Raw genomic sequence first — 70,745 nt, forward strand, 5'->3', positions numbered from 1 at the left:
GCGAGGAATGTATGGGGTGAGGTTTCGTGGCATTAGGCGTGAAAACAGGTCAGATTTTTCCTACTCGCCCGATCGCCTGATGGGTTTTAGATGCTAATTGAATATCGGATATCCAAAAGAAATATCGAATATCATATTTGGATGTAGGAAGCTAGGTATCTGTTGGGTATCGGATATCCTAAGATAAAATCAAATATATCCGAAGACTATCCGATAAGTATCAAGACTATCTTTTAGAGCATGTAACTTTTTCATACGGAGTCGAATAGAAACAATCTTTATATAAAAATTATATCTCTCAACAAGATCTATAAGTTTGTAGTTTATACTTTTTTCATTTAAAGTTATTAATATATTCAAATAATTAATAAAATCTTCAGCCAGCATATTGAGCACTTGTAACTTCTCCGATTTTGTCCTAACACAACTCCTTCCATAAGAGTATATTGTTGATTTGCTTGTTAGATCTTTAATATAGTTGAGTTTTAGATACATAGAATGGTCGAACAATCATAACATATACGATGTATATGTTTATTGCGTTTACTCAATATCCAAATAAATATTCGTGACCGATATTGTCTGCATGTAACTTGTCACATATTCGATCTATATCGATCCATATTCATGACTGAGACTATCTGCATCCTTACTTGTATCCGACACCATCTATATCCGGCTCTGATTCCAATGAAAAAAAAGATACGATGTAGGGTCGGCGATATCCGTTTGTATCCGATCCGATTATACCCATACGTGGCATGCAAGGTTGATTGAAGTCGGTGAGATCGATAAACTGACTTAAATGATTTGGGTCTGATTAGTTGCCCGCATGAGAGCAACCTGGACTGACGGATGTGTATAATCTTAGGGAGAAACGTGTTTAGTTGCCCACATGCATTGTTTCAGCCTGGCCCGACGGATGCAAATATACGCCCATAGCCTGTCTCGGTGGATGCAGTCTCTTGCATCTGCTCACGTAGATGGGTCCATATATCAGTGTTACAAAATCATCTTCGTGTAAGCAACTAATCACAATCTCAACTCTTACGTTAGCTTATGCGACCTCAGATACGGTTAACCAAGCAAAAATTCACCTCAGCCTGTCCAGAGAAATACAACCAACCAAATATTTTTCTTTTCAACAAATATAATTATGCTCAAATTGTTTCCTCTCAGTATGCATATATGATTCATACCAGTAAGATTTATAGGGGCAACCAATCATGTATCGTGTCGTGCCCCTCATACCGCCTGTCACGTTGTGTGGTTCAGCTCTCTCCTGGTGTTCTTCTATGTCTCCTTTCTTTTTTTAAGGAAACCTAGAAACGAGACTTGCACGGTGGATTGAGATTGTATGTATGCTTAGACCATCTTAAAAATAAATAATTATTTATATTCTAAATGTCTTGTTGGTATAGGTCCAAAAGTGTACTTCTATTATTGAAAAACGCATCTGGGCAGATCTCCTGAAGGGGCTTGATAAGGATGATCTTATGCAGGGTGCTCAAGGTCTACTTCTTACAGTCTTGAATGCGCTTGCTGGACATCAGCTTCCTGCACCTAGAGCCCTTCCCAGCAACCAACTGATTATCTCGGAAGAGCAGTCTGATGAAGATGAACAAGCTACTGGAGAAGATGCTGAGGAGGCCCAGTGATTTCTGCAAGTTTTTTCTCATGTGTGTGGGTCTGATTTGGTCGACTGGCCTGTAACCCCTTTTGCTTTTGGATATGTCTTTAGTCCTATCAGTACTGCTTTGTGAAAACTGATAGCTTCTTTGTTCGTTCTGATATTCTCTGTTAGCATTCTGGCTTGCTAGTTTTATCCGTCTGATTGGCTGTAAGATACTCTATTGTTGGTTCCGTTACATAAGTAATGGAGAGGGATTTTTTTCCCGTTCTCAAAAAAAAAAAAAAACGCCGTGTGGTTCGACCTTTGATACACATACAATTCTTATGCGAAGTAACTTATCTAGTATGCTAGTAGCTATTGCACCGCCTTTCTTTTTTTCGAGACTGTACCAGCATGTCGGCATTTCTAGCTTGTTTGTCACAGTGTGATAAGCAACAATGTAACATAGGTGGCGTTTGGTTAAAAAAATATTAAGAGGTGAACACAATTTGAATGGAATTGTTTGGCGATTTGCTAAAACAAGCAAGGGATTATTGAACACCAACCTCTACGTGAGGGGTCGGTTATGAGATTCTAGACACATACTCATTTGCATTTTGTTGATTATTACTAGTATCATTCTTTGTTAATTTGACCAAAAACTTTCCCCGTATACTCTCGTTACGTGACTACCACATCTTTACTCTTCATTTTCTTATCGCTGCTTCTTTCTGACTCCTGGCCAACGACAACGAGCAATTCGCCTCATTGTACCTCGTGTATCATCAGCCATCTGGTTCACTCAACTATACTTCAGTGGTAATCACAACTACTAATGAGGCTTTCCTCATCCATCAGCCAAATCAAAACAACAGCAGACTTGAACCTAACAATATGGCCAGACGAACAGCAAGGAGACAGTAACTGAGAATATTCAGTGTGCTTGATCCAAGAAAATTCAGTCCGCATCAGTAGATGAGTCTATTTACACAGTGAAGCTGGTCGTATTTACAAACATAACTTGAACAAGGAACTGAGATAGTCTATAGCAATAAATTTCATTTCAGTAAATATACACTTGAGAGTTTCTCCCTTCATTTCGGCAGCCATTGGCAGGCAGGATCAGGAAGGTGTTTTGTTTCAACGGCCGGCGTCGGGCAGCATCGCGACTGTCACCACAAAGTACTCGCAGCCCGGGGGCAGGTTGTAGGGGTTCAGCATGGACGCGGGCGACCGCTGGCCGCCGCTGCTATCAGGGCGTGGAGCTCCTCCCCCCATCTGGTTGGGGTGCGTTATGCGCCGCTCGATGTGCACAATCTGCCCGATTATGTAGGGTGGGTGCCGCGGGTGGTGCTCGGTGAAGAGGGCAACCGATTCCTCAGACAGGTAGTAGTTTGAGCAGTTCCGGTTGATCGCCTCATAGTGCCCAGCAGGGTTTCGGACAAAGACCACGAGCTCATGAACTTCGAACCGGCCAAATGATATCTTCTCCTTGCTGGCCTGTTAAACAGTTTTCCAGGAGACACCAAATCATATTTGCTTGTTAGCACAATTAGCAAAAACATAAGAGGTTCAATCTATCGGGGGCAAAGATTGTTCGGCCATGGGAGTTCATTGCTGGATCCAGAAATTGAAGTCGAAAAAAAAACTCATGAGTATATTGATGTCAGGTTGGATCATGAATTTGACAAATTCATTCTTTTACCATGTTCAAGATGTACTTTGCTTTGCGTATGAGTATTCATCTGGTGTAAAACAGTAAGGGATATGCAATTTGTGATTGCAGAAGTTACAAGACAAACCTGTTTTTCTAGTTGAAGTTTAGTGTAGAGATTCTTATTCAGCTCTTTCTTCTCCTCCAAATCTTTCATGAGAGCTCCATGTGCTGCTTGCACACTCGAATAGCGTTCTAGCAGCTCAGCACTCTGCCGTGACAGAATAGTAACTCTCTCTGCCAGGATCTTGATGCACTGTTGAAACTGAATGGTGGAATCAGCTTCACCCTTCTTTACAGCGCTGGAACAAAATAGAGAATAAGATGATTTTAACACCCGAATCGCAATATTTCTAACATCGCTATTCCCTAAAAGAAAATCTCATAAAATATGATTTACTATGAACAATAACCATGAGAATCTCTAGCTAAATAACATACTATCTCTCTAGCCTCTGGACAAAGCACCAAGAGAAGATATAGCCATTGGCACATGCTTCCTAAAGTTCCCACTGCTACATTCTGACTCGCTAATCTTGATATGCCTTGCTACAATGAACTTCAAATGAAACACACGATTACTAAAACGAAATGCATGGCTGACTGGTGCATATATAACTTAATGTGAATGACAGCAATGCAATACCTTGCTAAGGATAGGGCCAAAGAACGCAGTGACTCTGCAAAGCCAGACATGCTTGGTGCAGTGACACAGTTATTCAGTCTTTCAAACAGACCATGTATCCTCAGAGCAGATGACCGCAGAGCATCATACTCAACAGCCCTTCTATCAGCTGAACATTTGTTGGTACGAGCCTCTTCTCTTGCCTCATGTAAGCAGTTTTCAAGGTGCGCACAATTCATCTACATCAAATTTTGTAAAAGGAGAATAAGAGAAAAGGAACATGAAAGGATATTATTGCAATTTGCTTGTAGTAGTAAAATTATTCTAGATCCTGTATGATTTACCTGAGACTCATCAAGAAGACCCCGGGTGTGTTCAAGTTCTTTCTTCAGGGAGTTAACCTCATCCATCACAGCAGTAAGCTTACTTTCAGTTTCACTTAACTGTTTTGATTTTTCATCAAGGGTATTTTGCAGCTCTGACACAAGGAGCGCCTTATTCCTCAACTCTAAGGTATGATGCTCATTAGTTCTGGAGTTTAAGATGCTAAGAGGATCTTCTATAGGAACATCAGAAGTATCAGCCATAGTGAGTTGTGTCAACATTCGCCCTTCTTTATCGATGTTTACAATCTTATGTTCATTGTCACGTGGAAAGTCTGTCATGAAAGCATCCAGATTAGTACATACTGCAGAATCGAGTAACTGCAAGTTCAGTGCACCTGAAATGTCGGTCATATTCTCATCACCACCTTCTGTTTGTTTAGATGGCTGCTCAGATGTTGAAGAGGCCTCATCCATGGCCACACTCGATTCATCCTGTATTTGGGTTTGCCTGCCTCCAGATACATCCAGATTGCAGTCATTACCTTTAAATGCAGAGAGAAGCGAATCAGATGTGCCTTTGCTTCCTGAAACCATGTGCCCTTGTATGTACTGGTTCGATAATTGTTCTTCAAGATCCTGGATACGCTTCTCATATGACAAGCATTGTTCCTTCTTTGCAGTGAGCATCGATTGAAGTTGATTAGCATACTCATCCTTTGCAGAAAGTGCCTCAGCGGTTTTTTCCCTCGTTTTTTTCAATACAGTATCAATTTGCCCTTCATCAATAGACTCATATCCATATTCAGCGCCAAAACTGCAAAGAACTGCAATTGCAGAAGCAAGCTCTGCTTTTAATCTGGCATTCTCCACTTCTAACTTACTAGTACCTGCAATATCTATAGTGTCGTAGCACCCCAGCAAATCTTGGAAATCCATTTTATCATCAGTATTCAGAGGATTTTGCTCAGATTGATTCAAATTTCCACTGGTACTAGAATTGCTCAATGAGGAGTTGGGTATCTGTGATCTCTCAGATTTCAGAAAAGGCCCCACTAGAGACTGGGGAGCAAGCTTTTCCATATCATCAACATCAATGGGAAGTAGATCACGATCAAAAGAGGCAACTTTAATATCACACTGGCTCGGAGAATCAAAGAGTCCCATGGAACCCATGATATCATCTGGAATGTACTTGCTCCATGTCCTATAGAAATCCTCTCGTCTTGTTTTCTCATTATCACACTCTGTTGCCAGCTTTTCTGCATAGGTTCCAGCCAATCCAGTATACAGCTTAAAATAAGATTTCCTCCGTGCTACCTCAGCAAGACAAGCTCTATATGCATGGCCCAAGCCACTGACTAGTTTCAGGTTATCAAAATCTTTGTCTTGATGACCCATCACCTCTTGGAACGCATGAAGCTCATTCATCATGCCTCTGATAGTAGTCTGAGCAGATTTCACTCTTTGCATGCAAACATGTACCAAAGTATTCATTTCGTTCTTTTTGTCCTTGCATTTCTCAAGTAATTTTGTAAGCCTGTGATCAAAATTGCGTACACTGGGCAAGTTATCCTTTTCATGTACTTCGTAGATACGACCAACCGCTGAGACTGCATCATGAGGACGGAGAGAAGCAGATAGCTGGCAGCTTGAGCAGTCATCAACAAGCTTCTTCGAAGTATCCACATCTTTACTGCAAGACAAGAGATTTTTCAGCATATAGTGTGATGTAACCATAATCATGGGGGATGGGTGAACCAATGGTCAGTAGCAACATGCACAATTCAGTTACACACAGATAAGTTAGCAAGAAGCAAGTCCCTTGATAAGCTATTCTTATGCAGCAGCATCAAGCCACAAAGTGTCCCTAGCATATCCTTATAACCATCCAGTAACATGGAACATAAAGCTCGCATGCATTTGTTGAATTGCTATCACTAAACCAAAACATAACCCAAAAAAACTCAGCATAGCCCTTGTAATTTCAAATCAAACTATTTTCTCCATGACACAATGATTAGCCATTCAACCAAGCTATACCATTTTCCATTCTTTCTTTTTTTCCTAATTGGTATAACAAAGTCATATAGATGGTTCAGGCCAAATCTCTCTTAGTAGAAATGAATAGTTCCTAGTGAAATTCTCAGATAACAGCAACATAACTAGGTAAAACAGATGCTAAGCCTAACCTTAGAGATTGCATGATGCTCTTCTGCTCACCGATGACTCCCTGATGCTCCCTTATCAGCTTCTCAAGATCCTTGCACCCATTTGAACTCATAACATTAAACAGGCTCTCCACCCTCTTCTTCAGCTCCGAGAAGTTCGCCTTCAACTGCGAAACCTTCACCTCAAACTGCTTATGCGAGCTGAAGCATCCATCCGCCAACTTCCTCAGGTCATTCTCCTTGATAAGATCCAGCAAGCACTGCCGCCCCTCGCAGTGCAGCGCTGGGTGCAGCCTAACAGCACGCAGCCTCTGCACATCTCTCTCGAAATTGGTCAGCATCTCGACGTGCCCACGGTGCTGCTGCGAGAAGCATCGCACAAAGTCTGAATACCGCTGCGACAGCTTCCGGAACGTGTGCTCCAGGTTGCTCCTGGCCGTGTCCAGCGCCCGTTCCTGCACCTGCTGCTCCCGCAGCAGCCGCCTGCACAGCTCGAACTTTGCCACGCTAGATCGGTACACCGCATTGGCCACCTGGAAGTGGTACCTGAACCTGATCTCGTAAGACACCAGCGCCTTCAACGCCGGGTCGGCAGACACCTCCACCGGTGGTGAGTCCTGTGGCTGGGGCGGTGGTGGAATATCTGGCTCGGGGATGTAAACGGACTCCGGCGCCGGGGGCCGGGAGTCGGCCAGGAGGCGGGCCTTGTTGTAGAGGAAGACCTCGCGGTCGTCGCGCGGGAGCTTGTAGTAGGCGAGAGGATGGGCGCCGTCGAGGGAGGTGTTGCCGCAGAGGAGGAGCTGGTCGCCCGGCGGGATGCCGCAGTGGAGCTGGATGGAGTGCTGGATGGCCTCGACGTGCGTGTCGCCGCCGCACCCGAACTCCAAGGTGTGGCCGTTCTCCGCCGCGTGCACCACCAGCTTCTGCCCCAGCGGCACCGCCGCCGCAGCCTCCTCCTCCACGCCGCCGCCCGTCACCGCCGACCCGGAACTCATCTTCCTCGCTACTCGCCCACAATTCCACTCCAAAATTGAATCCTTTTTCCCCCTTTTTCTGCTTCACGCAGTTCAGATTAAATCTACAGCTCCACCATACCACCAAACAAGGCAACCACCGGACGCGCACAGTTCAACATGAAACACCAAACTCTTTAACCTCACGGGCAGGATAGCCTCCGTCCAAGAACGCGAGCCAACGCCAGCCGAATCGAAAAAATCCTCGGCCTTCGCGCCCACTCCTCCGATCAGACGCACCCACCCTTATCCTCCGGCGAGAGCGGCAGAAAGACGGCGGCTTTCTTGGTATTCCGGCAAGAGACGGGACTCGGAGGCCGGAACCGACGTTTCCTGGCCCAATTCAACCCGGTTCACCAATCCCGCACGGACTCGAGGGTGGAGAAGTTTGGGATTTCTTGATTAACAGATGGAAGCGACCTCCGAGAAGCAATCCAACTCCTCCGATTACGTCTGGGTTCGATTCGGTCGCGAAGGGGAAAGAGAGTAAAACAAGAAACCGAGATGGGATTTTTCTAGTACTCCGTGTGGAGATTGAGCAGTAGCGTTGGCGTCAGGGAGACGAGGAGATGAGGAAGAGAAGGACGGCGAGGAGAGAAAGAACAAAAAGTAAATTAAAGGGGGTGAATAGAAATTTGGACTAAGCTACCGTCCAGACTCCCGGAGGTGGAGTATAATATTGCGGGAGTTTTGCAGAGGGATCCTTTGGGATTCCGGAATTGACGTGTGCGTGAATTATTGGAGAAGGGTTGGGTTTGCTTCCTCAGGAAGAGTGGAAGGTGTAAAAAACTATGGCCTTGTTCATCCAGAGGCTATTTTCTGTGCATGCCACCAGTAGGTGCGTGAAACATGAACGGTTTTGTAGTATAATCTGGAGTATATTAATATGAATGGTTGTGCCCTATTATCCAATCTGATTAGGTAATTAAGTAATTGTGTAAAAAACAAATAACTACATAAAAACCCAGAACGATTGCAATATGAATTTGTTTACTTCATTCCTCTATGCATGTATTTATATATATGTTAAAGCCGTGGAGGTTATATAGATATGTAGAATTCATGTTATAATGATAAGACATTCCTTCCAATTTAAAAGACAAGACATATCTAATTTGACAATTTGTATAATTTTTGGTAATTGTCATTCTTACTGTTATTAGTGTCCATTGATTTTGCATTATAATAACCTTGAGAATCAAAGGAATGACTCTAGTGTAAAATTCACCAATCTTAGCTTGCTTTCTACTAGGAAAATTAACTTGGGTTTTAACCACCAGGGAAAACCTCTGAGCAGCTGAATTTGGATATAAGTTTTTTGCCAACAACTTCTTCCAATTTTCCAGTCAAATGTCAAATTCAAAGGTACTTCACCATCATGAGTTAATGACAATAAAGTAAGAAGGGGTGCACGCGTCACTTTTGGTTTATAATTAAGCAAGTAATCAAAATTAGGAATTCAATTAATCAAACTACTAACCATCAATTCTAGGTCCTAAGAAAAGCACAGCTAAATCAATATTCACTACATGTAGATTCTTCTTGGCCCATTCCAATGCACCCACATGGCCAGAAAGTCAGCATAACTTAAAGTTGTGCACCCTATGTTGGGCTCTAGCTTGTCACTGCGGACACCTGTCTCCCTATACACTCTAGAAACAACATGTAAAGCATGTGTTACATACTTACATAGGTTTATTTTTATCTCAAAGACCTAACTTAGAATTTATATACAAACTACACCATAAACAAGTCCGGCCCTCGGCATTTTCAGATTAACACAAAGAAAACTTTGGTGGAATTGGATTATATCCAGCACTACTTATTAGTGGATAAACTGTAGCAAAGTTGCTATCAAACAACTTAAAATAGCCACAATAATCGACAATTGTTTGCCAATCAAGCTGCTAGCTTGGATAAACAATGGGTAGAGCAAGGCAGAGGAGAATGAGATGAAGAATCATTCCATTTCTAGACAAGTCCACGTTAAACCAGCAGACCACTTCCATTTCACCAATCCAGCAAGCAAGGATCTTCTACGGAACATGGACTATGGCCCTTTTGCCGATCGAAGACCAGCGTACCTTGCGAAGATGCAGCAAGGGACCAGAGGCCGGGTCTCTGCCACAAGCAAGCCAAGGGCTGGGCTAGCTGACAGTGAAGGGCAGGTGCTTTGTTGGTGTTGCCATCATCGCCGAGCACGAACAAAACGGCAGTCCTCACATGGTTCCATCGGCTCCGGTCCGTTTCCAGCTCTCTGAAGCCAAGCCATCCACCCAAATCAAGCTGCGATGGACCACTGCTCGTGATATACCATCCATCCAGGTACTGAGAGCATCCTCGTAGCAGTAGCCACATGTCATGATAGTGTATGAAAAGACGCAGTGCATCGCAGGTGAAAATGGCAGCTAAATGGAGTAGATGCCAATACGCAAATTTGGAATGTGCACATCTTGTTGCCATCATTCTGATGCACCTGGAAAAGATTCTTTGATCCCATGAGTTTGCTATATGATTGTCCAAAAATAGAGCTGAAACCTGCCTGGCTCAAATCAACTTTATACTGCTTTGTTACTTAAAATTTTTTTCTCACTTTGAGAAACCAAGTTAAAATATGTCTTGTTTTTTTTGAGTGATTGATATTGTCATTTATTTGGTTTGATGATCTTCGGTTTTGTATAAGTTTTAATGTGATTTGAATTGATTTGATATTTCATTTGAGCATATTGATTATGGACTAATTGGAATTAGAGTTGGAGATATGTGTTTGCTTGTCTAATGGTGTGTAGGTGATAGATGCAACTTGACGGTCGACGGCAGGATGATCGGGACCAAGCGGAGTGCTAGGTACCAGATGTTCAAGGAGGCCGGGCGGAGTCAAGGATGATCCTAACTGAACACGTGGAGGTCAAGCAAAGCATTGAAGGCGGATGGAGACGGCGTGTTGACAAAGTCAAGCGAAAGGGATGCCGGTACAAGTAATAAGACGGCCCGAGAGATCGGGAGCAGGAGAGATTTGCCGGCGGTCAGGATCGCATGACGGAGTACACGCGTCGACATCGAAGCGCTTGCTTAAGGTGTAAGCAAGGCGGTGAGTCACGCTTTGAGAAGCGTGCAGGCGGTTTCGCGGTTTGGCCTCAAAACCATGGGAGGACTGAAGGAGTATATGGCACTATCACGAAGCTTGTGTTGAGGCGAAGCTAAGTCATGAAGGCGCCGCGGCCGTCCGATGAATGGAGAAAAAATGAACCAAAATGCACTCGGTGATAGGTAGGAGTGCGCTACAAGATAGGGGTATTTTAGGGAAAAACTAGAAAACTTAATAGTCAAGTTTTCTAGGCCTATAAATAGAGGGGTAGGGCTAGAGAGAGCTTTGAACCAGCCACTTGAGCTCCTTGTACCACCCATTTGAGAGTTAGGGTTTTAGAGAAGAGAAGGATGAGTGCTTAGTCTATGTAATATGTGAGAGTTTTGAGAGATAAATTTTTGTAATCTGCCTAAAATAGGGCTAACCTCTTTGAGTAATTAAGTTTATGTTTTTGCATATACTTGAATTCTCCTCCTTCTAGTTTTCTTCTATTGGTTCCCTTATAAGTTTGCAAGTTTTTCGGTTTTCGGTTTTGATTTCATTTTGGTTTTTGAGCTAAAATTTCAACAACTTATGAGATCCTTCTTCTTGTTGCTAGAGGGATAAAAATTCACATACGAGTGTGTCGGAGAGTGAACTCCTGTCGCAGGGATCCCGAGAGACCCCTTTTTAGAGATTCGGCCGGGGGGATGATCCTGGAAAAGCTTGTGTGGGAAATAATCGGGAACGGAAATAAATGCGATGGCTGGTGGGAGACGATCACCCTAATGCAAGGAAAAGTGGGTACGCCGGGTTTTAGACAGGTTCGGGCCGCACGGAGGCGTAACACCCTACTCCTGTATGAGCGCTATATTTATCCTTGAAGGGGATTCTTCAAGGAGATATCTGGTTCTAAGGGGAGAACTGTTTACAAAGAGCTTGAGGCTCTTCTGTTCTAGCTTAACTTGAGCTGGTTCGAGTGTCTGTCGATCTATCTTTGGCCTGGTTCGCCGGAGATTGTTGGTTGTCTGGTCTCTTGGTCGTCTTGTGGTCGGGGGCTCTTGCTCTCTCCTCTTTTCTTTAGTGTTTTCCATCCTTTCCTTTTATAGGCGCGCCGACCTCAACATATCTTGAATGGGAAAGAGGGGACGTGAATGCCAAGGTGCCACGGAGAAAGGCGTAATCATTTCATCTTGGCGAAGTGACAGGGGCGGTGGAGAGATGCGGCGCGCATTCGACCACCAGCCGCTGCGGGAGCCTCGGGGCGCCATGAAAGGGGCCCACCGGGCAGCCTCAGAGGTGCCCGGTGCGCCCACCCTGTCTTGTTCTTCTGCCAGGGCAGGGTGGCAGGCCGAGCGCTTCGATTTTGGCAACGTTATCCCGAGGCACCTGGATGAAACGGAACGGGACCCGTGCATTTAATGGACCCACGCCCCCCTGCCAGTGTATGGCAGGGTCTGACACTGGGGCGTGGGCAGTTGAGAATATCAGGATGTCAGGATGTCAGACCGCGCGTGCCTATTAAATGCGGCATTGGGCCTTTGACTGGATGACACCCTGACGACGGGACCCTTCGGGTCGTTGAATGATCTTGCGCGAACCTTCGGGGAACCGAGTCCTCGGGGGCTGCCACGTGCAGCCCCGAGCACTCTCTCCCGAGCACTTCGGTGGGACCTTCGGGGCACCGAGTCCTCGGGGGCTGCCACGTGCAGCCCCGAGCACTCTCTATCGAGCACTTCGGTGGGACCTTCGGGGCACCGAGTCCTCGGGGGCTGCCACGTGCAGCCCCGAGCACTCTCTCCCGAGCACTTCGGTGGGACCTTTGGGGCACCGAGTCCTCGGGGGCTGCCACGTGCAGCCCCGAGCACTCTCTCCCGAGCACTTTGGTGGGACCTTCGGGGCACCGAGTCCTCGGGAGCTGCCACGTGCAGCCCCGAGCACTCTCTCCCGAGCACTTTGATGGGACCTTCGGGGCACCGAGTCCTCGGGAGCTGCCACGTGCAGCCCCGAGCACTCTCTCCCGAGCACTTCCTTCTTGGTATTTGGGCTCTGCGGATCATCGGGGAACTAGGGTGCTCGGGAACCAGAAGCGGCGGCCCCGAGCACCTTCTCCCGGGACTTAGCTTCTACCTACCTTGCAGGGTGGTGATATGTGGTGGATGGCCGGCCTGGCCTCGGGACTTAGGGACCCCTGGTTCTAAATACACCGACAGAGTGTTTGCTTATGGGTTTTGAGTACCCTTGCCTCTAGATCATCAACCCGGAGATATTTTCTTTGAGTTACAGTTTTTCATCTTTGCAGGGTTATTTTTCTTGATGCTAGTGGCTTAAACACTCACATACTCATGTATTTGAGCGGATCTTGAGTCCCCTTGCCACTAGACTATCATCTTGGAGGATAACCTTGTCCGGTGTTCATCTTCTTTAGTTTTTTTGAAAGTTGCAAGTTTTTGTGCACAAAGACACATGGAATGGTCTTGAATTGAACATATGGTTCATATTCCATCTGTGGAGTCATGTTATCATGGAACTAGTCTTATTGATTTGTCCCTCTAATTCTTTTGCTTCCGCTTGAGCGTTTTGAGGTGTGTTGGGTGAGAAATAGGAAAAGACCATCTATCGAAAGAAATTTGTTGAGGCGTCTATTCACCTCCCTCTAGTCACCGTTCTCGATCCTACACAATTGTATGGCTTCGAGAGATGTTTAAGCACCTTGTCACATGGTTCTAAGAACGGATGGAACCAGCAATTGAGCTGGAGATACTGAAAGCTGTTATAACATGATGGCCTTGTTGCCAACGTTCAAGTTCTGGATGAGAAGGATGCAAAAGTAGGACATGAGCTAGCTAAATGCTATCCCAAAGAGGCGGCGGGAGGAGTCAGGACCGACAGCGCCGGACCCGGACATCAGGCTCCCAGCGGCCAAATGGCGGTATCGGTGAGTCTTCTTGCTTGCTTTTCCATGGGCATTTCCGGCCCGAACTGAGTTTTGACAACTTTCACTCGTCTCCCGTAGGCCGGCTGCAGGCGCTGCTGTGACGGAGAGAGAGCAGGCGCCGGGGCCAGAGCCGAGCCTGCCCGCTGCAACAGCGGAGGCCGGCATAGGAACGGCGGAGATGCCAATTGACGTGGCGGCCCCTGGGAGAGAGGCGGAGGCGGCGGCTGAGAGAAGGGCGCCGGCGGAACCTACCCCGGGCGCGGAGAGCCCGGGGCGGATAATGGTGGAGGTGGATGTTCTGCCAGGGCCGGCGGACAGGGCGACCGATGCGGGAATGCGGCCGCTGTCCGAAACCTTGGCTCCGGCGGAGCCTACCCCGGTCAGGCAGAGCCCGGGGCGGATGGCGGCGCAAGGCCCGGCGGAGAGCTTGGCCCCCCTGGAGGCATCCTGCGGAGAAGCCTGGGCCCCCCCAGTGCTCGGCCGGCCTGTCGATCCCTTCCTGGCCGCCATTAAAGGCGTCCAAGTAGCAGTCGGGCAGCTGGGCGCAGTGGTGAGGGCCAAGGAGGGGGAGCTCGAAGCCGAGTGCGCCCGCCTGGCACTGGAGAAGGCGCAGCTGGCGGGCGCCCAGGAGGAGACCCGTGCGGCAGCCGCGCGGGAGCAGAAACTCCTAGAAGACATCCGCGCGGAAGCCGCACAGGAACGAGAAACTCTGAAGACCGCGCGGGCAGAGGCCGCGCGGGAACGAGAAGACGCCGCCCGCTTGGCCGAGGCGTCGAGGCAGCAAGCTGCCGAGGCCCTTGCCAGGATGGGGCAGGTGCAGGAGAGGGAGGTGGCTGTCGCAGCCCGGGAGCAGGCCGCGGAGGAGCGGCAAGCCGAGCTGGCCCGCCGGGAGGGTGCAGCCGAGAAGACGCGCGCCGATCTCCAGCGCTGGGAAGACGATCTCCAGAAGATCAGAGAAGAAATCAAGCGCTGGGAGGAGGACGTCTCCGTCCGGGAAGTGGACAACGAGCTATCGGCGTCGGATCTTGGTGCCCGGGAGGATTCGGTGGCCCAGCAGGAGGATGTGTTGGCCCGGCGGGAGAATGAGTTGAGTCGCCGAGAAGGCGAACTGAGTCGCCGAGAGGGCGAAGCTGCTGCTGTGACGGCCGCCGCGGCTACCAGGGCGGAGGAGAATGCGAAGCACGAGGCGGAACTGGCCGAGCGCGAACGCGCTTTGTCCGAGATGGTGGCCAAGACGAAGCAGGCTGCCGTCCCCACCGCGGCTGGCGGTGCTCCCGGTCCGGCCGGGGACCAGGGACTCGAGGCACAGCTGCGGGCCGCCAAGGAGAAAATCGAGACTGCCTTTGTCTCGCGGGTCAACCTCGAGCATATGCTGGAGGACATACTCCGGCGGATGCGACGGGCCGTGGAGAAGGGTGGTCTTGGACGGCTTGTCGACGACAAGAAGGGCGACGGCCCCGCACGACAAGTGTTGGGGCTGCAGCAGGTCTGCGAGCGCCTCGAGACCCTGCCCTGGGCAGTCCAGGAACTTGCTGCCCGGGAGGGACGTGGCTTGGCACGTGCCGTGGCCGAGCACGTCCTGGCCTGCTACCGAAGCAGGGACCCGAACTTCCCACTGGAGCCGGCGCGGGAGGGAGTGGTCAAGGCTGAGGGGGAGGTCGCCCGGGCAGCGGTCCGGAGCACCGCCGCTGAGGTGGCGGCCGGCTTCAGGCGAGAGGTGCCACCGCCGCCAGCCCCCGGGGATGACTCAGAGGATTCAGCCGACGCTTCTGCCGCCGACTAGATCTTTTATAGCCTCTTTCCTTTTGTTTGTAGATGTAGGAGTGAACCCTTAGAAAATGCCTTGGGAGTATCCTGTGAATATTAAATGGCTATTTTTCCCTGGGCTCGCAACTCCAGTTTCTCTATGTGTTCGATGCTTCTTCCGATGTTTTACTTCGAAGTCCCGGGGAGTACTCAGTCGGGCCGTTCCCGACCTTCCCGTCCCCGAGGATGAAGTTGTCTTTGATCGATGTTACTGGCACAGTCGGCCTTCAAGCTCTCACGAATCCGTATTGCCTAAGTTAAGAACAAAGACAGAGACTTCCTTGTCCGGGAGATGGATTGATCCCGCGCGGAACACGCCGTGCCTGATGAACACTTTTTCACTTTGCGACCACTCAGTTAGTAGAAGGGAGACGCGTGCGGGCGAGAATGTGACCAAGAGTCCTCGCGGTCCGGTGGTGCCCGGGCTTTAAACGGGCCAGGCCGAGCACTGACAGCCCGCCCCCGAGACCTGAGCTCCGGACTACCTGAGTAGCTCGAGCGATAGGATTACCCAGGGCACCCGAGGACTCGGTAGTGCTCGGGGTCCTTAAAAGCGGACCGAACACCACGACCACCACGAAGGGCTTCGGTCAGACGTTATCGCGAGCACGCTACTCTTTTCTGCAAACCGTTCTGTCGTTCTGGGAAAAAATAGTCACGCGGCAGGGTTTTGCGTGTGAGGAGGCCACCTCGCCGAACAGATTAAACCGCGAGAGCCCCCGAGAGTGACTCGAGGACATAAATTTATTGATTTGTCCCTCTAATTCTTTTGCTTCCGCTTGAGCGTTTTGAGGTGTGTTGGGTGAGAAATAGGAAAAGACCATCTATCGAAAGAAATTTGTTGAGGCGTCTATTCATCTCCCTCTAGTCACCGTTCTCGATCCTACACAATTGTATGGCTTCGAGAGATGTTTAAGCACCTTGTCACATGGTTCTAAGAACGGATGGAACCAGCAATTGAGCTGGAGATACTGAAAGCTGTTATAACATGATGGCCTTGTTGCCAACGTTCAAGTTCTGGATGAGAAGGATGCAAAAGTAGGACATGAGCTAGCTAAATGCTATCCCAAATTTCTTAGCTTTGTTAAGACTTTGGCAGCATGTTTGTAGTATAAAAAGTTGGAGAGATCACTTCATAATATAATGAGGATAAAGAAAAAGCCTTGCACGCTAATTATCTCTAAAACCTATTATTACGATCAGATATTTTTTTAAAAAAAATCAATGTTACGTTCAAGAAGTGTTGTGAACACGTTGGATATGCCGTGACGTTGGCATTAGTATTTGGTTCTTCACGCTAAACGGTGGTCATGAATTTGTTGCAGCTCTTTAGAGGGAACCAATCCTATCTGACCCATGTCTCTTGCTCATCATATACACAAGGCATACACATGCATGTCATCACTTCGCTCATTATATCATATAGATTACATATACATTGTCTTGATCATTACATCTCTGCATTCATACATAAATACATGCATCAACTAGGAGGAGTGATATTATTAGGAATGTCTTTTTTCTCCGGAGAGAGTATTTGGCTATAAGAGGCTAAGCATGGCAAATCATGGGACCAACTATTTCCTAAATTCCCTATGAATATTTCATTTTAACCATTAATTAGCTCATAACTAAATATTCATGGTATTTTAGAAGAAAAAAAAAATCCAAAAATCCATATAATTGTCCAAAAAGCCAAATTAAAGTCATTTGACTTTTCCAAGCCATGCAACTTTGCAGAGAAGCCCCTTAAGTTCTAGAAAATAGCAAATTGACCGAGACAAGGACCTCATGCAAATATTAATTATTTGCCAAAGGTTTAAATGCAAATATTTCATATTTCCCAATGCAAGAAAAATAGCTCAGTTTTTCCTATACCATAAATCGCCTCCAAATTCACCAAAAATCACAAGAATGCCACAACCAAAAAGACCAAAAATACCCTAAAGTGCCACCTAATCGGTTTATGTGTCACTTTGCCGAATCATCTTGCCATGTAAGATGACACCTAGCTAGCCTAGGTGTCACAAATCTTAAGCCCTAATCCATGCATGAATAGGAAATCCATTATTATGCAATAAGGCTGTATGCATCGTAGGATGCAAAAGGCCAGAATTAATTCCTTAATCTAAAAAAATGTAATAGGAAATCATATGAATCTCTCTCTTTATGTGTTTAGGCTCAACTCTAATTAATTTTGTGCCTCCCTCAGTTACAATCTAAAAAATAGTATAGTTACAATTTGCAAGACATGATGTTACAACCAGACGTAAATAAAAAAATTGAGTTGCAATTGCGTTATTGATGAACATAACTCCTAATGAATTCATTGCCTAATGATGTATAATATAAGAAACACATTTATAATTGTAGTACAATCTAAACTGTAACTCGTTAGCTTTTTATGTTGCAATTATGTACTTTTGGATGTGTGGTTGTAACTAGTTTACTTAGCAGATTGTAACTGACAGTTTTTTAAGTTGTAACTGGAGGGTGGCGCAACTATAAACTACATTGCACCTAGGCGCAGAATTGGGCCAAGGTGAGCTCATTCTCCTCTCTTCTCTCTTTTATTTTCTTCTTTGCTCAAGGTCATGGCTAACCTAAACATGGTGCCATGAAGGAGAGCAAGGGGGAAAGGGGGAGGTCCATCAAAAACATCAAAGCATCAACATCCATGTCATCTCTGACATCAACACATTTATTTCAAGGTGAGTTCCATGGAGAGTAGATGATCATGCTAGGTTTATTTGAGCAATAGATCAACTAGCATGTATAGGTTTCTTTTCAAGCAAATAGATCAGCTGGTATGAACAAGAGTTGTGTGAGCATGTTCATCTCAGATCATCACATGCTAAAAATAACTAAAAATAGAGAGCATGATCATATAGCAAATACTAGCAACATCATAAGGATAATAACTAGATGCATTCGATTTCACAAGTATATATAGCATCTAAGTTGTTTTTGCTCAGATCTTGATCGAGATCATCTCAGTAAGCATATAAGCATCAAGAATTGCTCTCAGGTAGGTTTTCATCATGGTTAAGTATGAACTAGCTATGTTTCTATATATGGCATTCGTTAGAGCAACATCTAGCCTAAACATGGCATCACAAAGCATCACGCTAGTCATAAACGCATAATCATACATCTCAACATATCAAAGTATATGTAGGCATAAACTAAAAACAAAATAATGAGGGTTTAGCAAGGAAACAATATCCAGTTAGCTAGAGATCGAGCCAGCGGACCACTTGATCAACGTGATAGCATCCAACCAGAGTCGGAGTAGCAGCAGGGCAAAACCTTACTACTGTTTCGCAGCAGCAGCAAGACCAAACAATAGTGAAACCACCAAGGCGATGAAGGCACAACCAAGGATGAGCCACCCCACTCAAACCAATGAGGAGGAGGAAAATATCAAGGACATGCACACAAAGGAGCTCTTAGGAGTGCCACAGTGTCACTAGAGTCGAGGAAAGAGCCACGGGATGTGGCGGTTGTAAGGCCCTAAGGTTGAGCACCGCCACCTAACTCGATCGAGGAGGAGAGGAGGTAATCGATGCAAAGGAGGGTACCTGGAGGTAGAGGAGCTCCTCTAGAGCTCACCAAAGAGCAACTGATAGAGGCAAAAGAGCTATGGTCAGTGCCGCACCGAGCTAGGGTTTAAGCCCTAGGTCACCGAATTGGCTAAGACTGTGGTAAAAGAGAGCCGTGACTAAGGGGAAGAGGAGAGAGGCGCTAGAGAGCCCGTCAATGAGGACTTAACGTGGTCTAGAGGAGTTGAGGCATGTGTGTGAGTGAGAGGAGAAATAGGAGAAGGATTCTGTTGAGTCTAACCAAATAGGGAGAACTCGGTCAGGTTGGATGTCAACCAAGGGAGGTTAAGGGGTCGGTTAGGCTAGGTGGGCTGAAAGTGAGAGCCAAGCTAAGACTAGTTCAAGTTGGGCTAAGAGTAAGGTTGGGCTAGAGTTTAAGTTAAGATACAAATATGTTGAGTTATATTGAGTCTTTTAGATTGGAGTTTGGTTTATCTTTGAGCTGAAATTTCTTTTTACCTATTCTTAATTCAGAATATTTTTATTCTAGAAAGCTAATTAATCTTGATTAAATACTATGTAAATATTTTTCTAACTAATAATAAAATACATGAATAGTAGTATTACCCGATCTCTTGTTTAGGAGACAAAACCCTCACTGCAGGAGTAAATCTGGAAAACTGCAAAATCGACCTCACCCGAGGGTTTCCTCTCCTGCGCTCCCCTCTTGCTCCCGATCCTTCCGCCGCCACAATCCGTTCGACGGTCGGCGGGCAAGCACGCCGAGCAGTCCAGCACCCAGGCGGGTAGGCCCGCGGCCGCGGCTGGACACGGCGGCACGGGACGGGGGACGTGAAGACCTCTCGGCACGCCAAAGTTCCGAACTAGTCGGTCGGTTCGGCTATCCTCGGCGCTATAAATCCCAGCGCATCTCCTTGGTTTCTCCTCGATCGCCTTCTTCGCTGCGCTCTTCGTCGAGTTCAAGGTATGCGACTTGTCGATCGATCCCTATTCTCTGCATCTTGTTTGATATCTGGAAGATTAGAACGACTTGGGTTGCTTCGTGATTCATCGATTTGTGTGTATAGACGATTAGTGGTTCTTTTGCTTAGTTTGTTTTGACAGATTTGCTCGGAGATGTTGGGTGTTTGTCTTAGTGAATCTAGCGTATTTGTTTGATGGAAACAATCTTCAGCAGAACTGAACCTGAAAGATAATAAGTTTGGTTTGGCGTATTAGTTTGTTATGATTAGTTTAGTTTACTGTATCTGCTTTGATTGTGTCGTCGTTTTGGCTGCTTCACATGCTTGAAGCTGGAAATCCAATCTCTAAAGTATGCCTGGAAGGAACCGAAAAGCATTCAAAATCCATTGCACGCTCTCTTCACAATAAGACAGCTGAACAGCACGAAAGAGTGACACTTTTAGGATAAATCCTTGTATGTCATTGCAAACTTATTAGATCCTGGATATGCCACTGCAAACATGCTTATCCCCTCAATGCCATCTTTCTTAAATTTTATGCCCGCCCATGCCATTGTTGACCAATTTCCATTAGTCAAGCCGTGACGGATGTGCGAAAAGACCATTAGTCCTAATTTGGTCCTGGACCCGCCACTGGTTCGACCTCGTCATCGGCGATCTCACCGCCGGTGATGGGACACAGGAAGCCAAGCCTCCATTGACCGAAGCCATCTCTCGTCGAGAGGTGTCTCCGTTCTCCTCTTCGCCGTCTGGTACTCGAGTGGCGTGGAGTGGAGCTAGTTATGTTTGATTTTAACATGTGCCATAGCATCTAGGTGTTTGCGGCGGCTTATGCACCCATGTTCTGTGTGGTTATTATTATGGGTTGGTAGTAAGATATATCTGGTTTTGATGATATGTAGGGCAGTAGAAATGTTTAAGGTGTTCGGATTTTGAGGCTCCGTGATGATTGTGTACTAGTGCCCAGATGAGTTCGAAGAAGGTTCCGTACCACAAGCATCGGGAGGCTGAGGAGGCGAGGAAGAAGGTCGGGGTTCAAGTCCCTTTTAATCTTTTCATGTGACACTCTAGTTGTATTTCTTTTCCCTTGTATCCGGTGTTCATATTTAATTTTGACTGCTTTGCTATGTGAAGAGGGAGGAAGATGAAGCGGCACGCGTATATGCGGAATTTGTCGAGTCATTCAAGGGTGACAGCTCATCTGGGGCGAAGTTCGTCCGAGGTGGTGTGATCGACCCTAATGCAAAGCTGAAGTCTGACTCCGAAGGTTAGTTACAAATAGTTTCATTTTCATTTACTTTCTCATAGATGCATTCCAGTTCGTAGTTTCAATATCTTCCAAGATGGATATATGCATTGTTTTTTTACTGCTCCAATTGATCAAGAGATCGGCCTTTTTATTCATTCGGCAATGGCAGGTGGAAAGTCCAAAGATGGGGGGTCTGTTCCAAAGAAGGGCAGTAGGTAAACGGCAAAAATACTTGATTTCTAGAAGATGGTATCTTGTGGTACCACTGCTACATCCTTAGATGGTCATGTGGCCAATATAACCAGAATTCAGAGACATTACCTACTATTGATTGCATCATGCTATGGACTCTGGCACATTGTTTTATCTTCGTTGCATTTATGCTTCATGAACTGTCTGTTCATTGTACTTCGAAATTGTTTCCAAGTGCTGAATGCAATTAAAAACAATGAGAAGGGTAGTCTGAAGAAGAAAATGGTCTTGGCTGGCCTTATGAATGGTCACACCGTCTTGTTTTATGGTTAGTGTTACATTTGCATTTATGCTGTAGTTTCAACTACAGTTACATACGGTCATGTTTTGCTTATTGCTTATGATATTAGCACTTCTGTAGAGCTTTATAGACTCCGCTTCATCCTTGGGGATCTTAGATTAATGTTTTTAACAGTTTTCTAAAATTCATGAAGGATCCAGGTTGGCAGGCTAGGTGTCCGCCTTTTAAAATAGTGGGTTTAGTGTCTACTGTACTGTAATTGATGAATATAAACTAGTTGCCCAACTCCATGAGTTGTCTGAACTCGGGATATCACATTTAACCTGTATTTGTTTTTTTTTTCTTAGTTGTCCATTGCGCTCCTTATGTACGATAATTGCTTTAGTTACCATATCTATGTAGAAATGCCCTTTCAAATGACATGCGGATATTGGGTTGGGTATGGAGAGAGTACCTGTGTTGGATCTAGTCAAGTGTAATTAGTTATGAGATGATTGTCCTAAGTTTGTGGGGATTATGAGATAATGATGGTTTCTGCTGTATTTGGGGGTGTTCTTGTAAGAACTTTAAAGTTCATCATACCTTTATGGTAGTAGTTTCACATGTTAGTAATACTGATTTTAGTTTCCAGAGTTTTCAGCCACTTAGAATCTTCTGATTTACATGTCTACTCATGTATCTTCTGCACTATTCTTAGCGTCCATGCTATATTAAATTGCAAATGTTATGTGGTTTCCACTAAATCATAGCGGGCAATGGTATGAAAGTGTAAGCTTTATTATCAATTATACTTTTTTTTATACAAAGTACTATTCTTCAAGCTTGTAGGGGAATCTAAAATTCCATCGTGTGCAGAATTGCATTAACAGGATTTTGAGTAGAGAATAGAACAAAAGTAACAAAGGTTGAAATTTCATTAGTTGAAGTGAGGATACCTGAAATACCATTGCAGAGAGGGCACTAGATTTATTCAGTTATTCGGCCTGCAATCTTTTTTTATGGTTGGGGATATTGCTTCTATTGTTTTCTCATAACCCTATGCCTTTTAGGTTTATATATGATATGCATAATGATCTAACTTGTGAGCATGATAGATACCTTATACATAGCATACTTTTCTCCAGGTATGTTCCATCTTTCTTGCCACCATCATTTGCGAATGAGCCTGAGAAAAAGGTTAGGACTCTTTTAATATTATTATGATTGACTTAGTCAGTCTGTATAGTTCCTTTGGTTAAGTGTTATCTTGACTTGCAGAAGGAAGAGGAGAGGCCAAAGGAAAAGGAAAAAGGAAAGCCACGAACAATAGATAAGTTCATGGAGGAACTCAAGTTTGAGCAAGAGCAACGAGAAAAACGTAATCAGGATCGAGATCACTGGCGTGAAAGTCGTCACAGCGACAGCTCCACGGTAGGTACTTGTATGTCTTTAAATGGTCCTTTTTGGCTTGGAACTGTTCCAACTTACTATGATGTAGAATACCAATATTTCAACTTGTCTGCAGCTTCTTTGAACTGTTCTTTGACTGATATCCAACTAATAAGAAATTTATGCGATTGACTTATAGCTTTTTCTCTAGAAATGTTATTAGTTTGTTCTTATGTTTTTTTGCATTGATGTTTGAAATTTTTGGCGCAGCCCTCTAGCCGGTTTGATGAACTACCGGATGAATTTGATCCCATTGGGAGATTTCCAGGATCATTCGATGATGGTGATCCTCAAACCACAAACTTATATGTCGGCAATCTATCTCCTAAGGTTGCTTTCTCTGCTGAACATGTTCTGCCAACCTTATATGCATTATCTAGTTAGCTTACCTGGTGTATTACATGCTATGATGTCAGGTCGATGAGAATTTTCTTTTGAGGACCTTTGGTCGGTTTGGACCTATTGCTAGTGTCAAGATTATGTGGCCTAGAACAGAAGAGGAACGCAGAAGGCAAAGAAATTGTGGTTTTGTTGCCTTCATGAATAGAGCAGATGGACAAGCAGCAAAGGATGAAATGCAAGGTTTGTGTGCACATCCATGTAGTGGTAGTCATAGGCATCATGTTTGTTCATTTTTTTATGGGAACTCGAAATGCTATTTCATTTTTTATTTTGAAATACCACTGTTCATTCTTTCAGCTTATGAATGATTGATTTCAGGTGTTGTTGTGTATGACTATGAGCTGAAGATTGGATGGGGTAAATCTGTTGCTCTTCCATCACAGGCGTTGCCTGCCCCTCCTCCAGGACACATGGCAATCAGAAATAAGGAGGTTGCTTCTTTTGTCCTTTCGCGCTGTATTAAAGTCTCTATGTTCAGCTGTCTTTCTCATAATGCACCTGCAAGTTTAAATAGAATGGGATAGTCTTGGTATTGCACACTAGAGTTGTCTTTGATGATCTTTTTTCTTTAATTTATACAGGGTGGTACTATCATACTTTCTGGTCCTGGCGGTCCAGCTGTTGCATCTGTCACACCACAAACCTCAGAGCTGGTATGGGAAGTTTTATATAATCCTTTATTAACTCAACTGCTCTTTATTCTAGGATGCCATTTTTTTTATTCTGCAGTATTATATATGCACCACCATAAAAGCATCACCATTGAAAGTTTTCCCATGTTTTGCTTTGAGTTAGACTGTCCGGAGGATGAATAAATGCCTCTTGGAAACTACTTGATCGCTTGAATCATGTGGATCAAAGAGAAAAATTGATTACCTATCTTGTTGAGAACAACTTAATATCTGCATATTTTCAAATGTCCTCATGTGCACCAGTTCAGATGTCCGCTGCAGTATATCTAATACCACTGCCTTGTATGTAAGGTTGCGAGTTATGTGCTCTTCTTATATCTGACAAGTGCCAATATAATTTCTGGCTACATTGTTCATTATTTCTCATGTAGTTAGATCCAAGAAGTTGCCTTTAGAAAGGATATTGGCAGTTGGCCAGTTGCATATCTTGTGATTTTGCATTATATAATTAAAAGATTTGTTAACTTTAATTTGACTTTGTGGATTTGTTTGGCTTAATAGGTCCTTACACCAAACGTTCCTGATATTGTGGTTGCTCCACCGGATGATGGACGTCTTCGGCATGTGATTGACACAATGGCTCTGCATGTGCTTGATGGTGGATGTGCTTTTGAACAAGCAATAATGGAGAGAGGGAGAGAAAATCCTTTATTTGATTTCTTGTTTGATCTTAAATCAAAAGAGCACACATACTATGTTTGGAGGCTATACTCCTTTGCTCAGGTACTTGTTGATGTCTATATTCAAAATTTCAATTGATATCTCCTGTATGTTCTAACAGTAGAATATTTTTGTTCTTTATTATTCATTCATATTTGCAATTCTTAATTCGAAAACATTATGTGTCAGTCTTGCTACCAAAGATAACTAGCAAACAAGGCTAAGACATCCATTGTGTATGTTGCACAAGAACTCGTTAAATTGTCAAAATGGACAATGCTTATTAGTTTATTTTCTTCTGAATTATACATTTTTTTGCTTGCTCTATGGAACTTTATTTCTATCACCTTATCTTGGCTGGAACATACCTTTTTGGTAACCCAGTCACATTAATTTTTTACATCCATAAAATTTAAAGTAACTATGAAAAAATGATTGTACTGATAGAGTGCTAACAGCTTGTGATATTGTAACACAGGGTGATACTTTACAACGATGGCGAACAGAACCATACATCATGATCACAGGAAGTGGAAGGTAATAGTGGTGCACAGCGATAGTGATATTCAATAGGACCAAGATGCACGGAATCTGTTCCTATTGACTTTCTGGTGACAAAGTGTAATTAAATATGCTATTTCAGATGGGTTCCACCTGCATTGTCATCCAATAGAAGCCCTGAACGTGAAAAGGAATCTACATTTGCTGCTGGTAGAAGTAGGGTACGTGTTTGTTAGACCTAGTCAGAGGGTTTTTTTTTTCTTTTGCACCTTTTGATATACCATAAATGGTTGTCCTGTTACAAGACTAATTTGCTGTTCCCCTCTTCAGCGTGTTGAAGTGGAGCGTACATTGACTGACTCACAGCGTGATGAATTTGAGGACATGCTACGATCCTTGACATTAGAGAGGAGTCAAATAAAGGAGGCCATGGGATTTGCCTTGGATAATGCTGATGCAGCTGGGGAGGTACTGCGACCCAATAAGCTATATTTCTTTTTTTCTTTTGCGTTGCTTGAATAATACTACAACTACAACCACATTGAGATCAAGCTTTATGGTTATCTGTCAACAACAATGAGGTTATGGAGTTAACGGATTCATGTGGTCACGATTGGCTGTTTATTTTGAAGGTTAACCCTTGTGATGACTGATAAGATCTGTTCTTTTGTTAAGAACAGAAACAGGTAAAAATTGGCAACATGTAAAGTATGTATACACTGATTGCTGAAATGTTATCCTTAGCTACATGTAAGGTGTACACTGATTGATGAAATGTTATCTTTGTCGTGAAGCTATAGCTGTAAGTAGTTAGAATAATGAAAATTCTGTTAGGACTAGGGTTGCATTGTTGGACTTGCAAGGATCAATGTTTTCACTCCCTTTTCGCTAATGCGTCTATTATTTAATGACACTGTTTTGTTCCTTGGGCATGGTTTAAGTGATCATATTAACTATTGGGACCTGATTTTATTTGTATGTTTTGTTGTATTTGTAGTTTATTTGTTGTGGATTAGGAATTCCTTTAGTCTATATAATCTTATTCAAGCACATCTATTGTGATTTTGGTATTTTGGATTTTTCTTATTCAAGCAAATCTTCTGTAGGTCTTATTGCATGAATACTCATTGGTTCTTGTCTTGTATTTCAGATTGTTGAAGTTCTTACAGAATCCTTGACACTCAAGGAGACAACTATTCCAACCAAGGTTGCTCGACTTATGCTAGTGTCCGACATCCTTCATAACAGTAGTGCTCCTGTGAAGAATGCATCTGCATTCCGAACCAAGTTTGAAGCTTCTTTGCCAGATGTTATGGAGAGCTTCAATGACTTGTACCGCAGTATAACTGGAAGGATTACTGCTGAAGCTCTGAAGGTGACTTACATTGTACCATTTGTTGTGTACTTGAGTTTATTTTTGTCCTTAACGTTCTTACAGGATTGCATTAATTTATTACTGTTCTGCAGGAGAGGGTTATGAAAGTTCTACAGGTGTGGGCAGACTGGTTCTTGTTTTCTGATGCATATCTGAATGGGCTGAGGGCTACTTTTCTTAGATTAGGCAACTCTGGAGTTGTTCCGTTTCACTCGCTATGTGGTGATGCACCTGAAATTGAAAAGAAAGCTAGCTCTGAGGTTGGAAGTGATGGATTTAAGCTTAATGAAGATGGTGCCTTGGCCACAGGAAAGGCAGCAGCAACAAAGGAGCTATTAGGGCTTCCACTAGCTGAACTTGAGCGCCGTTGTAGACATAATGGCCTTTCACTATGCGGTGGTAAAGAGATGATGGTTGCCAGGCTGCTTAACTTGGAAGAGGCTGAGAAGGAACGAGTATATGAGAAAGATGTCGACATGAAATATGCACAGGGTGAACCGCATAGAACTGGAAGAGAGGACAGTGGTGTGAATGCTCGTAGCGCTTCAAGATTTGGAGAAGGTCCTAATGGTGATGAGTTAGATGTCTCTCGTAACAGTATGGGAGCTGGCCAAGGACGCTCTAGAGAGTCTGCTTCAGCTGAGCTAGAATCATTTCCAAGCAAGAAGCCAAAATACGATCCTGTTTTGCCAGCTTCTAAATGGAGTCGAGAGGATGACATCAGTGATGATGAAGATAGAAAAGGTGGTCGAGGCTTGGGATTAAGCTATTCATCTGGAAGCGATACTGCTGGTGATCTTGGAAAGGTCGATACAACAGAAGTTAGTACTGATCATGCAAGTCATCATCCAGATACGATTGTTGATGAAGAGCATAGGTACTTGTCCCCCATGTTCAATCTTACTATTTCTTTATTAGTTTTTATATGTGTCAGCCAAGCACATTGTTTTCAATTCTAATTGCAACGCCTTCTGATCTGCAGGCAGAAGCTGAGGCAGATTGAGATTTCTGTCATGCAGTACCGTGAATCTCTTGAGGAGCAGGGTTTGCGTAACATGGATGAGATTGAGAGGAAGGTTGCTAGCCATCGTAGGCGTCTTCAGTCTGAATATGGTTTATCCACTTCAACTTATGGTGCAAACAACAGGCGGTCTTCTGGTATGTAAGAAGGCAGGAAGGACATATCCTGCTTATTTGATAATAGCATCTGTTGCATTAACACATAAATCTCTATCGTTGAGATTTTCACACCTTCATGTATCAGTTTATGCGTTAGCAGCGAGCCATGCTGTATCACCCCACTTCTTTTAGTGTTTGTCCTCCCTTGTTTTCTATGTTAGGTACCTTCCATAAAAACAATTCCTATTTTGCAGAAAGAACATCACTGGAGCGGAAAGAGAGGCATGACGAGGCACATGATTATCCTAGGAAGCGGCGTCGGAGTCAGAGTAGAAGCCGTAGTCCTTCAAGGAAGTCACAGGAGAGGGACCGAGAGCACAATCGAAACAGAGAGCGATCGCATGGTAATGATGTCGGGAGGGACAGGGTAAGTGAGAAGAGTGCGAGCCGAGGGCGGGATGATCACCACGACAGAAGCCGAGGCGGGGATAAGGACAGGAGGAAGGGAAGGTGACTGATACCTGAAGTACCCGTGTTCATTCATCATTTGCCCGAACATAATGGCGTCGGAGCAAGGTAATATTTGAGCTGGGCTACATCAGTTGACATCTGCTGCACCACGACAGGTTTCCCTGACCTGCTCCATGCCTTGGAGGACCTGTCTGTAATCGGAGTTTTGAGGATTAAGGTGATGTATTGTAGAGATGACCTTGTTTGCAATGGGTAATTTTGCGGCTTAAGGTGAACCTGTTTGTGATGGGCAGTTTATGCCTAGCTAAGTGTTTAATTCACCCAAACTAGCTTTTGGACGTCAGATTCTATCTCACCCAACTAGCTGACGTGTCAGCAAGGACACGCAAACAGCAACACGAAACGTGTGCGTGCCTAGACTTGGAGCAATTCTAACGTGGAGTACTAGTACATCGTTAGCAGCAACAGCGGCCTGCTTGGCAAATCAAAGCCCTATGAAAAAAAGCTACTCTAATCCGGGAGCAAGCAACACTGTTTTGGCAAATTAAAAGGCAATTTTCCTTTGCCAACCTCAGATCCGATCTACTGAAAACTATATTGCAAGAGCGTGGACCCCCTCTGCACGACGGAGAAGAGAAGACGGGATGAATTCGGCTGTCAGTTTTCACAGAGTGGCAGAGTCAGTATTTTTTATCACTGGGTGTGCCCCGCCGCCGCCTCTGACAGTGCGCAAGCTAGTCGCCGCCAGCCGCCAGAGTTCAGAGGGATGAGACGGCCCAACCGCTCCTCTACCGCGCGTGCGGTGCGTGCCCGTCGCTGTCACTCGCCAGAGCCTAGAGAAATGAGGAGTCCGATTACAATTGACTTGACTTAGTTTAAATCATATATATAATTATATTTATTAAAATAGATAATATATTATCGTATTTACAATTTTAATCGGGACAAACGTGACCGTATGGCAGCCGGTGCGGGCCAAATTTAACACCTCATGTATTGAATATTTCTGATTTTCAGCATACGAGATGCTGAATATACGCTATAGTACCATATTCAATACTTTATGTGCTAAGTATGACTGGGCTCATGTTTTCTGGTATATCGAAAATCAGTTTTCGGTAAATGAGGTATCGAATATGGATGTTAAAATTGTAAATATAACGATATATTATCTATTTTAATAAATACGATTAAGTATATTGTATAATTTTAAATCTTGACCAACACTTGGCAGTAGTCTTCTCCATTGTAACGAGTTTATATGAGCTACATAGTTTTTATGTTTTGCTAAAATCTAGGGTAGTCCTAGAACTTCTCCGACTACGTTTGGATCCGCCCATGGTTTTCACTTCAGGTTGCCTTTCTTGTCAATCCAGGGGTCTCGTCCCCGTGACAGCAACGGGAATGCATGAAAAACAAAAATCCCAACGGCGCCGGCACCACGCCCATTGGCGGTCGCAACGGCCGCCGCGCCCCCGGATTTCCAGATCAGAGTGACTCGCTCCCACCGGGATCTGCATCTTTTTCCAGCGTACGTGCGACAGTGTTACGCACGGCGGAATTTGAACACAGTGAATTAGTGATAGGAGTATCGGGAAAGGAATGCATTGGCAGGGAAAACAAAACACGAAGAAGAACGCATGAATCCTGTAGCGAATTTTCTGTCTCAAATCTCGTGAAATTTACCCTGCAGGAGCACGAAGATTGCATGGATCTTGTCCTTGAACTCGCTGAGCTTTTCGTAGGCCCCTGACAGGTGGGCCACTAACCTGATGGCCCCACGACTCAGTGGAGGTTTGACATCTCATCCCCTCCCACTACTCTCGGCGGCCTCCACTCTCCTCTCTCTCTTTCCCCAATCCCTGATGCGGCGGCCGGCGCTGCAACGCACGAGTTGACCGCGGGAGTGGCACCGGCGACCAAAGATCGAGCGGCATCAACGGGATCTTGCAGCGAGCGGCGGCGGCTGCGGCGGCCAGGGATACAACAGGTTGTATCCTCGAACGGGACGACCAGGTACGCGCGGTTGATGTTCGGGAGATGCTTTGTGAAGCTCTCAGTTGGATTCAAGCTCCTCGTTTTCTCTTCATTTGCTCGGAACGTACATGTGTTTCTCCCTCTGGTGCGGTTGTTCCGTTGCTGAGCAAAACAGAGGAATACCAGTACCTATGGAAAAGGCTCCATTCCAAACGGCCTTAAATTTTTTCGCTCGGTTGTTGGCGAAAGCTGGGTTATGCGGTTTCTCGATGTCCCGTGGCTGTTGTCTTTGTGATTTCTTTGCAGGGTTGGGTTCTGGGCTGCGTACTGGCGTTATCTCAGCCGATCTTTCAGTTCTTGGAGAAGCCACTCGGTTGTCTTTTTTTTTATATTCTGAATTGGGAAGTGGTGCGGATATGAATCATATCATAGTTTGCGCTAGGAATATTTTACGGTTTACCAAGCCGTAATATACCATTTTCTTGTTTTGTAGTACTAAAATTTATCTGAATATCACCGAAGAACCGATCATAAGCTATATTTATCAAAAAGAAACTTACCTTGTTTAGCAGTACCCGCCAGGTGTGAACTTTATCCTGTTGCATCTGCATTAGTACTTGGTAGTTCCTACTATGCATATCTCTTATGTTAATGTGGTATTTTGGGCGGCTGCATTCTTCGTCGTTTTTGGTTTATTGTGTTGATTAACCTATTTATGTTGTTCAATTGCCTTCTGAGGTTATTTGCCAGCTATCTTTTTCGACAATGGCTCTTGTCATATTGACGTTTGCTGGAACTTTGTAGCGAAGGAATTACTGAGGAACTTCAATTGCAATTTTCGTTGATGCAGGAATTCGTGAATATTCCGGTATAAATTGTCAGTTCTTGACCTGACCAGTTTAATTTCTGGTATGTCGCTGTCCTGTCATATTTACCTTTTGTTAATGACTATAGATTTCTTTCTTTATGATATAATTACAGCTTGCAAGGATGGGAGTTTACCTCAGCACTCCAAAAACCGAGAAGCTCTCTGAAAACGGGGAAAATGATAGACTTAAATTTGGTCTTTCATCTATGCAAGGATGGCGAGCAAGCATGGAAGATGCTGTGAGTTTTCTAAGCCTAGGCTATTATCATCTTCTGGCACTTCGTTTGCATGATGGATTTAGTTTCTTCCTCCAAAATAATGTCTGGTATCATTGAGTCTGGTAGGGTAAACATTTTAGAATCTTACCTTTTGGAGTCACAGTTAGTGACCTTTTATGGGCTACTGTTAATGTGGGCATGTGTTTATTTTCACCGCTAGAAAGAGAGCATCTAAGCACCAATTCAAATGTCATCAGTTGTTAGTTGAAGTATGCTTTCAGGCAACTATGTAGCCATCATTGCCATGGACTGGAGGCATAGCTTCTCTTTTATCAATAGTGGTGTTACGGTCTTGCCGCAACGATTGTATAGGGTATGAGTGAGAAGTCGCCGGCCTGACCTTGGCTGGTTTCTTCCCCGTGGCGAGGTAGTCGACGAGAAGATCGTCAAGTGCAGCAAGGGATGCGATGCAGAGAAGGAGATGAGTAAATAGATAAGTATTTCTTTTTCTGCCTTCAAACTGATACAATGCCTAGTATATATAGAAATCTATAGTTTGTATCCTAATCCGACTAGAATTTGGTCTCTAAACCGACTCCTAAACGAACTTAAAACAAACTAGGACTTCTGTCCCTGCCCTTTTCCTTCGGTTCTACGGTGATATTTTATACCGTACATGACATCTCTCCCCTCCTTCGGAAAGAGCTCGTCCTCGAGCTGAAATTCTGGATATCTTTGCTTGAAATCAGAAACATCTTCCCACGTTGCGTTAGCGTCTGACAACCCAGCCCAACGGACGAGAACCTGCCACTTGTCGCGAGCAAACCTGCTACGCACTACTGATGTTGGAGTCGGCACAACCCGTCCATGAAGTAGTGACGGTAGATTAGGCGTTGCTTTAGGAGGTTGTCCACTGAATTTCTTGAGAACTCCCACATGGAAGACATCGTGTATTTTGGCTTTGGTCGGAAGTCGTAGACGATAAGCAATGTCATCGATGCGCTCCAACACTTGAAAAAGCCTGAAGAATCTTGGTGCCAACTTGCCCTTAACAGGTGAAGGTAAAGAAGCTATAGGGTGATGTAAAAGTTTCAGCCACACCCAATCTCCAACACCAAAATTGACCGCGGTATGCTTGGCATCATAATATAGTTTGGAATGTTCCTGAGCTTGTAAAAGTCGTTCACGCACATCATGCAAGAATTCATCACGCTCCAATAGAGACTGCTCAACAGCTGGAACATGAGCTTCTCCTTTCTCATATGCACGTAATGCTGGAGGATTACAACCATACACTACTTTGAATGGAGTATCACGAAGTGCCGAGTGATAAGCTGTATTGAAGCAATATTCTGCCCAAGGAAGCCAACGTAGCCACTGTTTGGGGCGATCACCAGTTAAACAACGAAGATACATGATGATTACCTTATTTGCGGCTTCCGATTGACCATCACTCTGAGGATGAAAAGCGGAGCTCATGTGCAGCCGGGAGTCAGACAGACGGAAGAGTTCAGTCCAGAACTTGCTGGTGAAGACAGTATCTCGATCACTGACAATGGACGTCGGTAATCCATGAAGCCGCACAATTTCATCAAAGAAAGCCCGAGCAACTGAATTGGTAGTGTATGGATGTCCTAAAGGAATAAAATGTGCATATTTGGAGAGATTATCCACCACTGTTAAAATGACTAACTTATTATTGATCCACCACTGTTAAAATGGCAAACCCTCAACAAAGTCCATCGCAACATCACTCCATATTTGAGTTGGTACGAGCAAAGGCTGAAGAAGACCAGCAGGATGGATGTGATCTGTTTTATTGCGCTGACAGATAGAACACGAGCGTACAAAATCTTGAACTAAAGCCTTACCACCCGGAATGTAAAAATCAGCACGTAGGCGGTGCAGCGTGCGTTGAACACCCTCATGACCTGTGTGTGCGGCTGCAATAAGGCTAGAGACACTTGGCGATGAAGAAGGTACATAAACCCGACGACCTTTGATGATAAGACCATCATGTAATTCCCAGTCAGGCTGTAATCTCCTTCTGCAATTTGCATACCTCAGAATTTGACGAATATTGGTGCCGCAGTTCGTCCCAGAGAGCGAGGGACAGAACAGATATTGCAGAAATTTGTGCAACCGGTAAGTCAACATCACGTCGAGAGAGGGTATCCGCCATGATATTGGTGTTGCTTGTTTTGCACTCAACAATGAAGTCAAAACCCATGAGCTTGCTAATCCACCGATGTTGAGGGATAGTCGACAATCGTTGATCTAGGAGATACTTTAAGGAAAAATGATCCGTTCGGACCACAAAGTGACGCCCCCAAAGGTAAGGTCGCCAATGCTTCACGGCCTGAGCGAGGGCAATCAGCTCACGCTCATACGCAGCTAAACCAGCATGGCGAGGTGCCATGGCACGACTGAAGAAGGCCACGGGTCCAGCACCTTGATGAAGTACGGCCCCCATGCCGGAACTTGATGCGTCGCATTCAACCACGAAGACCTGACGAAAATCCGGCAACTGTAAAACTGGAGCTGTAGAGAGAGCCTTCTTGAGCATCAAGAAAGCCTGAGTTGCCTCCGAAGACCATGCGAAACCTTCCTTCTTCAGTAATTTTGTTAATGGAGCCGCAATAGTGCCATAATCTTTGATGAAATGCCGATAGTACCCGGTGAGACCGAGGAATCCACGAATTGCTCGTACCGTATGAGGCTCCGGCCATTCTGCAACAGCTTGGACCTTCTGACTATCCATGGCGACGTCGTCCGCTGATACAACATGACCAAGGTAAGATACCGAGGATACTCCAAAGGAACATTTGGAGCGCTTTAATACCAGGTGGTGTTGCCGAAGTATGTCCAACACGATGCGGACATGGCAAAGGTGATCGACCCAAGAAGAGCTGTAGATCAATATATCATCAAAAAAGACAAGAACAAAACGACGTAAATACTGATGAAGGATATCGTTCATCAACGCTTGAAATGTGGTTGGCTCATTTGTTAATCCAAACGGCATCACAAGAAACTCATAGTGGCCGTGATGAGTACGGAATGCCGTCTTCTCGATGTCAGCTTCATGCATGCGAACCAGGGTTAAAGTTACCGACCGGAGCTCGTTTACTGAGCTCCGGCGGTAACCGGTCAAAAATTCAAAAAAATTAGGAGAAAATTCATTTGGCAAATTTTGAAATTTGGAAAAAAAATCGCGATTTTAGCCGTTCGGTAACCGGTCGGTTTGGACCGGTTATCGAGCGGTTTTTGCGATTTATCGAGCGGTTTTCTCGAATTTTCCGCATTTTCGGTAACCGCTCGGTTTTCTCGATTTATCGAGCGGTTTTCTCGATTTTCAGTGAAGTTCAACAAAAAACCCAAAAATTATCTCAATCTTCTAAAATCAATAACTAATTCATCTGAGCTTCAAATCAAGTGAAACAAATTTTGTTGGTTTCCTTGTGACATGATCTACATGATAAAAGTATTTATACTCATAAAAAAGTTCAAATTTTTTTGTGAGAAATTGTATTTGTTAAACCAAGTTAAATGCATAGTTTACTCTTTGCTAATCCAAAAATAATGAAACTAATTTTGTTAGTCTTCTTACATGATCCTATGTCTTTTAAAAATACATGAACTCATGAATTAGTTATTGTAACATGCATGATTGTGTAAATGTGTTGCGACTAGATTAATTCATAACTGACCCATCACACCTTAAAAATTAGTGAAACCACTTTCATTAGCTTATTTATACTATTATTTACGTAGAAAAAATAATAGTAGACATGAAAAAGTTAATTACAGTGTTGTTTCTTAACATATTCACTTTATGCTTGTGAACTTTGTAAAAATCATAGAGAAATTAATAAAACTCTAAATAAAGTGAAATCAATTTTAAAGATTCTCTTAAAATATGTTTTACACAAGAAAAATATGTGTTTGCATGTTACACTTTTCCTTAACATGAGTTAATAACTGAGTCGCACGGTTCAATTTTTTTTCTTCAAACTTCCTCCCTATAGAATGATGCAAACGACATTATTTTTGAAATTTTTTTCACAGAAGGTCTTAGAATTGTGTCTAGTTTTTTTAAAGATTTTTTTGGATTTTTTTTGGATTTTTTGAATTTAAATTCGGTTACCGTTCAGTTTCTGAAACCGGACCGGACCGAGAAGGTCGGTAACCGCGATTTTTAGGCGGTTACCGTCGCATTTGTGAACCGTGATGCGAACTTGATGATATCCAGAACGGAGGTCTAATTTGGTGAAGAAACGGGCGCCATGGAGCTCATCTAACAGTTCTTTCACTACCGGTATCGGGAACTTGTCTTTAATGGTTATGGCATTGAGGGCACGATAATCGACGCAAAAGTGCCAAGACCCATCGTGCTTCTTGACGAGCAGTACCGGTGAGGAGAAGGCCGACGTGCTGAGGCGAATGAACCCGTATTGAAGCATCTCAGCACATTGACGTTCCAACTCATCCTTATGAAGTTGGGGGTATCTGTACGGGCGCACGGCCACCGGTCGAGCACCGGTCTCTAAATGAATATGATGGTCATGTGCGCGTGCCGGAGGCAAGCCTGTAGGTTCTGTAAAGAGATCGACGAAGGAATCCAGAAGGCGACCAAAAAGAGTAGTGGCGCACTCAGCTGCACATATGGACATTCTTGGCCCCGGCAATCCTTGCCATGTAACAGAACGTCCATTGATGCGACAAGACAAGGTGAGCTTATTAAAATCCCATAGGATTGGACCCAAGGAACGCAACCACTGAGTCCCCAAAATGATGTCGTAGCCTGCCAGTGGTAAGGTATAGCAATCGAGCAAAAAAGAGTCTTGATTGATGAGCATAACTAGTCCCCGGCAAACGCCCGAACTGCATAGATGGTCACCATTAGCAACTGTGACCCTGAGTCTAGTGCGGACTGGGTGAAGACAAAGACCCAGACGTTCGGCAACATCATCCTGGATGAAGTTATGGGACGACCCAGAGTCTACGAGTGCCACCAGCTCTTGATTGCCAATCTGAATTTTTAGTCGTACAATATCCGACCCGAAAATACCCGCCACTGCATAAAGGGAGATGTGAGGGGCCTGCTGAAATTCATCAGTGCTATCATCATAGTCATCGGCTGTGGAATCATCATACTCGATGTAGAAGAGGTGGGCACAACGGTGACCGCGAACGAACTTCTCATCGCAATTAAAACAGAGACCTTGTCTTCGGCGTTCGGCCATCTCAGTTGGTGAAAGACGCCGGACTTCACGGGAGGGAAGGAAGTTAGAACTTCCACTGCTTGGGGTAGGCCTTGTTGATTTCGACAGAGGAGGTCCAGATGTCTGCGCTGGAGACCCGCGTGATGACATATATGAGCGTGTGCCGCCTGAACGTCCTGTGCCACTAGCCTTCTGTTCATATGCACACGCCAGACTCATGGCGGCCTCCAAATCGGCTGGATCCTGGAGCTCCACATCAGTACGGATCTCATCACGAAGTCCTGACGTGAACAATTGCTTCTCTTGACGTGCCGTCAATGGGTCCGCTCGACTCAGGAGAGCCAAGAATCGACTTTGATAATCTTCCATTGTTCCCAATTGTCGAAGATGTCGGAGTTCTCCCAACGGATTGCTACGAATGGGGGGCCCGAAGCGCGTGTTGCACAGTTGCTTGAATTCAACCCAAGAAGGCTCTCCACGACTGCGTTCCAGGTGATGGTACCAATGGTGGGCATTGCCATCCATGTGATAGGAGGCAAGCCATACCTTGTGATTTTCGTCAGTCTTTTGACCACGGAAGAACCGATCACATCTACGGAGCCAAGGGAGCGGGTCCTCCTTTCCGTCATAGTGAGGAAAATTCAATTTGAAAAATCGTGGAACGCCGCCATCCATGGTACCACTCAACCCAGGAGAATCATCTGTATCTGGTTTCCTCGGCAAGGGTGCTCGATTTTGCAGCAAGGTCCCATCAGCTTGAAGAATGCCCGCACCGCCGAGACGAGGTATGCATGGCGGCAATCCCGTGGGCACTGTGGACGCTACGGTCCGTGCCAGCCCACCGTCGTCAGATGCCGGTGGAAAGTCAAGCACGTTCTGATCCGAGGCAGTCATGCCAGAGCTACTGGACAGAGCTTTGTATTTCTCTAAGCGAGAAAGTCGATCCATGACCCCTGTTACTGCGCGCGTAACGTCGCCGAGGGAGGTTTGTACAACATATAGCGTGGTGTTGACGTCGCCCAGGCTATTGTTGATGTCGTCAAACCCCGTCTGGAATTCCTGACGTAGCATGGTTTCCTGTTCTGCCAGCAGTTTCTTGAACAAGTCTTGATTCGCACTGGAGGATTCCATAGTTTGGGATGTGACGGTCCCAGAATCAGTGGATCCTGATTCCAAGTTGTTACGGTCTTGCCGCAACGATCGTATAGGGTATGAGTGAGAAGTCGCCGGCCTGACCTTGGCTGGTTTCTTCCCCGTGGCGAGGTAGCCGACGAGAAGATCGTCAAGTGCAGCAAGGGACGCGATGCAGAGAAGGAGATGAGTAAATAGATAAGTATTTCTTTTTCTGCCTTCAAACTGATACAATGCCTAGTATATATAGAAATCTATAGTTTGTATCCTAATCCGACTAGAATTTGGTCTCTAAACCGACTCCTAAACGAACTTAAAACAAACTAGGACTCTTGTCCCTGCCCTTTTCCTTTGGTTCTACGGTGATATTTTATACCGTACATGACAAGTGGATTGATATTCCTTTGATTTTTTGGTGCTTTAACGCAGCGACTTCAATTAGTTCGCACAGAGGTTTTAATTAGTTCAGTGTCACACTACATACATAGTTGGTAATTTTTCAAGGATGTAGTCTTAGCATTTCCATCAATCATGCCATTTCTGAAATTGTTCTTGGTACAATGTTTAACATTCTGTGCAACCCTGCAGCACTCTGCATTGCTAGATCTTGATAGCGATACAGCATTCTTTGGCGTTTTTGATGGCCATGGAGGTAAGCAAAGATCAGTACTTTTCATGCTCCCTCATTGTACTAGATTACTCATAGGCACCACCATGCCAAGTATTTGTAGAGACCATTAGTATCTCATTATGGATCGCTTTACTCAGGAAGAGTGGTTGCCAAATTCTGTGCGAAATATCTGCACAGTCAAGTTCTCAAAAGTGAAGCCTATTCAGCTGGTGACCTAGGCACTGCTGTCCATAGAGCTTTCTTCAGGTATATGGCAAACCAGATTCCACATGAAATGGTGTAAAGCTTCAACAGTTATTAACATTTGTGGTTGTGCTACTTCAGAATGGATGAAATGATGCGAGGACAGAGAGGCTGGCGAGAACTATCTGCACTTGGAGATAAGATAAACAAGTTTAGTGGTATGATAGAAGGGTTGATTTGGTCTCCAAGGGGCAGTGATAAACAACAAGATGATTGGGCTTTAGAGGAGGTACATATGCAACTGGCTACAACCATTTTCACTTTAATAAAATAGATGTGCAGCTGATTCCATTTCTCATTGAAATATAGATTTTATCTGTTTCAGATTGTTAAATACTTGTAAGCTGCGTCAGTTGCAAATTGCATTAACAGCTGAACCTTATGTTGGAAAATGAAACTTATGCAAAGAGAACCAATGCCACCCAAACATGAAGGCTGTGTTGTCAATAATGATGTACTATGAGCTAATTATGAAATATGAAGTTCCAATTTTCCAATATTCTGAAGTTCACATGTTGCAGTCTGTCACGATTGTTTGAGTTATGGAATATCTCACATACATAATCTTTTGTCAGGGACCTCACTCTGATTTTGCTGGGCCGACATGTGGGAGTACAGCATGTGTAGCACTAATAAGAAATAGCCAAATTGTTGTGGCAAACGCTGGTGATTCCCGGTGTGTTATTTCAAGGGGTGGGCAGGTATGTAACTATGTATTCTTGCTCTTCCATTAGTTAGTAAAGAAGATATCCTTGACAGCTTGAGTATATGTTCTCTGTGTCACATCTATGTTAGGCATACAATCTATCAAGGGACCACAAACCGGAGCTCGCAGCCGAGAGAGAAAGAATACTAAGTGCGGGGGGTTTCATCCATATGGGACGAATAAATGGAAGTTTAAACTTGACAAGAGCAATTGGTGAGCATTCTCTTGCTTTTTTGTTAACATAGTGCACCTTGCTTCGTGCCTTAAGTATGTGAATACTTCTTTGTAGGAGATGTGGAATTTAAACAGAACAACTTCTTACCCCCTGAGAAGCAAATTGTGACAGCAAATCCTGACATTAACGTTGTAAGCTCTCTAAATCTGGTTCCACTTTGAACTTCTACAGAGAGACATTATCCACTATGGACCTATTAAGCTACTGTATTTCCCTTTTCCTTGGAAGTTCATGCGATCTTGTTCTTTCTCAGGTGGAGCTTTGCGATGATGACGACTTTCTTGTTGTAGCATGTGATGGCATTTGGTAAGGCTATTTACCTGCAGATTCCATACCTGCACTTGCTGTAGTTATTCTTACTGTTTCACTTGCAGCTAAAGTACATCAAGTTCCTAGAACATGATAAATTCCTACTTTCTAATCTGCGATGAAGTGCTTGGCTTCAACTTATCAAGTGCCTCTCACAGAGTTAACAACTTTGTTTGATGAATAGGGACTGCATGTCAAGCCAACAGTTGGTGGATTTCATCCATGAGCATATAAACACAGTGAGTGCTGGGCTATTTTCCAAATCGACCGCTGAGCTGGACTTTTGGTAAGATTATAGTGCCTGGCAGTTACAAACTATGCATGGGGCAAATAATTGCAGGATAGCAGTCTGTCTGCCGTGTGCGAAAGAGTGCTTGACAGATGCCTGGCTCCATCAACAATCGGTGGAGAAGGGTGCGATAACATGACCATGATCTTGGTGCAGTTCAAAAAGCCAGTCAACCGGAACAAAAAGGCCGAAGTGGCGGAGCAATCTGCCGGCAACGCAAATGGGGCTGAGATTCGGTGAGCTGATCTTTATGCCGTTGTTGCTTCCTTTCACCTCCAGTCTTTCTTGTATCCTTGTCAGCACATTTAATCTGAATTCTTTGGTTCCAGCGTTGCCGAGGATAATGGTTCTTGACGCACGCAAGGATGCAAACGGCTGCTTTCCGAAGCGAAGAAATGTGTATTGTACATATCCCAACTGTATGTGGCATGCTGTGAACATCCTGCCTGAGAACCTCAGATAATGTCATTGGGTGCTGCAATGGCGAATTTCCTGTTGGCAGTTTGGCACCTGTCGTGCAAAAGTCGATGATCCCAGTTGCAGTTTCGATCGATCGTCGACACGACGACACTCCCCTCTCAACTGCAGCGAAGTTGTGTATATTCAGTGTCCGTTGCTGGAAATACTATTATATGGGTGCGGTGCACTGTTTTGTGGTGTAATGTTGGTCGTGCTGTAAACATGTCGAGTTCCACGGCTAGCTAGTTGGGTTGTGCTTGTGATCATGTGTCTCGTCACATCTGATTCCTTCCAGTTTGTGTGTTTGCATTGCCACCGTTGGATCCACTGGTCGGGGGTGCAGTGGTACCTGTTGAATCCTGGCTGTAGCGCGTTTGTGTGTGTGATTGTCAGTTGCAACTGCAAAGTGTTCCTGTGTTGATGTAGGAGTAATTGTTCTTGAGAATTGCTAATTCGTAGTACTGCCTTAGGCGACTATTACTCTGAATGGATGGTTAGTACTAGTAGAAAGCAGCAACTGATCGCACTGCACGGATACATGCTGCCCTTCCGGTCCTGGGCCTGGCCTTACCCTGTTCTAATGTTAGAAGTTTAATAAATAGGGTTGTTAAAAAGTGGTTTTTAAAAAGTTCGAAGTTAGAAACCTGTTAGAAGCTTTTCTGATAAGTTTCTGCTTCTTTCTTATCTAAGATGAACTAGAATTAGTTTTTCGTACGCTGAAAAATTAAAAAATTATTATAAAAATCATTAATCAAAATTCAAAAGCTACTTTTTCAGAAAAATAAAAACACTTTAAAAAAAAAAAAAGCAAAAACAAAAGTAACAAATAAACATGCTTTTAGTCGGCTCCACGGGCACGTGAAGGCCTTTACGGCTGCAGGAGGCCGTCGGCGTCGGGGACGAGGACGTAGCACGCCTTCTTCAGGATGTCGCCGCCGGGCGCCTCGTCACGGCGGAATCGGACGGCCAGCGGTACCTGTAGGCTTGTGTATTTTCGCGTCGATGCGATGGACTCTTCCCCCCTTGCCAAGGATCCACTGTTGTCGTCCTGTCAAAGATCAGCAAGGCCAGCTGCACAATTCCAACTCACTGAGCCGAGCTCAAGATAGTACTTGTTTTTTTTTTTATTGATGTACGGTCTGGATTGAGAAGCAGCACGGCCTACTATCTGCCCCGATGATCTGTTGACCATCCTAACTATATTCTCTTCATTTTATTCGTTTCTTATTCTCTTTTTCGTTTCTATTTTTTTATTTTCTCTCATCTTCAACAGTTTTCTTTCGAGGGGAATCGCGAAGAGAAAGGAGAGAGAATCCCGTCATGAAGGGAATGATTCTGGGAATCCCGTCGTGAAGGGAATCGTGAAGGGAAACCGTTGGAGCGCTGAAGGGAACGAGAATCCCTTCACGATAGGAATCTCGCCCGCGAAGGAAAGCTGTTGGGCGTGGCCTTACCAAGCCAGCAGCCGGCCGATCGGTGCACCGTGCACGAACGCAAGCCAGCCATGCGGTCCGACCAAGGGACAGAAGCGTTGGAGTTTTTTTTTTTATAATTTTTGATTAAAAATTTAAATAAATAGATTTTTTGAGCAATATTTCTAAAAATAGACGCAAGCCGTTATCTGAAAGGACGGGTGGGTCTAACCGCTCTCTCAGAAAACGGAAAGGGAAAATCCCCACGCCTGCCACCCTTACCGCCCTCTAAGAGGGCGGTTAGGCCCATTGCCACCCTCTCAGCGGGCGATTAGGAGGCCAGCCATGCACCCCTCCCCTCCACCCTTCTCTATATAAGCCGATAAATCGAGAAAAAAAAATCCTCATTTTATTCCCAAAAAAGAGAAAATGAGAGGAGAGGAGAGGAGATGAGAGGAGAGGAGAGGGAGACAGCGCGGCGAAGTACTACTGTTTTCGATTGGCGAATTTTGAAGAGTATTTTTCGGTAATTTCTTTTATACTTATGTTTTTGTTAGTAAGTAAAGTACCACCAGATCTAGGATTTAGCGGTATGACATAGGGTTTATAAAATACTGTATTTTGTAATATATTGTCAATATTAATTACGACATGTTAGGATAGCCATTAAATATATAGTAGTATTTATAGTATGGTAGTTTTGAATATCTAGATTGTACAAAATAATGATGTTAGTAATAATTGTAGGTTAGTTTGCTTAGGGGCAATATTGAAGAAACTATTGTTAGGTGATAATTGGTGTTGGTAATTTTTTTAGTTTCGATAATCAGAAATATAGTTTGCCGGTCTTAACATTGAATATATTTTCGGATGTTTCTAGGGATGACATATAAATTATATTTTCAGATATATTATAGTGAAGGTCAAATTAGTTATGGTCCCATGTAATATTTCTGGTCTTTATGCGAACCGTACATGCCACTTTTTTTTGTCGTCGTATCTTCGTGGTTACAGTCTAATATAATGTTTTTCACCATATGTATAATCTTATGTTTGTCGTTGTTTGTAACCTCATTGCCGCGTAATATGCTGCGAGTGTTTCACATATATAATTTGTTCACAAATATTGATTTTGTATCCTCCTAACAATACGCAAACTAGTTTAAAATATCGACATATGTACAACGTTCCATATTTTCCAAAATATCGCTTCCCCATTATGCCGTATTGGCCACTTTTTAACCATTTTAATTTCAAATTTTGCAACATATCAATTTCAAATATTGAGCAATATACAAATATACAATTAACAAAAAACAGAGTGAGACCTAACTGCCTTGTGAGAGAGCGGTTGGAACCTACCTACCCTCTCAGTGGGCGATTGCCACCTACCCGCCCTGTGAGAGGGCGGTTGCCACCTATCCGCCCTCTGAGAGGCGGTTGCCACCTACTCGCCCTATGAGAGGGCGGTTAGACCCACCCGCTCTTTCAGAGGACCTCATACGTCTAATTTTACAAATGTTACCGTGAGAAATCTATTTATTTAATTTATTTAATAAAAAAATATAAAAAAAACTCGAAGCATTGCAGGTAGGGAGCAGGCTCCACAACGGCACCAACTTGGGCAGTTTGGCCCATAGGCCTAGTGACCGGCAACCCACGTGCACTAAGCATAAATAAAATTCTTTTTTTTTTGCCATAGTTGCAGGAAAGCACCAATTTTTTTATGATCACCAGATTTTATGAAATTCCCACAGCAACCAAACACAAAGTTTCATTTTCTAGGTTGTTGTATTAATATTGTACTACTAGTAGCTAATTCACTGGATTCACATGCCATCAAAAGAAGCACGCAAATATATCATCTCATATATTTACTAATTGAAGGCTTTTGTAGGAGCTCTATGATGATTTTTTTTTTGAGAAATCTCAATACAACACGCAGATGTACACACTTACATCGTCACACATATGTACTTATACAAACTTGGAATATATTATCTAGGGCATTCTTCCTCCGCTAGATGACACTCCACATCATCACGCAGATTGAAGACGGTAACATCAATGACAAGGAGGTGGGCTGGCTCAACTGCGCACTATACGACTATGCCACCATCAACCTGATGAAGTTCATGATCCAGCATTAGGCTTCGCTAAGCTTGCACTACAGGGAGATTTAGCACCGGTACCTACGTCTGCATCATTGTGCAAGCCATCACCAACATCCTCCTCACCGGTTACAAGACTGTTTCGCCTAGGTCATTGATGAGTCGGTGACCAAGGCCCACTTTATAGAGGGAACAATGACCAAGGGCTATTACATCAACCGCACCAGGAAGAAGATTTCATGCCCTGACCTTGGCGTCTTCATCACGGCAAGGAGGATTGGCTCAAGCATGACATCCTTGATGGCCAAGAGATCGAGCGTACCAAATATAAGAAGAGGTTGCACGACGGATCTTCTTCAACAGTGCTCGACTAAAAGAACAATAATATCGTTTAGAGGGGTGAATATGTATTTTTGAAAACTTCATCTCCTTATTTAATAGTTGGTCTAAATTTGCAGCGAAAATAAACTAACAGTTTTTTCACAAATGAAAAATCTAAATATGCTAGACTCAACTAGTGCACAATCACCCTAAATAAATATGAAGGTCATGGTTTTCATGGCGTCGCCATAACGACGATATGGTGGTGTGGTGGTGGTTTGGGCCTCTCCACGACGATGCCACGGCGCCGGCGTCTATGGCATCCGCCATATAGGCATGGCGTCACCGTGGCGCCGATATGTCGTCGTGTGGCATCCGTTTTCGTGTGGTGGACGCCGTACCGGTTGGATGGAGGGGATTAGAAGGGGAGGAGAGATTGAGTGGGTCACAGGAGCGTCTCAACTTTACCCACTAGCGACTGGTCCTCGTTGATCCCCGCCACCGCTGTTAAGACGACTCCTCACCGATGCGCCACCCTCAGATCCGGTCGTCATCCCTGCACTTGCTGTATCCGCTGGCCACTCTCAGATCCTGCCCATCTCCGACCACTGTCCCCCGTTCGAGGTCCACCGCCCCCGTCGCCCGAGTCGACTGCCTCCCCTCCTGGAAGTCCGCTGTCCCTGCCCTCTGCTCTCGCCCGAGGTATGCTCCGGCTCTCTCTATTCTCTCTGCGCTGTGAGCCTCTGCTCTTTTTTTGGTAGATGAGCATATCTGTGAGCACAACACATACTGATTTGAGCCTATGTGATCTGTTAGCACATCTTCTGAACATGGCTGTGATGTTAGGCCATTAGGCAATAGACACATCTTTTAATCATTGGTAGTTAGCACTAGTTCTTATCTCTTGTAGCCAATGATTAATAGCAGTTAGAACCAGTGGAAGAAAGACATTCAAAGGGTTCTTCTCAAATCAGTATCCAAGCTAGCATGAGGACAAAGAAAAAAAGAGATGCTGTCAATTTGGAGTGGGCCAGATTCTTTTATGAGTGTGGCATACCATTCAATACCACAAATTATAGGTAGTTTGAGATTGCTATAGAGGCCACTGCATAATATGGTTCTGGGTACAAGCCTCCTACCTACCATGAGCTTAGGGAGACATTGCTCGAGAAGGTTGTTAAGGAGACAAATGATTTGAGGAAGAAACATGAGGATGCATGGAAGCAATATGGCTGCAATTGATGTCAGATGGATGGACGGATAGGAGAGGGCACCATTTGATCAACTTCCTAGTCAATAGTCCAGAGGGGACTTTCTTCTTGGAGTCAGTTGATGCATTAGCACAAGTTCATCATCAAGTGATGTTAGCTGATTTGTTAGAGAAGAGAATAAGGGATATTGGAGTAGATAAAGTTGTGCAAGTTGTCACTCACAATGGGGCTAACTATAAGGCAGCGAGCAAGCTTCTCATGGAGAGGTTTCCTATACTTTATTGGACACCTTGTGCTGCACATTGCTTGGATCTTATGTTCGAAGATGTAGGGAAGTTGAAGGAATTCAAAAAGCCTATCTCACGTGCTCAGCATGTTACTACTTTCATCTATAGGCATGGAAGACTTCTTAGTGCAACGAGGAAGAAGACAGGTGGTAGGGATCTTGTGAGACTAGCAACGACTCGGTTTGCTACCACATTTCTCACCTTGTAGAGTTTGCACAAGCACAGAGATGCACTGAGATATCTGTTTACCTCTAGTTGCAAACTAACAAAGACAGAGGCCGAGAAAAAGGTGTATGATATTGTGCTTTCTAGGGAGTTTGGAACTCTGCTGAGGATTGCCTTAGAGTTTCTCTACCACTTATCATTATGTTGAGGGCGGTTGATAGTGATGAGAGGCCTGCCATGCCAGAGGTTGCTTCTCTCATGAATCATGCAAAAGAGAGGATAAAGGTTGCCTTCTATACTGAAACAAGAGAAGATTGCTCAATAAGATCTTACTAATTATTGAGGGCTGTTGGGATAGGCAAATGGACACCCCACTCTATGGTGTTGATCTCTTTTTGAACCCAGGAAAATTCTATGTCATCCAAAAAGAGAATGATGAATATGTTGGGCACCTAAGGGTTTGTTTTAATGATGTGCTTGCACAAATGGTGGAAGATGAGACCATTCAAAATAAAATTGAAGAACAATCCATGCTCTACGAAGATCAACGTGGAGACATCTTCAAGAATTGCATGGCCCTCCAAACTATGAAGTCAAAGAACCCCCGTAAGTGATTTAAAATTATAATTTCAGAATGTTATTTAAGGCATAACTCGTAATATATGTATGTTTATTGTTAATTTAGTTGATTGGTGGCGTGCGTATGGTGGTCGATCTTTGACATACAAAAATTTGCAAAGCGTATTGTTAGTCTTTATGCTTCATCATCTGGTTGTGAGCATAATTGGAGCATTTTTGAAGTTATAAGTGAAGTACTTAAGTTCCACATTTCAATTAGTAAAATTAATAATATATTTTTATTAACTTTGCTTGCTTTTATGGTTTCTTGTAGATTCATACTAAGAAGAGAAATTGGCTAGAGCATAAAAGATTGAATGATTTGGTTTATATTACCTACAATCGAAAAATGACTAGTAGGTTCCGAAAGCGCAGTGAGGAAGCAGGTAAAAGCTATGACCCTTTGGTTATGGAAGACTTCGATTGGGAAAATTAATTGGTTGACCCAACGGCCCAATCTCAAGGTATTAGTGGTTAGGACCTCACATGGGACCAAGTTGATGAAGCAATTGGTGCATAACATGAGCTTCGAGGTCATAACCTTCCTAGGACCTACGCTAGTCTTGCAAGACATATATCAAGAGTGGTTGAAGACGAGGAGGAGGAGGGAGATGAAGAAGACATCATTGGGGATGATGTCGATGTTGATGATTTTGGTGACAAACCAATGGATGCTATTGAAGATGGTGTGGAGGACGTGGATGCTTCTAACGATCTCGATGAGTATGCATTGGATGACTTTTGAGAGATGAGAGATTTGAAACTTTGAGAGATCAGAGTGTTCTATATCTTTTGTGCTACATTTACATTCCTATTTGTCTTTTATGATACATTTACATTTCCTAATATCCTAAACTATAATTGTTGAGCTACATTTACATTGCCATTTCCTAATATCCTAAACTATAATGTGTGTATTCGCCATGATGTGTATGGCGTCGCCACACCATGCGCCATGTCGCTGTAAAGTTGTGAAGGTGGTAGGTCACCACGCCTTGCCACACCGCTGTAACAACCATGATGAAGGTTACAACCATAGGATGAAAAAGATTATTCAAATCTAGCAATATATACAAGAAACTGTAATCATAAAGTCTAAATCTACTGATCGGATGTTCCGATACTATTTATCGGATGTTTTGATACTATTCATCGAGTGTTGATACTGTTCATTAGATGTTCCGATATATTTAAAAACAGCTAGATTGAATCTCACAAAATTAACTCAATGCGCAAATAAATAAGCATATAAGCAATAAAATCAATGTAATGCACAAGAGTAAGGAAACACAGAGACAAATGATTTGTTTTTGAAGTTCGGATATCCACTGATATCCTACGTCTTTGTTAAAGAAGCACGGTCACACTTGAGTTGGGTCTCTTTCAACCCTTTTTCTCACGAGGTTGCACACATAAACTCCTTGTCTCTACTATGGCCAACTCTTTCTCCACTCCTGAGATGGTGAGTTTCGCAACCACGTCAGGGCCTCCTCACAATCTTCATTTGAGGAGATCGCCGGTAATCCACCAACAAGCCGTCTAGGAGATGGTGGTCTCCAAGAGTAACAAACTCTTGAACTAGCGCACGATCAACGCTGAGTGCTCAAACACGCGCAACAAATGCGCCAACCGTGGGCTACCAAAGCACAACACCTCTCACACCTCTCTCTCTACTCACTAAGCCACAAAGGCCTTGGATATCACAAAGCAATCCTATAGAGAGAAAGAGAGCACTCAAAGGTGGAACACCAAATTCCAACACCTCTCAAGCCTTTACAAGCACCAGAAAAACACATTCAAACCTCTCCAAAGACTTTGCCCCCGTGCAAGTAGAAAAATAGGTATTTATACCCCGCTCTGAAAAACTAGTTGTTGGACAGACTATGCACTAATCAGAACTTTTGATCCCCCGATCAGAACATCCGATCATTCAAATCCAACGATCAGATTTGGTAAAACAACACATCAGAACATCTGATATGGATTGGAACATCCGATCCAAAAAACAACTTAAACCCGAGAGCCCCATGTTTCTTAAAGTCAGAGGTTTTGATACATCGGAACATCCAAAATCACATTGGAATATCCAAAGTAGCACAACTGACCATCTGAAAAACGCCGATACCTTTTGACCCTGATGTCCGATTTCGGTAATCTCAGACTCTATGGAAAACTTATTCAAAGGGATACATATCCGAACTGATTTCACGATCTCAACCACATTGGATCAAAACTAGGAATACTCCGAAAGCTAATTTGGACACTTCCACCAATTGTACAAAACTTAATCCCCTAAGATTAAACTAGGTATCACATAGAACACGTCAAACACCACTAAGGCTTGGCCCCAAACACCACTAAGGCTTGACCAAAACCACTTTTCGCTACTAATACCCACAACAACAAAGAGTTAAATCTAAAATACATTTTAGATACTCTGGACTCCTAAAATGAACTCTCAACACATACCAACCCTATATTAAGCACATGGTTTGAGCACTCGACAAAACAATCGAGTAGCGCTTTCGGCAGTCCCTCTTGATAGTATGGTTATCAATCCTATAATACAGTCTCACACAAAACTCCTTGAGATTAGCAAAACTATAAAACCTATTCTAGTTGTACCTTTGCCTTGAGCAATCCCAACAGACTTGACGTATACGTCATCCAAGCCCCATCGCTTCTCATAGCTCTTCAAGGCTCGTTATCAACTCCTCTTCTCTTGATGAAGACAATCATCCTCGCTTCCATCTTGATCTTCATTTAATCTCTGAAAGCTTAATGAAGCTCTATTGATAGCTTTCTACACACCAAGCACATGAGACTTCGCTCTTCACGTTATCTTCATTTGGTTCACCACTAAGGTATGAACCACAAGCATCAAGCATATAAGTTGTCCACTAAGCTTGTCTTAATCTTGCTCTTCCAACTTGGTATATTGAATATCTCAATTCAACTCATGTCTTATTATGGAACCTAACCCCAACTCACTCTCAAGCACAAAAGCATATGTGTTAGTTCATAAAATCTAATTGATAACTTTATACCTTAAGTCACTTGATTTTCACAAATAACTTGGCCTTCACTCTTATTATCAATCTTCATATGGAACCTAACCCCACTCACTTTCAAGCGCATAGCACATGGGTTAGTCCATAAAATTGAATTGACAATCTCATACCTTTAGTCACTTAATCTCCACAACTAACTTAGCCTTCACGCTTATCGTTAATCTTATTGAGCTTCTCCTTTATCTCATGAGTATCACCTAGAGTTCATTAATCTTGATGCATCTATCTTTATTACATGAAATTCCTTAATAAATTTATGCTCAATCATTTATGCATCACCTATGAAATAATCTATTAATAATTCTCAATACAATTATTAGTCCATAGGTATTATCATTAATTATCAAAACTACACTTAGAAGGTAGATAAACATTTATCAATGCACACGCTTCATGACCTCAAGCACTAGTCGACTCTACTGTAGGCTAGGATGCCTGGGACGTTCCAGCTCAGGGGGTTGGGTATGACCCTATGGTTGCCTTTTAGGCACCGCCACCACCATTCCCACTGGATCCTATGCATACCACATGTACATGTATGTACCTCCTCCAGTCTACCCACATGACCTGTGGAGCCGCATGAGGCACATCTACGACCTAGAGGACAAACGTCACCATATTTGCCAAAATAGATAATATATCAGCATATTTACAAATCTAGCACCTGTATTCGACACCTCAAACACCGAAAAATTGATTCCAGCACCTGAGGCACAAAAAACTCATGTATTCGGCACCTGAGGTGCTATATACAACACTACTCACCGTATTCAACACCTCGGGTGCCGAAAACTCCCTGTATTCGGCACCCGAGGTGCCTAATATAGGTCGGCCACTCACTTCGCATCGGGACGGTGCTTTCGGTGCGACGGTCATGTCGTATCGCGTCGTTTCACTTTTGTCGCTTTTTTGAACCCACGCGCTGTCGTGTTTCGCTATAAAATACGAGCGGGCTCGTTTTGTAGCATAATTTAGTTTTATCAGGGCATGAGCGAATAAATAAAGAAATAAACTGGATGAGTGAGTGTGTGTAAATTTATTTCCACGTAATTTTGTCGATATTTTATTATTCATTTAATGTATTTGTATAGGTAATTTTTAGGGAAGTAACATCGAGAGGATACAAAATCTAATTTGTTGAACAATAATAGTTGTGAAGTACGATTATCATATAACACGGTATAGACGTTACATACGTTGATAAACATTACATGCGAGATGAGGTTTTTTGTCGTTGCGCGAATGAACCCTAACCATAAAGAGATGATGACAACAAATGTTGGCATGTACTGTACGCCTAAAGACTAACTTAATAGCGTGCGCCTGCTAGACCAAACATTTCTTAGGGAATGAAAATAGATAGGACTATAATAGATGCTCTCTACTGAGTGCACCTAGTATATTTGCCATTTCGCTGGGCATCGGGGCCCTCCGCTTTAGCGCGACGAGCCCTCTCCCACTTTCTTTCCCTCTCTGCTTCAGGTACCTCAGCCATGGTGTGCTCCTTGACTACCTTCCTCATATGCTTCTCCTCCTGACGCTTGAACCGTAGTTCCTCCTACTGTTTCTCGTACTTCCGGCGTTCATACGCTTTCCTCCTCCACCGCATGCTCATATTGACCCACCGCTTTTGGTGCGCATTTTGCTCCATATCTAGCCATTTCATGAAGTCACAGATAGGTCGAGGAGACTGGACAAATGAAACAAGATGGTAGATTAGTAAGACAGTGCATGAAATCGTACGAGAAGTGCCACATTAGTGATATACGTCACTATACTGGTGTGTAGTCGTATGCTTCATGTCAAGACTTGTCGTACTGGTATTTGGCACACATGAAGTATAGGTCATAGTTATAGGAGATATCCTAAGACTCCCGAAGCCTACAAGGGTCATCACAGAAGCACATCAGCAGTTCGACCCCCTGAGGGATGAAAATCCCCCTATGTTTCTTGAGTGGGTTTGGTGGAGCTGAGGAAGACATTGCAGTTGATAAGGAGTCATCTATCTATGGATGAGAGTGGGGTTACTTATGGTGGCTGGGGGTTGGTGCATGGACTGAGTGTATAGGCTTGGCTGGGGGCTGGAGCATAGAATTCCCTATGAAAGGTGGAAAAGTTACAGTATTTATGCTTGACAGAGATTCCCTGTGAAAGGTATTGCTTGGTGTTGTTATTTTATTCTGCAAAAGTTCAATACTAAGTTATTGTTGCCTCTGCATGAAGGTATAGAATCCTATGGAAGTATTCCCTATGAAAACTATTGATTTTGAGTGGGTGTAGAAGTAACATCTATCCCTTTGATCTTAATCCAAAGTCAACGCCTACTTTAAGCATTCATCCTAAAGCAAGCAAAACCCGAGGTTGAACGGTTCATACAATCACATTGTTGATTTTAGAGTTGCAATTAATGTTAGTCCCTGAGGTGTTGGTGATACATTGGCGTGTCTAAAGCCCGAGTTCACATATATCTTTCATATGTTGGAAAGAATTGAGCTTGGATAGTATGTTAATATAATAAACTTACCATCACATTGATTAGACAAATAGTTCACAAATAGTTCGTAAGCAAAATAAATAGTCCCGCCTGCCATTTGCATAGTTCGTAGTGCATAGATGTTGAATGCCTAATTATGTGAAGATGGAGGAGGAAAGTGGCGACGCAAATTAGCGGAAGAATGCCAGCTGTGCCAGTCAATGCTATCAGGGTAATATGGTTGTCATCTCTGAGGTGGTAATGGGAAGTTGTAAGGATGGGTACTAGAAAATCCACCATCATTTCAGAATCATCAATGTCCTCCGGAGATGGAGGCCTCAGAGGGAGGGGTTTTCGTGGTATGAAAGCATTGTTGTAGTAGTACGTCTATTTCCTTATCGGTTGTACACCATCTCGATGTGGTGCGTGAACGTCCTTTTGTAATGATCATTGAACCTTCTTCTGTATTGCTGTTGGAACGTTGAGGCATTAGGGGCATGAAATCATTATCCTCATCGTCCTTGTCATTTTCTAGATGAGTGGTAGAGTGCGCCCCTGTACCCCTTAGGTTCGCTGACCGTCGCCGTCTTCTATGCAAACCAGACATGACATCTCCGTCGAAGAGCATATACATCACCAAGAAGTTTGGGATATCTTTGTCGATCAATTGTGTGTCTTTCGGGAACGCCTAACGTAAAAGAGGAGCATTCAAATCAATGATAAAAAGATAAGTAGGGTGAGCACATATGAAATTACGAACCTGAATGTGGGATGCATATTGGTCGAGCAACATCACTATCGTTCTTTGCCTCCTAGAGAAAACTAGAAGGATGGTTAGCCAGTTCGCACACCTTGAGATACGTTTGATGCTACTCGTGAAAGAGGGCCCTAAAGTCCTCGGTAGTTATATGTTGGAGTGGAGTGGTTAACACAGAATAGAAGAGTCTTGTATGCAATTTGGCCATGACTTGAATTAGGTTGCTCTCCTTTAAGGGATCATCTTTCCCTTCACGCACAACCTGCAATGAGGTATTACATACTATATGGCTTATTATAGGTGTCCATAGAAAGCCTGTACTCGAAGATCCCACCATAGAATGATCCTTCACTGCAATATTATAGCTTTGTACCAAAGCACGAATCCCTAATTATTTAAGAAACATTAAACAAATATTAAATATCACAATTATGTGACAAACATTACATAAATTGTGTGCCATAATTATTTGACAAACATTACATAAAATAAAAACAATTAAATTAACAATACAATGAAGAATACAGAATAGGAATGACTACGACAATAAAGTCAATAATACATGTGTCGTTAATAAGTACAAGTACATCAAACAACTGCACTAGAGACTCAACGACGACGATGATGCGCATAATCCCCAGGAGTGTATGCGTTTGGTGGGTGTGTGACCCTCATCCCAGCGGCCTGCGCTGGCCCTGCCTCGTGTTCCATTACTCATCATCATCAATGTCCTGCCCTGTGGATCCCCCGAACGTGTATCCCGCCCTGCTAACTCTGCCCTACATGTACCACGAAGAAGGATCCTCATGCGACATTGTGGACGCCCCTAGAACGTGCTTCGACAGAGTCCGATGTGCCGAAGGCTTGCCCTATTGGTACTACTATGAACCCCCGGGTGCATCAGGATATTGGGGGTACTGTACATTGTGGAGCTCGGTGAAGCTAGTGGTCTGCATTGCAGCAGCCTAGTCAAAATCATGCGTGCCGCTCTAGTCAGGCATTTGCTGCGTTTAGTCAATGACGTCCTCATGATGAGTCGATGCTGTAGGCGGAGGTGTCAGTGTAGCTTGAGGAGGTTGTATCCACTGCGGGGCCTGTGAACCTAGTGTACACTACTCGGGCACAGGATCCTGCGTGCACTCCTCGCGATGCTTCGAAGCAGAAGGTGCCTCTCGCGACTGTGCCCGAACGGGTTCATCACGGGCACTGGATGAGCGCCTGCTGTGGGAGGCACGAGATTGGTCCATGGCTGGTAGGTCATACCCCCTTCAACGCGGGGCACAACCACCTAGATCACTTATAGCGGATAGGAAGCGGGATCCTATCGTCCTTATGTAGTCCCAAAAAGGGTTTCGATCTCTCCACGTTGATGACCCGCTTGCTTCTCTACAAGCTTGCTCCGCCTACGTATGTATTTCATACGGCTCTTCGGTCTGTATAAGATCAGGGTCATGTCATTAATAGAGAGGTTTAACCAATAAAAATCATTATAAGTACTGCAACAATACCACAATATGAAGAAGGTGGGCATGATCCTCGGGGAAGGGCCAGGGTCTCGGCTCTATAAGTCCGCTGAGTAAGGTGGCACGCATGCGCGGACGGTACCACAAAAGGTACTCCCAGTACATGGCGTCGTCGTATTGTCCAGTAGGAACGATGACATCCACCTCGCCTGACTCCGTCCACCTCTGTAGGTGCTCGGTATTCACGGATGCCTAGTCCCGGATCCCTCCGCCCCATGTGCGCTCCTCCTGTATGTGAACAAAACAATTATAATTTATTAACATGGATCACCAAATGTACTAATGCTACCTACAATAACACACTTACTTGTGCGCCCGACCGGCGTCTCGTGAGAAAGGTACTAGCACCACCTGTCGGTACCCAAACTACCTCTGTACACGCTCAGGAGAATATGCTTCCATGTTGTTCATGTACAACAAGAAGCACCAACAATATGATGCGATGAGCCCTTTAGTCACAATTTTGGCCACTCGTGCCATACGCTATGGATCCCACTCCACGAGATCGGCACTAATGACATTCAAATCATTGATCACCCGAAAATAGCTACCACGGTCTTACTGCTGACTCCATCTTAGCCTGGCATGCATCGATCGATACCCCATCGTAGGCCTTATGTCATCTACAATGCCATCGAAGATGGGGACTGGATTGTAGCTCTTGAGCACCCAAGGCCGACAAACTAGGAGGTACTCCTAGCTCCATAGTTGTAAGAGGTGTAGGCAGCCTGTAACTAATCCTCTCTTCTTTGGTCGCTAGGTTGCATCACACAATCCTCTGTACATGTCAGCCAGCACAACAGATCCCCAACTGTAAGATGTCAGCTCATAAGGATGTGACGTGAGCTGACTCACTAACCATACAATATGGGAGACGACATAATCACCTGTCGTGTTGCAGAACATGATGCTTCCTAGTAGGACGTACAAGTACACCTTATAGTGCTATAAAATTGTAGTGTCGTTCGCATCTGGTGGGCATGGACTGAACTGTGGCTGTCCATGAATATAGGATATAGAAAGACCAACATCCTTCTTATCATATTACACACCAAACCTACAGGATGCAGATGGTCAATGAAGCTTAAATAGCACTACAACATTTGAAGTGCATTACATAACAAATAATTACCTGCCCTCAACGTAACCCTTCCACTGCTCCTTTGCTAGTCACGAAACTACTAACGGGGTGCCCCTGATTGGCAGCCCGGTTAGCATGGCCATTTCACTCAATGTTACGACCATCTCGCAAAAAGAAAAATGGAATGTGTACATCTCAGGACACTACATGTCGACGAGACCTATGAGCAGTGCCTCCTCAATTAGCGGGAGAGGTGTCCTACCACCACCCGCTATGGGAGCTCCGACCATCATGTTAGCGAAAGGTAGTAGTCCTGCCCATACGAGTAGCTCGTGGAATTGAGGGTCTAACTCCTTAATCATGTGGACACTCTAGGCTCGCAATGGAAGCAACTGCAAAAGGTATCCAATACATGTACTGAGTTAGTAGCAAATGATTGCAATTAAAAATGACATATAATTGTGGTACCTGCTACCCTGTGAAAATCATCCGTCCCTTATGATTCTTGGCGTAGCGCTACTGAAGAAGCTCGAGAAGACCACCATGAGCCATGATAATGATTTCAAGCTACATGGTTTAATAAGTAGGTGAATAACAAATTAGAATATATTACAAGCTTCATGGTTCAATAAATAAGTGAATAACAGGCTTCATGGTTCAATAGAAAAACATCGCATGTGATGCCAGTACAAAAAGATATATTTCAAAATAAGTAGTACAACTAATAGGTGAATAAAAATTTAGAATACAAACTATGACTGTGAATAACTTCAAACAACAAACTAAAATACAACAACTCTAATACACTTTAGTTCGATAGTGGCCTAATAGTTTATTGCTGAGTTGGATATGTCCTCCTGTCATGGCCAGGTTGTTTGCAAAGTTTACACTTGCGTAGGCTATCAACAGTATCTCATCTATATCACCTTGCAGTCTCGTGGCTCTAGACCTTCCAGGATCCATACGTCGTGATCAGGGATAAGGTACCCACTTAGGCCCCTCGATTGCTTTGTAGATGCTTCTGGCCAGGTTGTTTGCAAAGTTTACACTTGCATAGGCTGTCAATAGTATCTCATCTATATCACCTTGCAGTCTCGTGGCTCTAGACCTTCCAGGATGCATACGTCGTGATCGGGGATAAGGTACCCACTTAGGCCCCTCGATTGCTTTGTAGATGCTTCTGATGTTGAAGCACATGTTTAGAAGCCATGTGCTTCTCAATTCATCGATCGTGAAGTACGGTACTACTTACTGTGATCTTTCATTGCCGTCCATGTCTCTGCAATCGGCTAAGACATGCGAGCATGAGATATGATGCAGTTTTGGCTTATTGCATGTGCACTTCACATCGTGAGGCCCAAGTTGATATTGCTGCATGGGGTCCCCTGCGCTATACCCTGAAGCATACCTACGGTGATACATGACCTCCAATTCATTGTTGGTCAGGTCGTAGATCCTCGTCCGATGAAAGTGTGCCTTGTTCCTCCTTCTATATATGATTTCCTCCACCTTAGGTGCGAACTGCGTATTGCAATTCATAGCAGCATTAACATGGTCTCGAAAGTAGTCTGCCGTTCTATAGAATGTGAGCTCAATAATGGCACACAACGGGAGACCCTGTACTCCCTTTAGGACATTATTGAACGCCTCCGCTATATTCATTGTCATGATGGTGTACCTAATATGTGATACAATAATTTTAGAAGGCCTATTTGCATAAGAAAGGGTACAATATGATCATTTAAATTATATGTGCTAACCTGGCACCATGAGTATCATGGATTAGGGCCCAATGCTCCACCGGTTTCCTCGTTATCCACTGGCTAAACGTAGCACGTGAACGGCTAAACGATAGTTTGTTCCATAACTATTTGCATTCGCAGATGGTCTTCCTATTCTTGTTGATCTACCATCATCTTGCGAGTGATCTCATTTAACTCTCTCTATATCTCGTTGAACTTCGCTTACTAGTTCTGTAGACATAACCATTTAAATCTCTTTACAAGAGACTTGCTGTGGTACCTTGTATACATGTTCGCTCCTAAGTGTCGCATGCACTATCTTCTCTCCACATTAGACCATGCAATAGAGTTGTTTATGCTACCATGCAACACATCCAATGGATGCAGAAGACCCTTATTGTGGTATGAGATGATGCAAACTCGTTCCCTGTTTCCCACAACACGTGTACTCACCAAGATGAGGAACCATAGCCAGCTATCATTATTCTCACACTCAACCATTTCAAAGGCAAGAGGAATGATCTGACTATTTGCATCCACCGCTATCGCTGTCATATGGGTACCATGGTACTTGCTGCTCAGAAATGTGGCATCCACACATACAACCAGCCTGCAATGTCTGAAAGCTTCGATGCATTGTCCAAAGGACCGGAATAACATAATGAGGTATCAGTCAGTGGTGCTGTATGACCCATTCCATAGCTTGATCGGCTCATCTGCCATGGCCCACTGAGTCCTTGGATTCGCCATGGCAATCTTCTGCAGTAGCCATGGGGCATAGTTGTAAGACTCCTAAAAGCTTCTAAACAGCATCTTCAACGCCTTCTGTTTCACTCGCCACGTGGTATGGCAATTGATCAGCATACCCATCTTAGTCTGCACCTCCCCCATAATGGATTTTGGCGACAAAAAATGTCCATACCAATAAGAGTGATGATGAGTTAGGCTATGAACCTTGCAGCAACAGCGTGGCTCACATTCTTAATAGCCTCTTTGCTGCATGTATGTGGGGTGTGTCTACTGATCACAAAATAGTTCTCATATTTTTAGCATATGCGTTCGTACGAAGTAAGGACAATTCGGGTGCTTGATTCACCTGATCTCATACACCATAGGGTTAGACCGGGCGCACTTGTGGTCACTTCTTGTCATTACAGTATAGTTGCTAATAAAGTGGATGACCTCTCTCCTGTTACGAAACTGTTGCCCGACCTGGCTGTCGCTATTCCGGTAACCCCAGTTAGATAAGGTGTTATACTCAACGACGACACAATCTAGCAGCCCAACACCACGAAAGTACTGGATTGCAGGCACCAGATCATTGTTCTCAGTAGCTTCTTCATCCCCGCTACCAGTGGCTTCATCATCTATGCACCCTGCATCTATCTCAGAAGGGTCCGCTCTAGCTCCCTCTCTACCGAAACTGCCCTCCCCGACATGCCGTCCATCCTCTTCACGCATCATTTGCTGGCTTGATCCTTCTACAGTAGTCACTGCATCACCTTGCACTAGTCGTGGTACTATGTTTACGTACACCCCCATATCAAAGTTCTCCTCCAAAGTACAAAGCACATGCGTTGTTCCTTCTCATCTCGAACAACATATGGACAACGACTGAGTTGTTTGGAACAAGCCGTGACCGCACACCATCTAGGATAATAGTACAAGATTGCTGGTTTACACGTAAAAGTCTTAGAACATGTGATTTTAGGCCATCTAGGTCATTAGGTACATCAATCGAACTCTCTATGTGCTAGCAGTTCTAAATTGTTTCAAGCCTCCCATGCAATCCGATAATGAAGTCCATTTCGATCTCCTCCCACTTCTAGAAGGGAATAAGCAAGGGCTGGAGCGTACTGACCATTTTGAGGTGCTCGGCCTTCACTCTTTGGCAGACATCACACTCAACAACATATCGAGCAATTTCTCGCTTCATGCGAGTCCACTAGAATCTTGGCTTGAGGTCTTGGTACATCTTAGTACTTTCCGGATGAATGTATAGCAATGAGTCATGAGCTTCGTCCATAATCTTCTTTCTTAATGCCTCAACCTTCAGAACCACTAGCCTCTTCTCAAACCATAGGATACCCTGATTATCTTCAGAAAAGCATGTGGTTTTGCCTTCCTTCATTTTCTGTCGGATTCAGACTACGCCCTTGTCATCCTTTTGAGCTTCTTTGATCTCATCTAGGAGGGTGGATTTGATCTCCAAGTTTGCAAGAAATCCCTCCGGGACCATTTCGAGTCCAAGTCTTCAAAAATCATCACAACGTGTGGCATTTTCGGGCTTGACCATAAGACAATTACATCGAGCCTTTTGAGTCAATGCATCGGCAACCACATTTGCCTTGCCGGGGTGATTATGCATTTCTAGCTCATAGTCTTTGATTAACTCGAGCCATCTTGTCTGTCTCATGTTCAGATCAGCTTGAGTGAAATGTATTTGAGACTTTTGTGGTCCATATAGATATGACAAGTATTACCCAATAGGTAGTGGTGCCAAATTTTTAGAGCGTGCACAACTGCCGCAAGCTCTACGCCATGAGTAGGGTAGTTCTCTTCATGGCACTTCAACTGGCGTGAAGCATATGCAACAACTCGGCCTTCTTGCATAAGGACACATCCGAGGCCTATGAGAGAAGCGTTGCAATAGATGTCGAAACTCTTGTCCACTTCAGGCTGAGCAAGAATAGGAGTAGTCGTGAGCAGTTTCTCTAAAGTTTGGAAAGCTGACTCATATTCACTCAATCACTTGAATACACTTCATTGCTTCAACAGCTCAATCATTGGCTTGGCAATCTTGGAGAAGTTCTTGATGAACCAGCGGTAATAACCCGCAAGTTCGAGAAACTTCGAATGTCGATGACACTCTTGGGTTGAACCCAATTGAGGACTTCATGCACTTTACTCGGATCAACGACAACTCTGTTATCAGATAATACCTAACCTAGAAAAGTGACTTTCTTGAGTCAGAACTCACACTTGCTAAACTTGGCATAGAGTTGGTGATCTCAAAGTCAGCCAAGAACAACACGAAGATGCTCAGAATGTTCTTCTTCAGTCTTAGAGTATATAAGAATATCGTTGATAAAAACTACGACAAACTTGTCGAGTTTCTCCATGAAAACTGTGTTCATGAAGTACATGAAGAACGCTGATGCTTTAGTCAATCCGAAGGACATGACGGTGAACTCATAAAGCCTGTAACAAATAGAGAAAGTTTTATTTGAAATATCCTCCGGTTGGACCTTTATTTGGTGATAGCCCAATCTCAAGTCAATCTTGGAAAAGACCTAGACACCGGTCACTTGACCGAACAGAATATCAATCTGAGGAATCAAATACTTATTCTTGACAGTGACTTCATTCAACGGATGGTAATCAACACACATCCAAAGAGTTTGGTCCTTGTTCTTTACAAAGAGCGCCGGACATCCCTAGGGTGAGGAGCTCGGATGAATGAAACCCTTTGCTAGTAATTCCTGAATGTGCTTCTTCAATTCTGCTAACTCATTTGGAGGCATCTTATAAGACCTCTTCAAAATCGGGCTCGTACTGCATAGAAGATCAATAGAGAATTCCACTACTCTGTCGAGTAGCATTCTTGATAATTCCTTTGTGAAGACATCGGGAAAATCACACATGATGAGAATGTTTAGGAGACCTGTGACTGTGACAACATTCAGGGCATACATGCAAGGATTAACTTCCTTAAGCTTAAAATGGACTTGGGTGCTGGACATGTCCTTAAAAGTGACAGTCCTATGAGCTCAATCAATGACGACCTTATTCTTGGCAAGCCAATTCATTCCTAATATGACATCCACTCTCCCAGTTTCAAGCAAAATCAAGTTTGCAGAAAACTGAACTCCCGTAATGAGAATCTCGGCCAAAGGAACGACTCGGTTGATTTGCAATCGGGTACCGAACACATCAGTATGATAAGAAAAGGAAGTGTCTTGGTGATCATATTGTCGCTCGAGACATAACTCTCCTTGAAAAATGAATGAGATGCACCAGAATTGAAAAGCACAATTGCAGGCTAAGAATTCACAAGCAACAGACCCATCAATACGTTGTCTCCCTCATGAGCTTCCTCGACGGTGGTGTAATTGACTCGACTGCGCTTGAGAACTTGTGCAACCTTGGAGGCTTGGGGAGGGGGTTCAGCTGATAGTGATGATCTTAGAGTAGTCAGCACGGCTCCCGGCTTCAAGAAATAGCAATCCTGTGCATAGTGACCGACCCAGCCATAATTGTAACACAGGCCGCCGAGGCTACCTGTCACACTCCGTTGAGAATTAGCGGGTCTTGGAAGCTACCCATGCGGAGCGAAGAAAGATGGCCATCGCACTATCCACATTGTCCATGGAGCAATCGAAGACGACATATGAGATGGAGGAGGTTGACTCCTTATCCGTGTATGTTGAAAGATCCCGCTCATGGAAGACGACAAAACCTTCTTGTGCTTCTTCTCCTCCTAGTGGTTCTTCAACTTGAACTCAACCATGAGAGAGGTGCTCACCAGCTTGTTGAAGTCGGCGAACTCATGAGCCGACAAGTGGTCTTGCATCTTAGAAGAGAGGTCATTCACCAAGCGGTATTGCTTCCGCTTGTCGGTGTTGACTTCTTCTGGCGCATACTGTGTAAGGTGGTTGAACACCTGCACATACTCCATCACCGACCTACCTCCCTGCTTGAGGTCCAGAAACTCCAGCCTTTTCATCTCCATAATTCCCTTGGGATTGTGATAATCATGAAAGGCTTAGCAGAACTCCGCCCAAGATACCCGGTGATTGCCAGCGTGCATGGACAAAAAGTTGGACCACCACGCGCCAGCAGTACCTTGAAGCTGATGGGCGGTGAAGAGAGCTTTTTCATGGTCCTCACACCGAAGAAGCGCGAGCTTCTACTCGATGGTTCAAAGCTAGTGGTTAGCATTGAGGATCCTTAGCCCGTGTGAAGGTGGGCGGCTGAGTCCTAAGAAAATCCGAGAAGTCATCCTAGCGTCCGGATCCACCTCCTCCTGAGGGTTCATGTTGCGCATGAGAGCTTTGAGGAGCGCCATCTGAGCTTGACAATTTTGTTCTGTTTGCATTAGAACATCTGCCATACTCGATGACAGAGGCGATACAAGATTAATCTCATTGGAACCCTCAGAAAGGTCTCCAAGACTTTGGTGGGTTCTCATTCTGGTGGAGATGGCAAAAACGAGAGAAGATAGAAGATTAAATCCGAACTTTAGTTGGAAATGGCAATGGTCAAACCAAGGCAAACGATGCACACTAGAGCATCACATTATAGTAAGGAGTATGCATGATCAAAAGGTTTAGTAGAACACAACAAAATTATGACCTAGCTCACTATTTGCAAACTGTTCTGCACAAGTGCCTGTAGTCCGACTGCCACTAGCGGTCAGACCGCAGGCACAATGGTGGTCAGACCGCTGCATGCCTGGTGGTCAGATTGCTGGGAGTCTAGCACCAGTAGCAGTTTTGTCACTGCTTTCTATACACGACGAGCTTCTCAACAGCGGAAACGACTCGATTCTTATCTACACGTTTCTTTCTCGAGCACACCTCTCCGCAACAAACATCAAAATCACAGACATTCATATATACCACGACTACCAATCATCAACCTTCACAATCACAGACATTCATATATACCACGACTACCAATCATCACCCTTCATGCTACTTTTTCTTTCTTGTGCGAATGGTACTTGTGCATCTCGCCGCACAAGCGACATTTCATACGTTGTTGCCAACATATTCACTTCTCGTACTGTTGCCTTACGGAACACACTAGGCCCCTACCTTACACTGGTTCAACCCTTGATATTTACCACTATCGGGATGTGTTGATGCAACATGATTCATAAATGATATCATAAAAAGCACAACACAATACGGAACAAACAATTTAAGCGCAGCAACCAACGATATGTTACACTTAGGGGTATAATATAGCAATTTATACATATTAGCATGAAGAGCCAAAGAGGAACTTTAGTGGGTTGCTTAGTGATGTTGACACCCTTTACTAACCTATATCTTAAGTGTTTTTAGGCTACTTCATTAAACCAAGCTCCATGCTGCGAGGAATCTTCTAAATTGTATTCTAATTAATCATAAAAAATGATCATTAACATAATCACATCCTCAAACGATTAACCAGAATCTAATTCCGGTAGTCCCGACACATGTTTTGTGTCTAAGATCGAAACACATGACTTCCTAACATATAACATCAAAAAAAGCTTAAGAAAGAGCAAATAATTAAATTATATTACAAGTTCTAAAATATTTAACCATTTACAATAATTTATATCAAAAAAAAGTTAGCAGGATAAAGAACAGATCACCTCGTAACAAAAACTAGAAACTATGCAGTGGAAGATTAACACCTATCAACACCACAAGCTAGGTGAAGCCATATGCTCTTAGTCTCCACCCAAAAGCATGCTACATGAGTAGATTTCACTACTCATTCCCACTACCTACATCAATGAGCGTGAAGTAGCCAAACACGAACTCCTTCTCATTGGTAGAATCTGAAAGAGCAGCGTGAGTACGAAAGTACTTGTAAGACTTAATCTATAATGGGTACATAAAATAACCCGACTCTAAGGATTATGCAGTTAAGTCATTAGCAAGAAGTAGACCACAAGGTTAAGTAAATTCATATGCGTAAGCAACCTAAACACCTATGTGAGCATCTATACTTAACCAAAAACACCTTTCTACCCTGTAACCAACAACTTGAACATAAATGTAATTGGAACCATCTTTGTAAGAAATAACCATAAACAACCACCCCAACATACCATATCATACATCTCCAAATTCGGAAATTCTACGACCGATGCAAATGGACAGAAGCATGTTAATGACCGAGAGCGCGGCAATTCGAATTGTTTTTACACCCTGCAGGGGTACTCCTATACCTACACAACTCGAGGGCCATTCGGCTCACGTGTCCACACAGGGCCACGTAAGGGGGTACTTGTGTCAACCTTCCCTAATAAGCCCCAACCGTTTGATCATACGTCGATAGGTGAGGGGTCATCCAGAACTACTCCTGCAGCAAACTAGATACTCATATAAGCCTATTATGCCCACGATACCATCGATTTGCATGCCAAAAGACCACAACTACAAATGTATTCGACTTATCGTTCCCATATGCAACATGTAGTAAGTACGAAAAGTGTTAAAGCCAACTGCACCTGCGGATAATGCATAAACGATGCAAACGGTCTATGACATCCAGGCTCCTCTCCTGAACTACACCGAGGAACCCCTACAGTGATGAAGATACACATAGCATCGCCCACATCTCACCTCATCTTCACCTCTCATACAACCCATATCATTATCATTATGTCTGTAAACAATAAGTAAGCCCTAAGCTCGTGAACAATGGTTGCATCATCGCTCGACTTCTACCGAGGATCTATGCATTGCTAAGCATTTCAAATAATTCTTAAATTAGACATCAACAATGTTATCAAGGCTATAAAGATATGGATCATCAACAACTCAAAGTAGATGTAATGCAAGTCAATATAGGTTCTACCTATCTAAACCCGACATCAACACCGCTAAACATGCAAACCTACATAAGCAATGACTTATCAATTTAGACTCCATTTAATTCAAATAAAAGGGTGCTATATGCTTAGATGCTTGCCTTACTGCTCTGGCGGTTGCCTGATACTACCCGCACAGCACTCACAGAACTTTGGTAGCTCGATGCGCCTTCACTCGCTTAGACTGTTGGCGCAACACTCTCTAAAAAAATAAAAAATGCATTGCATAAATAATCAAATGATGGAAAAGTGTACATATGATTCATGCTTGAATATTAATAGAGCGTCGTATTTTAAAAATATTTGCAAAAGACCGCCAAAAGATTAGGGTTTCAAAGTTTGAAACCCTGGATAAGGTAACTTAAGTACATACAACATTAAATGGCTGGCGGTTAGACCGACGTGGAAGTGGCAGTTTGATCGTCGGCCTGTAGAAAGTTTTGGCATCTGGCGATCAGACCGACGGTATATTGGCGGTCAAACCGACCCTAATGGCAGTCAGACCATGAGACACTGCTGGCCGCACCTTTCGAAGGTCGCTGGCAAAGGTTCCGGTGATGCCTTCGATCGTGAAGAGTACCAAAATGCTCTATTGGACTAGTAGAGTGTTTCTAAGGTGATTTGGATAACATTCATGGGGCTAAACTCAAAACACTCAATGGAGAATTTCTAGGCTAGGGTTGAACTTGGGTCTAAACGGAATGGGGACCGATCAGAGCTCAGGAACGATGGGGAAATAATAGGAGATGCCTCACCTTAGCGTAGAGAAGTTTTCTATTAGAAGAGTTCACTTCGGGGAAGCTTTGATTTGGAGATCGAGCTTCGAGGTGGTGTAGGGGCTTGAGGTGGATGAACACATATAGGAACTCCCCTGACGATGAGGATGAAGGGGATGAGCTTGAGGAAGCCTTCGGGGAGCTTGAGGAAGTTCCCTCTGTCGATCTCCGATCGTCGTGGACGTCGAGGTGGTCTCTCCCTCTCTCTTCGTATGGGTGAAGGGTGAGTGAGAGTGAGAGTGTGTGAGAGAGTGAGTGTGAGAGAGTTGACCGATTTCTTTAAGTGGAGCCTCTGCGCTGTGGCGGTCATACCGCTGGAAGGGTCGGTCAGACTAAGGAAAGCTCATGTGGCTGTCTCCTGGCGGTAAGACCGTGGTGAGACCTGGTCAGACCGCAGAAGTTTTTTTTTGAATTCTCCTAATTTTCCCCTCTTTTATTTTTTCTTTCTTTTCTTCTTTTCTCTAAGGTATTTAAGGTCTTCCTATCTTTTTCTAAATCATTTTCACTCTTAAAAATATCCAAAATAATAATTAACCATATAAAATATAACGCCATGATGACTATGCATGCTTAATTGTGTAATTAGCATTTTGAGATGTGACACAACAATCATCTTACCCTGATAGCGTTGACCGGCACAACTCACATTCTTTCGCTAATTTGCGTCGCCACTTCCCACTGCCATCTCAAAATGATCTAGGTATTTAACAGCTATACACTATGCATATAATGGTATTGTTTGTGGCTTAAATAATCTCTTGCGATCTTTTTCTTCTTTGACATCAACTTTAGACAAAGACACGATCCTACATGCATGTGTCTTCATTATTGCATGCTGATAGATTGATGTGATTTCGCTATGCTTTCACCGAATTATGGCAGATGGAGCTATCCGATAGAAGCACATTGCACTCAACACGGGAGAGAGCCAGCCGACAGATAAGACGGGGAGCAACTGTTTTCAGCATATGGTGTGCCGAATACGATATTATTGCCCGTATTCAGCATGCATGTACAGAATACAGGATATCTAGACATATTCAGCACACGGTGTGCCGAATACTTTGTGCCGAATACTATTTGTCTCCTATGTGTCGAAAACTTGATTTTGGCACACCACATATCAAATATACTTGTTATATTTATAAATATAATATTATGTTGTTTATTTTTATAAATACGGTTTGGTATGTTATCTTTTTTAGATTTTTGCCTGTTTTATATAGTTAGAGAGATAAGAGATTGTGAAGCAAATAAGAAAAAAAGCCCCAAAATATCCATGCATTCCAAATTTCCAATTCGTCCTTGCCCCTTCCGCCTTCAACAATATCTTTCTATCCTAAAAATCAAGTCTTTTTCCCTTGGCACCCCTTCTCTCTTCCTCTCCTCCAACGCGGCGCGCTCTCTCCCTCTTCTCCGGTGGGCGGTGGCCTCATCTCCCTCGCCTCGTCGCCCGATGGCTCCCTCCGCAGCTCTCGCACCGGTGGCCTTCAGGTCCTCCTTCTCGTCGCCGCTCTCTTCGAACCCTACTCGTAAGTTCCAAAGTCCCAAATCTTTGCGCTCCATTTCGGTTAATTCTGCTCCGGGTTACGATTTAGAGGATATTTAGAAGGTTTTGGAAACAAGTAGGGAATTTGAGGTCGATTTCTTCCCACCGGTAGCTCAGCGCATTGCATCCCCTGCGCTGGGGCCTGATTTTAGGGGGGTAGAGTCCGGTTGGAGGTGGTAACGCGGTCTGGGGCGGGGGGTGGGGCTGGCGTGCGGGAACGCCAGTCGCGGCGGCGTTGGGAGCAGCGTTCACTGATGGTAGCCGGCAGCTGGGCTTGGCGGCCAGTAAGCTCTAGCCCGGGTCCCTAATAAGATGTGGGAGGTCTTGAAGAGTATATCATCCAACTTACAAAGGTTGTTCAATCGTACAGGCTAGGATTTTTTTCTGTTTTATTTTCTTTCTGGTTTTTATTTCGAGAAATTGCTCTAGTTCCTATTATGTTTAACCTGGTCCATTATGCCGATTTTTCATCCCTTTGTTAAACTGAAATGCAGAAAATGTAGTCTTGTGCACTGTTATAGGCTGCCATGCTTCTGTTTCGAGTCACCATTGGATACTTGTTGATCATTTACATTGGATTGGGTAATATCTGAGCATCATGTACCTGTTTGTTGATGTTTTCAGGTAATAGGATAAACATAGAGGGTGCTTTCTGTTTACCATGTTCCACAAAGAAGAGAGGTAGTTATAGATCTTTCCGGGTGTACAGTTTATTTGGAAGGAATAATGATAAAGACGAGAATGGTGATGAGGCACCATCAAAAGTAAGAAAGTTACCTGCTTTTACTATTTATTTTATTTCGTTTTCAGATTTTTTTGTTGTTCCACTTCCAATAGCTAAAACAATCAGTTATTTTAAATTAGTTGGGGATCATTTGACATGTATTTGTAGAGTAAAGAAAGAAAATACGCAAAGAATCTTAGGGAGATGAGCTTTTCTGGGTTTCTACCTTTTCATTGTGGCCAACTATGACACTCCTGAAATGCTAAGCTTTTGCTTTGTTTGTATACTTGATAAGTACTGTTTTCAATATTTTGTTGATCATGTCAAAATTGTAGCTGCTCGTAGCCTCGCACACAATCTCTTTGCAATTAATATATAAGTTTTTACTGTTGATTTCGAAGGTCGCTGAACTTACTCTGTTCCTTTAGTTTTCATGCATATCTTCTCTTTGCATGTTTGGCATTTTGTTTATAACAATCTTGAAGCTCTCTCATTTTGTAATTATTTTTAGGCAGGAATTTTTGGAAATATGCAAAATCTCTATGAAACTGTTAAGAAGGCCCAAATGGTTGTCCAAGTTGAGGCTGTCCGGGTGCAGAAGGAGCTTGCAGCGTATGCATTTGGATCATTGCGTTATCTTTCTCATGTTGATGCAAAATAGCTTGGTTGCGTGACTTCATTTTTCTCCTGTTTTTAGGACTGAGATTGAAGGTTATTGTGAAGGTGAACTAATCAAGGTATGCTTGGGACTTGGGAGTAGTTGAGGCCTTTAATTACACTCTTGCTAGCTGTATGCTTGCTTGTGTTTTATGTATCCCTGCCAAACAGTTGAATTCTCACATCTTTTAAAAATCCTGTTGAATGGGCCTGTAAAAAAAAATCTGAGCATCAGTAACAACTAATGACCCATCAATATTTATTTTATTTGAAAATTAGTTATGCTCTATTGATAGATCAATAGAGTTCCTGTCTTTTCTATAAGGTTTCCAATTACTATTTGAACAACACAGAATCACCTGTTATTTCTATTAACTCTGGCCAAGATGACACTGTAATTGCAGATCATGCAATCTCCCATGATGCAAATATTTAAGGTCACTCTTTATTTTGACATACGAACACTGTCAAAGCTGTGGGCTACGAGGCAGCAATAGTTGATGTGTCGTGGCATGTGCTGTTGTAAAAAAAGAAAGTAATATATATATTTTTTGAAAACATCTGGAAAAAGTTGTATTTTTTAAGCTCTGTGCTATACCCTATAGAGCTGCTTGCATTGAAGTCTGCATGGAATTTTATGTTTGTCGTGTATTTATCTGGACTATGGACTATGGGCTATGGACTATGGACTATGGAGTATTAACGTTAGTACTTCAAATTCTTTTGTATTTCTCTACTTCCAATGCTTATCCAGGTTCATATTTGATTTTGATTCCTTCACCAGGTTACACTTTCTGGAAACCAGCAACCTATAAGAGTTGAAATCACGGAGGCTGCAATGGAGTTGGGTGCTGAAGTATGTATCATGCCTTTACTAGTTTGATTATTTTCTTTGAAGATTTTCCTGTGAGTCCATGTTCACATGATTTTTTGCATGAACAAGGTAACGATATAACCACATGTTACTTTGAACCATCTTCGATGTCTGCATTACTGTATATGAATTGGCTAAGCACCTTATGTTTGCACTCATTCACATACCAAAACAAAACCAATTGGTTGTGGCTCACTGGCTTGTGTTCTAATGAAAGATCTGACCAATGAACAATGTGCAGCAAAATCAATTGGTTGTGGTTCACTGGCTTGTGTTCTAATAAAAGATCTGACCAATAAACAATGTACATCTGTTGAAGAGTGTGCACAAGAAAAACATCATGAGAATGCTGGTTAACATTCCAAATTCATGGAACACATCACTTGTCACCATAGGAGGCCATGATATTTTGTATCAAAAAGAAATTCAATGCATTGTGCACAGTAGGTGCACCCTGCGATCTCATACTCAATTACCTATAAAACAAGAACTTATGAATTATAGGTTTTGCTGGTCATTCCAGTTGGATTATTATCTGGCATATGAGGTAGGAAAGCTGTTGGGCCAGCTCAACATATTATCATGTGATTTTATTATCATTCATTCGAGCTATCGCATATCTCTGTTCTGGCCAAAACTATAGTCCCATTTAGTTGTGTTTCTCTCAATAAATTTTATCTTTCCTTTCAGAAACTTTCAGAGTTGGTCAACGATGCGTACAAGGATGCACATCAAAGGAGCGTCCAGGTGCGAATCCTGATAATGCCTTAACGCATGAGAATGCAAAATCTAATTTTTAGCTAAAATGGTCTCGAATCAATACCTGCAGGCCATGAAAGAGAGGATGGCTGACTTGGCACAGAGCATAGGAATGCCTGCCGGCCTCGGCGACGGGCTCAAGTGATGTTGAGATTCGTGAAAGCTTGCCAATAAGAAGTCTCAATTTTGTATACTAGCTGCGTGAGCCAACAGTTTAACCCCTCTGCGACTTCTCGTAGCTGTGTAAGAACTGTACTTCTGAGCACTTATTTCTTCCAGTGTTAGCAATAATTTGCAATTGTACCACGAACATATATTCTTTTTTTTTTTGAAACGAACACGAACATATATTCTGCACCCTTGTAATTAGGCATGTGTCCTGAACAGCCATAGATTTCGTGTTGTGTAATGACAGGTAGGCTGATTCAGACGATAGTCGGCCCAAGTTCTGTTGGGTCAGGCCCGTTTGCACCTGGGCCCAACTAGTTATTGGGCTGGACACGATAATCTGGTGCAGCCCGCAAAGTTCAGATGATGAAGCCTTCATATTTTTGTTACTGAACGT

The 70,745-nt window shown here is 43.7% G+C and overlaps 4 protein-coding genes across 12 annotated transcripts in view; 3 read left to right on the forward strand and 1 right to left on the reverse strand.

The window, feature by feature from the left end:
• Positions 1 to 2,528: 2,528 nt before the first annotated feature.
• On the reverse strand, positions 2,529 to 8,113 carry LOC133918492 (autophagy-related protein 11-like). Of its 2 annotated transcripts, XM_062362388.1 has the most exons (5): positions 6,467 to 8,112; positions 4,296 to 5,970; positions 3,973 to 4,190; positions 3,415 to 3,628; positions 2,529 to 3,112 (listed from the first exon to the last, which is right to left on the reverse strand). In XM_062362388.1, the coding sequence occupies exons 1-5, from the start codon at positions 7,438 to 7,440 to the stop codon at positions 2,753 to 2,755; spliced, it is 3,441 nt and encodes a 1,146-aa protein (XP_062218372.1). In that variant the 5' UTR covers positions 7,441 to 8,112; the 3' UTR covers positions 2,529 to 2,752. The 2 variants fall into 2 exon arrangements, with proteins under 2 accessions (XP_062218372.1, XP_062218373.1); XM_062362389.1 differs by lacking the exons at positions 2,529 to 3,112; positions 3,415 to 3,628 and adding an exon at positions 3,679 to 3,885 and having other exon boundaries at positions 6,467 to 8,113.
• Positions 8,114 to 19,464: 11,351 nt separating this feature from the next.
• On the forward strand, positions 19,465 to 28,459 carry LOC133918493 (protein RRC1-like). Of its 3 annotated transcripts, none has more exons than XM_062362391.1 (18): positions 19,465 to 19,796; positions 20,755 to 20,821; positions 20,929 to 21,061; positions 21,213 to 21,258; positions 22,661 to 22,712; positions 22,794 to 22,946; positions 23,175 to 23,294; positions 23,381 to 23,546; positions 23,685 to 23,797; positions 23,948 to 24,019; positions 24,560 to 24,781; positions 25,197 to 25,255; positions 25,362 to 25,440; positions 25,550 to 25,687; positions 26,370 to 26,594; positions 26,687 to 27,471; positions 27,577 to 27,752; positions 27,968 to 28,459. In XM_062362391.1, the coding sequence occupies exons 2-18, from the start codon at positions 20,762 to 20,764 to the stop codon at positions 28,225 to 28,227; spliced, it is 2,859 nt and encodes a 952-aa protein (XP_062218375.1). In that variant the 5' UTR covers positions 19,465 to 19,796; positions 20,755 to 20,761; the 3' UTR covers positions 28,228 to 28,459. The 3 variants fall into 3 exon arrangements, with proteins under 3 accessions (XP_062218375.1, XP_062218374.1, XP_062218376.1); XM_062362390.1 differs by having other exon boundaries at positions 19,500 to 19,796; positions 20,697 to 20,821; XM_062362392.1 differs by lacking the exons at positions 19,465 to 19,796; positions 20,755 to 20,821; positions 21,213 to 21,258 and having other exon boundaries at positions 20,925 to 21,061.
• A 1,298-nt stretch (positions 28,460 to 29,757) lies between these two features.
• On the forward strand, positions 29,758 to 40,952 carry LOC133918494 (probable protein phosphatase 2C 11). Of its 6 annotated transcripts, none has more exons than XM_062362396.1 (13): positions 29,758 to 30,200; positions 30,966 to 31,038; positions 31,143 to 31,268; positions 38,192 to 38,255; positions 38,372 to 38,480; positions 38,559 to 38,706; positions 39,053 to 39,178; positions 39,273 to 39,396; positions 39,473 to 39,549; positions 39,672 to 39,724; positions 39,912 to 39,966; positions 40,068 to 40,252; positions 40,346 to 40,952. In XM_062362396.1, exons 3-13 carry the CDS (start codon positions 31,152 to 31,154, stop codon positions 40,368 to 40,370), a joined length of 1,083 nt encoding a protein of 360 aa, XP_062218380.1. In that variant the 5' UTR covers positions 29,758 to 30,200; positions 30,966 to 31,038; positions 31,143 to 31,151; the 3' UTR covers positions 40,371 to 40,952. The 6 variants fall into 6 exon arrangements, with proteins under 6 accessions (XP_062218380.1, XP_062218377.1, XP_062218378.1 ...); XM_062362393.1 differs by having other exon boundaries at positions 30,966 to 31,029; XM_062362394.1 differs by having other exon boundaries at positions 31,012 to 31,070.
• Positions 40,953 to 66,947: 25,995 nt separating this feature from the next.
• Positions 66,948 to 70,745, forward strand: part of LOC133918496 (nucleoid-associated protein At2g24020, chloroplastic-like) — a 3,864-nt gene continuing 66 nt past the window's right edge. Inside the window, exons 1-7 of the mRNA XM_062362399.1 lie at positions 66,948 to 67,149; positions 67,791 to 67,930; positions 68,402 to 68,502; positions 68,588 to 68,627; positions 69,332 to 69,403; positions 70,112 to 70,168; positions 70,251 to 70,745. The exon at positions 70,251 to 70,745 is cut by the window's right edge and continues 66 nt beyond it. Of these exons, the coding sequence (XP_062218383.1) occupies positions 67,074 to 67,149; positions 67,791 to 67,930; positions 68,402 to 68,502; positions 68,588 to 68,627; positions 69,332 to 69,403; positions 70,112 to 70,168; positions 70,251 to 70,325 (561 nt within the window). The 5' untranslated portion in view covers positions 66,948 to 67,073 and the 3' untranslated portion in view covers positions 70,326 to 70,745. The remainder of the gene's footprint in view (positions 67,150 to 67,790; positions 67,931 to 68,401; positions 68,503 to 68,587; positions 68,628 to 69,331; positions 69,404 to 70,111; positions 70,169 to 70,250) is intronic.

The sequence above is a fragment of the Phragmites australis genome, chromosome 5 (genome assembly GCF_958298935.1).
Source record: "Phragmites australis chromosome 5, lpPhrAust1.1, whole genome shotgun sequence".
Classification (NCBI taxonomy): domain Eukaryota; kingdom Viridiplantae; phylum Streptophyta; class Magnoliopsida; order Poales; family Poaceae; genus Phragmites; species Phragmites australis.

Bases quoted from the DNA above. Each gene is read 5' to 3' on its own strand.
- LOC133918492 (XM_062362388.1), bottom strand. From the start codon at position 7,440: ATGAGTTCCGGGTCGGCGGTGACGGGCGGCGGCGTGGAGGAGGAGGCT. The intron at 5,971-6,466 runs GTTAGGCTTAGC...CTTGTCTTGCAG, and splicing joins AGCATCATGCAATCTCTAAG to TAAAGATGTGGATACTTCGA. The intron at 3,113-3,414 runs GTTTGTCTTGTA...ACTGTTTAACAG, and splicing joins AACTTCAACTAGAAAAACAG to GCCAGCAAGGAGAAGATATC.
- LOC133918493 (XM_062362391.1), top strand. From the start codon at position 20,762: ATGAGTTCGAAGAAGGTTCCGTACCACAAGCATCGGGAGGCTGAGGAG. The intron at 20,822-20,928 runs GTCGGGGTTCAA...TGCTATGTGAAG, and splicing joins CTGAGGAGGCGAGGAAGAAG to AGGGAGGAAGATGAAGCGGC. The intron at 24,020-24,559 runs GTATGGGAAGTT...TTGGCTTAATAG, and splicing joins CACCACAAACCTCAGAGCTG to GTCCTTACACCAAACGTTCC.
- LOC133918494 (XM_062362393.1), top strand. From the start codon at position 31,006: ATGCAGGAATTCGTGAATATTCCG. The intron at 39,550-39,671 runs GTAAGCTCTCTA...GTTCTTTCTCAG, and splicing joins CAAATCCTGACATTAACGTT to GTGGAGCTTTGCGATGATGA. The intron at 39,967-40,067 runs GTGAGTGCTGGG...AAATAATTGCAG, and splicing joins TCCATGAGCATATAAACACA to GATAGCAGTCTGTCTGCCGT.